This window comes from Patella vulgata, chromosome 3 (assembly GCF_932274485.2).
Source record: "Patella vulgata chromosome 3, xgPatVulg1.2, whole genome shotgun sequence".
Classification (NCBI taxonomy): Eukaryota; Metazoa; Mollusca; class Gastropoda; family Patellidae; genus Patella; species Patella vulgata.
In genome coordinates, this window is record NC_065881.2 from 11,618,107 (window position 1) to 11,678,023 (window position 59,917).

General features: G+C 37.6%; 5 protein-coding genes across 9 annotated transcripts; 4 read left to right on the plus strand and 1 right to left on the minus strand.

Annotated features, from left to right (window-relative positions):
- Positions 1-16,679: 16,679 nt before the first annotated feature.
- Positions 16,680-22,819, minus strand: LOC126816194 (zinc finger protein ZFP2). The gene is made up of 2 exons (XM_050542461.2): positions 22,750-22,819; positions 16,680-21,459 (listed from the first exon to the last, which is right to left on the minus strand). The coding sequence occupies exon 2, from the start codon at positions 20,566-20,568 to the stop codon at positions 19,420-19,422; it is 1,149 nt and encodes a 382-aa protein (XP_050398418.1). The 5' UTR covers positions 20,569-21,459; positions 22,750-22,819; the 3' UTR covers positions 16,680-19,419.
- Positions 22,820-26,917: 4,098 nt separating this feature from the next.
- LOC126816180 (zinc finger protein 501) lies at positions 26,918-32,319 on the plus strand. 2 transcript variants are annotated; one of them, XM_050542440.1, is made up of 2 exons: positions 26,918-26,939; positions 29,603-32,319. In XM_050542440.1, the coding sequence occupies exon 2, from the start codon at positions 29,615-29,617 to the stop codon at positions 31,103-31,105; it is 1,491 nt and encodes a 496-aa protein (XP_050398397.1). In that variant the 5' UTR covers positions 26,918-26,939; positions 29,603-29,614; the 3' UTR covers positions 31,106-32,319. The 2 variants fall into 2 exon arrangements, with proteins under 2 accessions (XP_050398397.1, XP_050398396.1); XM_050542439.1 differs by lacking the exon at positions 26,918-26,939 and adding an exon at positions 26,948-27,032.
- Positions 32,320-35,699: 3,380 nt separating this feature from the next.
- On the plus strand, positions 35,700-38,704 carry LOC126816171 (gastrula zinc finger protein XlCGF26.1). Its single transcript, XM_056099261.1, has one exon. It carries the CDS (start codon positions 35,768-35,770, stop codon positions 37,433-37,435), a length of 1,668 nt encoding a protein of 555 aa, XP_055955236.1. The 5' UTR covers positions 35,700-35,767; the 3' UTR covers positions 37,436-38,704.
- A 2,413-nt stretch (positions 38,705-41,117) lies between these two features.
- On the plus strand, positions 41,118-55,228 carry LOC126816164 (zinc finger protein OZF). Of its 4 annotated transcripts, none has more exons than XM_056099260.1 (5): positions 45,257-48,740; positions 50,645-50,747; positions 51,654-51,873; positions 52,407-53,737; positions 55,028-55,228. In XM_056099260.1, the coding sequence occupies exons 1-5, from the start codon at positions 48,709-48,711 to the stop codon at positions 55,193-55,195; spliced, it is 1,854 nt and encodes a 617-aa protein (XP_055955235.1). In that variant the 5' UTR covers positions 45,257-48,708; the 3' UTR covers positions 55,196-55,228. The 4 variants fall into 4 exon arrangements, with proteins under 4 accessions (XP_050398366.1, XP_050398367.1, XP_055955235.1 ...); XM_050542408.2 differs by lacking the exon at positions 45,257-48,740 and adding an exon at positions 48,781-49,268; XM_050542409.2 differs by lacking the exons at positions 50,645-50,747; positions 51,654-51,873; positions 52,407-53,737 and adding exons at positions 41,118-41,276; positions 42,267-43,449 and having other exon boundaries at positions 48,574-48,746; positions 55,028-55,165.
- LOC126815336 (zinc finger protein 501-like) lies at positions 44,028-56,017 on the plus strand (the record flags this gene model as incomplete). The annotated part of the gene is made up of 2 exons (XM_056099990.1): positions 44,028-44,624; positions 55,217-56,017. Coding segments are annotated over 2 exons (1,383 nt in total), but the record flags the coding sequence as incomplete, so codon positions are not given.
- Between the last annotated feature and the right edge of the window lie 3,900 nt (positions 56,018-59,917).

The window sequence follows — 59,917 nt, forward strand, 5'->3', positions numbered from 1 at the left end:
ATTTTACAGTGATGAACTTTTTGGAGACCTTTTGCATGCGATTTTTGATTATTTGTGTTTTTCTTTCACAGTTTTGTTTTAAAGTATAGTAATCATTTATATTTTGCCTGTTGCGTGAATAATTAGTTAGAATATCTATATTTTATATATATTCTTAAAGGGGAAAGAATTGTAGCACTATCGTCGTTGCGACATTGTTTTTAAATTTATAGACAAGGAATAGAGAAATAAGATGGGTTAAACAACATTTTTTATCTTTACAAATTATTCTCTATTGTCAGTATATTAGCTATGGTATGAGTTTATTTAAAACCCAAATTAATTGTTTATGTAATAGCGTGAGAATAACAGGAAAGAGGGTCTGAGTTCAAGGATAGATTGTGTCGAAAAACATGTGACGGAAAATTACGATTGCTTCATTTGGCTTGTTTGACCAATCTCTATACTTATTTACATGATATTTGACCAATTAGATAATTGAACGTCCAAAACCCACAGCTACAAAACTATCATACTTGTGAGAATTCGTCAGACTTCCATTAGATTCCAGAGAGGTTCCATCTGAGTTCCTAGACAGCCGCGAGGCTGGCTAGGGTGGAGAAATGGTTTTAGCTAGTATTGTAACCTGTGCTATGATTGTATACCTGTATTCGGCTATGCTATATAAAATGTAAATACGAACTATTGCATTGTTATAACTGAGAAGACAAACGTCTTAAGAACTGTAAGAAGCAAATACACAACGTGAAGCAGAAGTAAAGACAGCTAGAGAAAAATTCTAGACGATCACAAGGCTACAGAAATATGTAGTAAGAAAAGATGCATGGGTCGTACGTAGGATGCGGCGACCGGTTTGTGTGGTCCGCTCTCCACGTCAGACAGAAAGACCTATGGTGCTACAGTTTAACGTCCTGCTGTTCTGCTCCTAAACTGGGCTAATGAAGACGGGATACGCCATACAGTGTGCTAAGAGGGAAATTTTGCCCGGGCAGCGGCGCTATGGCCTACTCTTATATCGAATTCCAACTGCCAAGGGATCTTTTACGTGCACGCCAATATGTACACGGGACCTCGGTTTTTCGTCCCATCCGAACGATTAGACAGCTGTACTTGTCGGGCCCTCCGTCCTGCATCGCTGACAAGGGGAAACAACGCCGGAAAATCTGGATGAACTTTTTCGGCAAATGCAGGGATCGAACACCCGACCTCCGGGCTAGCGAGCCAGCGTCCTACCCACTTAGCCACGTGATCCCCAGGTATAGTGGAGTAGAACGAGATGAGACTACCAGGGATACCGAGGACACATCGGTATAATTATATCAAATTTAGGGCATCGTTTATTATAACCGTACTTCTTTGGATTAAAGATAAATTATGGGAGATTTTAATAGAGAGTTGGCCATTCTTGCTCTAACAGTTCAAAAATAGATGATAAAAGAAGAATATATTGACAATTTCAGTCAAATTACTTTATTCTGACCAAAGTTATCACCATTGTAATTTTTGACTAGAAATAGGAGTCAAATCCCTCTTCATCGTCTACGAGAATGCAGGCCGTTTGATTGACAGGCGTTAACTCCACCTACATAATCTCGATTACCCAGTTAACATTGATGGTTAGATTTACGTAAAGTTTACGTCATTATGGTTAGATTTTGGTTAGCGTCCAATAATGGTAAAATTCTTTGGTTAAATTTACGTTACTTTTACGTCATAATGGTTATGGTTACTTTTACGTCAGAAAATGACGTAAATGTAACGTAAACTTTATGACGGATTACTAACCAATTTTTTTCCCTTTGAATACTTCTTGATTAAATAACATTACAAGTGTGTGCACATTCTAACAATTGATATATAGTCGGAATTCAGACATAATAATTATATATGTATTATTGGTTATAATTCTAACGTTAATCTAACGTAAATTTTACAACAGGTTTCTAACCGTTAGTTTATGGTTAGTTTTCTGACGTAAATCTAACGTTAGTTTTCTGACGTAAATCTAACGTTAGTTTTCTGACGTAAATCTAACGTTAGTTTTCTGACGTAAATCTAACGTTAGTGTTAGTTTTATGTCATAATTTTAACCGTTAATTTAACGTTAGTTTTCTAACGTAAATCTAATGTTAATTTTATAACATAAATCTAACTTTAGTTTTCTAACATAAATCTAACGTTAGTTTTCTAACATAAACCTGATATTAGTTGTAAAACGTAAAACAAATGTCAGTTTAATGTCATGATACTAACAATTAAGGGCCTGACAAGACAGCTGTCTAGTCATTACAAGAGCATCGCTAACGCAGCAATATACGTCCACATTCCTGTTTTGTTTGATATGGTCCAGTTTGCATTGAGGGTCTGTGAAATAAAACTGGGTTGTAGGACTGCTATCAGTTTAACGTTTCGTTCACATTAACAGAACACAATTTTTATTTTAAAACAATCGATGTCTTTATTCTAAAAGCATGACGTTTAGAATAGGTATCCCCATTTCAAAAGGATCGGTTAAGAATTGCGGCCTGTAGGCAAAACACAAGACACACAAACATTAGGCGTGACTCTGTCCCAAGGGGTTGAGCATGCACCAAAAATAATAATAGAGGCCAGCCTTAGGATTAAGGAATAAGTGTAAAAACGTAGCCTTAGGCTATAAGGAATAAGTCTAAAAAAAATTTCAAGATGATCGATTAAGAAATGCGGTCTGCAAGTGACACACAGACATAAAAAAAGAAAATGGGCGTAGCTCTGCCCCTGGGGGTTGGGTATTCACCACAACTAATAGGGATGTTCCTTAGGATAGAAGGAATATGTATGCTAAGTTTCAAGGTGATACGATAAGAAATGCGATCTGTAGATGACAAACAAATAAATAAATATAAGGGATGGGCGTGGCTCTACCCCTGGTGGTCGGGCATGCACCAAAAACAATAGGGATCATACTTAGGGTATAAGCAATTCATATGAAAAATTTTCAAGACGATTGATTAAGAATTGTGGCCTGTAGGTGACACACAGACATAAAAAGAAAAGAAAATGGGCGTGGCTCTGCCCCTGGGGGTAAAAAAACAATAGGGGTCATCGTTAGGGTATAAGCAATTCATATGAAAAAATTTCAAGACAATTGATTAAGAATTGTGGTCTGTAGGCGACACACACACATAGAAAAAGAAAATGGGCGTGGCTTTGCCCCTGGGGGGTGGGCATGCACCCAAAACGATAGGGATGTTCCTGAGGGTACAAAGAATAAGTATGCAAAGTTTCAAGATGATACGTTAAGAAATGCGGCCTGTAGACGACAAACAAACAAATACAAAAATGGGCGTGGCTCTGCCCCGGGGAGGCGAGCATGCACTAAAAACAATAGGGATCATCCTTAGGGTATAAGGAATAAATATGTAAAGTTGATACGTTAAGAAATGCGGTCTGTAGATGACAAACAAATAAATAAATATAAGGAATGGGCGTGGCTCTGCCCCTGGGGGTCGGGCATGCACCAAAAACAATAGGGATCTTCCTTGGGGTATAAGGAATAAGTATACCAAGTTTGAAGAAAATCCAGTAAGAATTGCGCCCTGTAGGCGACACAAAGACACACGAAAAGAAAATGGGAAATGGGCGTGGCTCTGCCCCTGGGGGTTGGGCATGTACCCCAAACGATAGGGATGTTCCTTAGGGTACAAAGAATGTGTATGCAAGATTATAAGTTAAGAAATGTGGCCTGTAGACGACAAACAAACAAATACTAGAAATGGGCGTGGCTCTGCCCCTGGGGGTCGGGCATGCACCAAAAACAATAGGGATCTTCCTTGGGGTATAAGGAATAAGTATACCAAGTTTGAAGAAAATCCAGTAAGAATTGCGCCCTGTAGGCGACACAAAGACACACGAAAAGAAAATGGGCGTGGCTCTGCCCCTGGGGGTTGGGCATGCACCCCAAACGATAGGGATGTTCCTTAGGGTACAAAGAATGTGTATGCAAAGTTTCAAGATTATTAGTTAAGAAATGTGGCCTGTAGACGACAAACAAACAAATACTAGAAATGGGCGTGGCTCTGCCCCGGGGGGTCGGGCATGCACCAAAAACAATAGGGATCTTCCTTGGGGTATAAGGAATAAGTATACCAAGTTTGAAGAAAATCCATGAAGAATTGCGCCCTGTAGGCGAACCACAGACACACACACACACACACACACACACACATACATACATACACACACACACACACACACAGACAGGGGCGACGGCATAATACGTTCACATTATGAATGTGGACGTATAAAAATGGGTAAGACCCTGGCTCGCTAGCCTGGAGGTCGGGTGTTCGATCCCTGCATTGGCCGAGAAAGTTCATCCAGATTTCCGGCGTGGTTTCCCCTTGTCAGTGATGCAGGACGGAGAGTCTGACAAGGACAGCTGTCTAGTTGTTCAGATGGGATAAAAAACCGAGGTCCCGTGTACACATTGGCATGCATGTAAAAGATCCCTTGACAGTTGGAATTCGATATAAGAGTAGGCCATAGTGCCACTGTCAGGGCAAAATTTCCCTCATAACACACTGTATGGTGTATGGCCATCTTCATTAGCCCAGTTCGGAGCAGAACAGTTGGACGTTAAACCCCATTTCATTTCATTACATTTTGTATCCATTTCTAAGTGCCCAAGAATAGAGATCTAGCTCCTTTAGTAGTTGCGGTCTGTAGGTGACACACAAAGAGAAACTGAATGAATGAATGATCTACTCTCATTTCAAATTCCAAATGTCAAGGGTTCTTTTACGTGCACACCCACGTGATGGACTAGACACTGTTTTTTTGAGGTCCTCTGTCCTACACCACTACTAACAAAGGGAACTTGCTCGACCAACATGGGGATCACGTTGGCTAAGTGGGTAAAACGCTGACTCGCTAGCCTGGAGGTCGGGTGTTCGATCCCTGCATTGGCTGAGAAAGTTCATCTAGATTTTCCTGCGTGTTTTCCCCTTGTCAGTGATACAGGACGGTGGGCCTGACAAGAACAGCTGTCTAGTCAGAGATGAAAAACTGAGGTCACGTGTACACACAGGAGTGCACATGAAAGATCCCTTGGTAGTTGGAACTTGATATAAGAGTAGGCCATAGCGCCGCTGCCTGGGCAAAATTTCCTTCATAGCATACTGTATGGCGTATGCTCGTCTTCATTAGCTCAGTTTAGGAGCAGAACAGTAGGATGTTAAACCCGATTTCATTTCATTTTTCTCGACCAACACGGAAATTGAAACCCTCATTTGCTAGCCAGTGTGTTACTAATTACTAGAGAGAGAGAGAGAGAGAAATGGGGTTTAACGTCTACTCGACACAAACTAGGTCATTTCGGGACTAACATATGGTTTAATTTTTATTTACATAATTCGCTTGCGCGTAGGGGTCTTTAGCAGTGGGAGAAAACCGGAGGTTGGACAGGCGACCCTACTCCTTGTCACGTACAACCGGGGATCCGAAACCACGCCAGTCAACTCAATGACAGACTTTATGATACAGCGCCCGCACACTAACCATTCAGCCATCCAACCCCCCCGTTACTAATTACTAAGTTTGTGAAATGTAGGTTTTTCCTCATGTAGGTTTGTCCTGATGAAGACAGGTACATACCATACAATGTGCTATGAGGGAAATTTTGCCCCAGCAGCGGCACTATGGCCTACTAATATCGAATCCAACTGCCAAGGGATCTTTTCGTGCAAGACAATGTATACATGGTACCTCAGTTTTTTGTCCCATCTGAGTGACTAGACTACTGTCCTTGTTCCTGCACCTCTGACAAGGGGAAACCATGTCGGAAAATCCTGATTACCGAGCCAGCATCTTACGCACTTAGCCACCGTGGCTTTATCAAAATTAGTAATGAAGATGTGCTATGACAGAAATTTTGCCTGGACAGCAGCATTACCGCACTTACTAATGACGATGTGCTAGGAAAGACATTTTGCCTGGAGAGCAGCATTTCCGCATATAGTCATTACCAATAGTTCTAAGTGCACGCCAACCTGTAAAACCGGTCTTTACACACTTTTCCATCATTACCAATTACTAGTCTGTGGGTTCACTAGTCCGTGGGTGCACTAATCCGTGCATTCACTAGTCCACTAGTCTGACTCTATAAAATACTATAAATATGAGTATTAAAGAAACCCAGTAGATATGGTGACTGATATCACCCTTCGTAAACCGATAACCCAACTTCACGGCATTTTAACCCGAAATCACAACATTTTAACCATTATAACATATGCCCTTCTTCATTAGCCCACTTGGAACAAAATAGTAGGATTTTCAAACCCCATTTAAAATTCATTTTCATACTTTTCTGCACCAATTGGACTATTGAAGATAGTCATACGCAATACAGAGTGCTATGACGAAAATTTTCTATGGACTGTGGCAGGGCGGAGGATCTGGCAAGGGATAAGGTATAGGTGTTTGGGTCATACAAAAAATCAAGTCCTCATTGATATTGGCATGCACGTAAAAGACACTCCGACAGTTGTAATTCAATATCAGAGTAGGCCATAGTGCCGCTATCCGTGCAAAGTTTCCGTCATAGTACACTGTATATAGTGTATGCCTGTCTTCATTAGCTCACTCAGAGCAAAACAGTAGGATGTTTAATCTCATTTAATTTTATTTAATTTTCCTACTTTTCTGCACCAATGGGACTATAAAAGATAGGCTGGCAAGCGGACGACCATATATTTATCGTCTCTCGATAAAAGACCTATCTCTGAAAATTAAAATTCCCCGATTTGATTATTCTTTTAATATGACGTAATTATGTAACCTCATATAAAATATAGTAGAGCGTATACAAACAAATTATATGAATAGATTCATTATCAGAAATATTACAGGCCTTTCAAACGAACAGTCGCCATTTTTAGAGATAGATGTACAAATATATTTTTATCGTCTCGGGCAAGGTCAAGGTCACGGTTGATGATTGTGTTTAAATCGGTTTATATCATATTATTTCTATTCACATTACAATATTTTTTTATAGGTTACGGTTATTGTTGTTATTTATCTAAATTGCTTTTATTATTTATTAAATATTTTTTGTTTGTTCGTTTGACCGGAACGTACGGAATTATGGGATTTAAAATGGCGGCATAGGTTAATATTTTTCCCAAAGAAGAAATGATGCCGTGATTTAAAGTTAAATAAAGCTATTCCACACATACACACACGATTTTGGATTCAGCAAAGTAAAGTTGAAGGTAAGTGCACTTTTTATGCGAACTTCCGTTGACAGTATACCGATAGATCTAATGTTGATAAAAAAAATAATCTGGCCGTGGAAAAAGTTTGCACGCAACTTTGTATATCAGACAGTCAGTATTTGTTTTTAACACGATGCAGTTACATTGTCCGTAAACCATACTATTCATAAACAAAATCAACATTGCTTTAATTTATCGAAAGTAATACTGGTTCCAAAATTGTTTTTAAAAAATCTGGATTAAAAAATTATCAAACACATAACGAATTTATTAATGATGTAGACTGTTAAAATTCAGGCTGTGCTAATTATAATATAAGTACATGTCGTATTTTCTAAACATTTTTATGGGTGTTTCAGGTTGGGTTTTTTTGTTATTGTACTGATATTTTTGCAAATTTAATAATGCATAATGCAAGAGCTAAATCTATATATTGTACGTAGGTTAAGTAGGTATTTCTTGAGACTGTAAATGTTAAATTTTTTTATAAGACATTTTAATGTATTAACTTGCTAAGTCTATAATCAAGTCTCAATGCCATCGGGTGCTCGAGATGTTCACATATTCAAACACTGGCGGTTAATGTTAATGATTTAATTTAATTGAAAAATGGATAATCAAGACTTTAAGCTTATAAACATAGGCCTATTTAAATGATATAACATTAAATAACAAGTTTGCCCGTACATACTTGTACATAAAGGTTTCAGTCCTACTCCCCAGCTTATTTTTTCTTGTGGTGGCCAAGAAAGTTCATCAGGATTTTCTGGCATGGTTCCTCTTTTAACTGGTGCAAGACAGAGGGGCTGGTAAGGGCTAATGTACAGTTGTTCGGATAGGACAAAAAACCAAGCTCTTTTGTACACACGGCCAGTCACAATTTCCATCACAGCACACTTTCAAGCATTTGTCCAACTTCTTTAGCCCTGTTTGAGCAGCACAGTATGATGTTGAACCCCATTTCATTACAGATCCACAGTAGGTTGGCTGTCAGCCCAGTTGGAGCTGAACAGTAGGCCGTTTAACCCAATTACGTTTTTTTTGGGAGTATAAAGGTGCTTTTTATTTATTTTTTTTTTTTTACAGATCCTACATGTATATTTGAGCACCCTTGGTGGCAGTAATGACAAAGAAGTTCTAAAAAGATTTAGATGGGCTTTATAATGAAAGTTAGACAACACTACTACTTGCCAAACACTACTACTTGTCACATAATGTAATGATATAAATATATATGTATCTATGGTAGCACAAATATCATCAGAATGTAGGCCAAAGCTTTACAAGCATTGTAGGCCTAAAATACTTTCTGTCTGAACTTTTGACAGTCAATTCTTTGATGACTAGTTAGTTTAGAGCAGATATCCTGTCACAGTATTATATACTATTCAAAAAAAGTAGGGGATATTTGATTTTTAAGTGTCATTAAAGTCACCTAATGAAACTGACGAAGAAACAAATGACAAAATGAAATGAAGTTCACATTCATCGATTTATTCCAAATGATCGTTAGACTAAGTAAGGCACAGACTGACCATTATAAGGGTAAAATGATACCCGGGGTCAAACAGCAAAGTTACCACAGCATCACAACCAAGTCAGTAACGGGTAAATCCTCCTCTGTTTGCCAAACAAGCATTGATCCGACGTGGCATACTCCTAATGAGACGTCTAAGGTCATTTTGGTCCAGATTGTCCCATTCCTGTTGCAACGCAGCAGCAAGTTCTTGGACATTGGCAGGACGTTGACGTAACCTCTGTCCAAGCATGTCCCAGACATGCTCGATGGGGGAGAGGTCGGGACTCAGTGCTGGACAAGGTAATGCGGTGATGTTCTGTTGTTGGAGGTAACCTGTAACGATCCTGGCCCTGTGACATCTTGCGTTGTCATCCTGGAAGATGAAACGGCGGCCATGACGTCGTGCGAACGGCACAACATGGACTGCCAAGATGTTGTCCCGGTAGTACTGGCCTGTAACACGCCCTGCAACAACATGTAAAGCCGTTCTTCCAGCAACAGTGATGCCTCCCCACACCATAACAGAACCACCCCCAAATCGATCATGTCTGATGACGTTAACGTCTTGGAAGCGCTCGTTTCGACGACGCCACACCCTCCTACGTCTGTCCAAAAAATCAACAGTGAACCTTGACTCATCTGAAAACATCACATTGCTCCAGCGTCGATTATCCCAGTGTTGACGATCCCTACACCAACGACGTCTTGCCTGAATGTGATGATCTCTCAAACAAGGGATCACGCGAGGACGTCGGGCGCGAAGGTGACCCCTATGCAGTCGATTCCGAATCGTCTGGCCACTCACTCTCACACCAGTGTCTGTTTGAAGACGAGCGCTGATCTGATTTGCTGTGATGACACGATTTCTCAAGGCCATGGTACGGATAAATCGATCCTGGGCTTGAGTTGTCGCCCTTGGTCGACCTGAGCGTGGTCTGTCCTGTACAGATTGTGTATCACGGTATCTGGACCATAGCCTGCTTATGACAGACTGAGAAACATTCATCGTCCGCGCCACAACCGCCTGTGTTGTGCCGATCTGTAGCATGCCAAGGGCACGTAACCTTTCATTTTGGGTAAGCCGACGCATATCAAAATTTGTTTTCTGGTCACTAAAACAATTAAACTGATGTTTCCACTCTGGAATTCAATGCCACAATGACTGTAACATTCAAAGTCAGAGTCGTGCAAATCTTGGGTTGGACCCCCATGATGATCCCAAGCATCACCTGCATTCCATGCGGTAGCTATTGGTGCGTTTGGGCGTCACATCTAACTGGAAATGTTTCTTCTGTTAGGTTCTATAGTGACTTTTTTCGTAGTCATTTGCATATTTTAGTATTATGCCCCCAAAATCAAATATCCCCTACTTTTTTTGAATAGTATATAACAGCTCTTTGGCTTAAAGTCTAAACTGAGTTGTATCAGTGAGTTGAAAATCATCTGTGTTCCTGTTATTGCTCCCTGCTGCAGCCAGTAAACAATAAACTTTTGCGTTCCTTACAAATCTTCCAATTTTTATTGATAGATCAACCATAGCAAAGATCTCTATTAAGATTATATTTGTAATGTGTGTAACAAATTCTATGACATAGGTATAATATTGGTGTAGTTAAGTATATACCATATTTATGCACACATTTCAATGTTGGCATATTATTAGTCTCTATCATCTAGAAAAAAATATTCTATATTCTACAAATATTAGTGTGGTTGCGTTGTCAACATTTGAGAATAATCGGTCATAGGCTAGATTATCCGGTCTTTTACATTATCATAAACAAAGTCTAAGGGAGGTAACTAGTCCTAAAACAAGATGTTGACGCCCATGAAATTTATATAAGAATGCCATTTCCGAAAATCCATTTGATTGCATTGTCAGTTCAATATCCAACACTCTTAATTTTTTTTATTGTAAAATTTCTCTCTTCATGGGCCATATCTATGTTGTTTTTTTTATTGAATCCTAATTCGTCATCACGATTCATGTTTGTTTATAAATGCAAGTGTTATTGACAACTGTCCCAGACCCTCATTATTTATATGGCCCAACTTTTCTTCGGCGTACACCGGCACGGTATTAGACTAGGATAACAGTCCCGAAACTCATGGAGTTGAAAAACATTAGTCTTATATACCGCCTCTACTTAATTATGGTAGTAGGTTTGAAAAATGTAATATTTGGCAATTTGACTTATACTCAACATCGACTTATACCCTGTATGGTAATGTGATGATGCCCCCTCTTCCAGACAAGACATAGGCTATAACTGTTTCAAATGACAAGTGCTAAATGAAGTATTTATGTGGTCTTTGGTGAAAGAAATGAAATGAAATGAAATGGGGTTTAACGTCCTACTGTTCTGCTCCTAACCTGGGCTAATGAAGACGAGCATATGCCATACAGTGTACTATGAGGGAAATTTTGCCTGGGCAGCGGGGCTACGGCCTACTCTTATATCGAATTCCAACTGCCAAGGGATCTTTTACGTGCATGCCAATGTCTACACGGGACCTCGGTTTTTCGTCCCATAACGACTAGACAGCTGTCCGTCTGTCAGTTCCTCCGTCCTGCATCACTGACAAGGGAAACCACGCCGGAAAATCAGGATGAACTTTCTCGGCCAATACAGGGATCGAACACCTGATCTCCAGGCTAGCGAGCCAGCGTCTTACCCACTTAGCCACTTGATCCCCCCCTTTGGTGAAAGAGAGAGAGAGAAATGGGGTTTACCGTCCACTCGACACAAACTAGGTCATTTCGGGACTAACATATGGTTTAATTTTTTATTTACATAATTCGCTTGCGCGTAGGGGTCTTTAGCAGTGGGAGGAAACCGAAGGACCCGGAGAAAACCCACGAGGTTGGACAGGCGACCCTACTCCTTGCCACGTACAACCGGGGTTTCGAAACCACGCCATTCGACTCAATGACAGACTTTATGATACAGCGCGCGCACGCTAACCATTCAGCCATCAACCACCACCCCCCCTTTGTTGAAAGAAAACAGAGCTGTGGCTAGTGAAATGAAAGTTTAACGTCCTACTGTTTTGCTCTGAACTGGGCTAATGAAGATGGGCATACGCCATACAGTGTGCTATGTGGGAAATTTTGCCCAGACAGTGGCACTACGGCCTTCTCTTATATCGAATTCTAACTTCAAGGGCTCTTGTACGTGCACGCCAATGTGTACATGGGACCTCATTTTTTTGTCCCATTTTAATGAATAGACAGCTGTCTTGTCTAGCCCTCTGTCCTGCATCACTGACAAGGGAGAACCACGCCCGAAAATCTGGAGTAACTTTCTCGGCCAATGCAGGGATCGAACACCCGACCTCCAGACTAGATAGCCAGTGTCTTACCGACTTAACCAACGTGATCCCCGTTGTGGCTACAATTCCTGGATTTGAAGGTCAGGTATGATATGAAATGAATATTTTGAACCGGTTCACCAATGCAACCAATCCGTGACGGGTTAACTGATAGAGGGTTACATCCTTGATATAAATATACTTGTCGCGGGTTTTAAAAATAGAAATATATATATAAAGGTAGCTCAAAATTCATCTCTACATGTACAGAGGCCAAGGGGGGATCATGTGGCTAAGTGGGTAGGCGCTGACTCGCTAGCCTTGAGGTCGGGTGTTCGATCCCTGCATTGGCCGAGAAAGTTCATCCTGATTTTCCGGTGTGGTTTCCCATTGTCAGTGATGCAGGACGGAGGGCCTGACGAAGACAGCTGTCTAGTCGTTTGGATGGGACAAAAAAAAACAAGGTCCAGTGTACACATTGGCGTGCACATAAAAGATCCCCTGGCAGTTGGAATTCGATACAAGAGTAGGCCATAGCGCTGCTGCCCGGGCAAAATTTCCCTCATAGCACACTGTATGGCGTAACCTTTTGCGTCTCTTCAAAATATTTCAAATCTTTTGTCATGGATCAACCATTGCAAATATCCGTGTTACAATTATATTTGAAATGTGTTAAACCAATTCTGCAACACATGTAATATTGGTGTAGTATATATCTTTGTTTATACACCCACATATCAATTTTGGCCCTGTTTGTCCGTACACTGGGTGTGAAATGTGAATCATTCCGATTGTGAGAGGACAAGCATTATCAATATACAGCTTTTCAGGACTTTGCTTTCCTTGGTTAATTCTCCCTAGTCTAGTCGTTTGGATGGTATGAATGATCGAGGTCCTGTGCACACATTGGTGTGCACGTGAAAGATCCCTTGGCAGTTTGAATTCGATATAAGAGTAGGCTTTAGCGCCGCTGTCTGGATAAAATTCCATAATAGGACACTGTATAGCATATTTCCATGTCATTAGCCCTGTCGGAATAGGACATTAAACCCATTTCATTTCACTCATTCCAAAGTTAACTTCTATTCCATCAATACCTTGAGCAAATAAGATAGAGGCTATAGGTTTTGGCCCAATTTGGTCAATATCCCAGTTTTTTCTTTCTTATATGCATATCAACACTTTTATAGCGCTAATGTAGACCTTTTTCTTGAACATTTTCCCGTGTCAGTGATGCCGGACAGAGGACCTGACATGGATGGCTGACTAGTCATACGGAAGGGACAAAAAAACCAAGGTACAGTGTAAACTCAAGTGTGTGTGTGTGTGAAAGATCCCTTGGCAGTTTATATAAGAGTACGCCATAGCTCTGCACACTGTGTGGCATATGCCCGTCTTCATTTCTCAAACAGCTGTGGATAAAAACTGTTAATATTTAAATGTGTATTTTGTATTTTATAACATTATATTTTTGTCTTTTAAATAAAGTATATGTATACATACTTGTAGTATATTTTGTCATATAATTCTGCTAGATTTTTAACTTTTCTGTGCAATACATTTAGAATTCTGACTGGTTATGGGTAGATAGAGAGCAATGGGGTAAAACATCCAATAGACATAAACTGTCCTTTGGGACTAAGTGATTCAATTCAAGTTGAATAATTCATCCGCACCAGGAATCTTTAGTAGTAGGAGGACCCAGAGAAAACCCATGTTCAAGTTGGGTGTGAAAACAAACCACTTGACTCAATGACAGACCTTATGATCTAAAGCGCACACGTTGGACCACTCAACTTTTAGCCTCACCCACGGGTCAGGAAAATTTGATTATTGGTTGAATGTACTTCCCATTTACTGCCGCAAATAATGAATAATTTTGAAGGTTTTAATGCTCATCAAAATTTGACTTTAGAATTGCATCCGTAAATGATGTTAATTTATTGTTAGATTTACGGTATAATGATCGGTTAGATATCCATCATTTTGCTCATCCTTTTAACGACAATTTAACGTCAGGAAATGACGTTAATCTAGCGTAAAGTTTACGTCATTTTTACGTTATATTTACATCATTTTCTGACGTAAATCTAACGTAAAGTTTACGTCATTTTCTGACGTAAATCTAACGAAAATGACGTAAACTTTACGCAAATTTTACGTTAGATTTACGTCAGAAAATGACGTAAAGTTTACGTTAGATTTACGTCAGAAAATGACGTAAATATAACGTAAAAATGACGTAAAGTTTACGTTAGATTAACGTCATTTCCTGACGTAAAATTATTGTTAAAAAGATGAGCAAAATGATGGTAAACTGACTGACCATTTTTACGTAAATGTAACGTAAAATTAACATCATATTGTTATGTGGGTATCAAGTAACGTTTTCAATTCGTATTACATTTCTTTTTACTACAAATTAAAAATATGACTTTTATTATATAAATAAGAAGCGAAAGTTTTAAAGGAATGGACCAAATCAATGAGGCGTAATTATAGCCGACTTCTTCAATCTTGTTAGCCTGCGTGTACTCCCGAAGCAGACAAATTGAAATAGGAAACATTGATCCAGTGGGGCTGCATTGGCTGCAATTCAACCGATGTGATGTTAGCTGCGATGTTTATCAATTTCCATAATTTTTCTGTAATCGCAAGTGACAAAAGAGCGTATAATACCGACATCCAAACTCTCATTTTAACCACAAATAAACATAATATCAAGGCCGTATATATCGAACTTTCAATCAAATTGACCGACATATGCGGTTTCGCGCAATAGCGGCCTCGCTTCGTACACTCTATCATTCAGCTTCGATCTAAAATTTCCCGGAGTATGACGTCAACGTAACGGTTAATCCCAGCTTACGACGCCATTAAAAAATTTAATCAATCAATGAAATCCTGTTTAAATCCAATCGAATCCAAGCCATCCGTGGGTCTACAGAGTTGATTTTGTGTTTGTTGTGTAAATAAAGATCTAATTTATAATTTCTGTGACATCTGAAGCCTAAACAAAGACTTGCAATAATCAGATTTAGCTCTTCATTATCATTATGCGTTACACTGTATCTCTTCTGGCTGTTATTGTATGGGTGAGAATTTTTCTTCTATACAAAATATTCAGTTTTATGTGAACTCTTTTAAAAATATAATGTAATATAAAAATATTAAACATACATTATGCAAGAGCTAATCTGCCTATTGCAGGTCTTTCTTTTGGCCTGAAATGTTATCTAAATTATTAATTAGACATTAATTAACTTATCCAGACCATATTAACTCTCGATGGCATCGCCAGTCTGCAATGTTTATTGGATTAGGTTCCGATTTTCTGTTCGACTTCCATTCATAATTGAATCATGGAATGGATAATCGAGACTATGTTTTTTTATCGCACGTACTTTAGTTATGATGATCAAGGTCAGGCCGAAAATTCCATTCCTAAAATCTCGGTTCATGGTGGATCAATTGATTAATCAATCAGCGTTGACGTTTGTAGTGGTTTACACACAGTTCCACACATGGTACGCCAATAAGTCGTCGTAACAGACCGTTTCATTGGCTTATCCCTCACTTCAACAAAAATGCCGGTAACGATCAAGTAAAACGAGATTTTGAACTATAACAAACAAAACGACATAGGATCTGTGTTTTAATCAGAGAGAGAGAGAGAGAGAGAAATGGGGTTAAACGTCCACTCAACACAAACTAGGTCATTTCGGGACTAACATATGGTTTAATTTTATTTCAATAATTCGCTTGCGCGTAGGGGTCTTTAGCAGTGGGAGGAAACCGGAGGACCTGGAGAAAACCCACGAGGTTGGACAGTCGACCCCACTCCTTGTCACGTAAAACCGGGGATTCGAAACCATGCCAGTTGACTCAATGACAGGCCTTATGATACAGCGTGCACATGCTAACCATTCAGCCACCCCCCCCCCCCCCCAAACAGATTGTAATACACCATTATTTTGTTGCACATAAAAAATATAGATATATTTCTATTATAAGACTTTATCGAGAGTGCTGCCATGCCAATATAATTAACTGTTGTTGAATTCTAATACTTCAAAGACAGAAACTGTAAAGCATGTCTAATTGATACCCGGGTAACTCTTGCGGTAAAATAAACACACTCTATGAAATTACATTCCACGGACTATAAATTTTAATGAGATTTATATAGTCGCAATTCTGTCAATTTGTTTTGGAACTCTTCTGGTGAAAAATTCCTGACAAAAGCCCCCAAATCTTGCCATAGATGCCCCTCTACACGCGTCTTATTATAATCAATTGTTGTATAAATGAAATAAAATGAAATCATCCTACTGTTTTGTACTGATTGGGCTAATGAAGACGGCCAAGAGACCCCGGTTGTACGTCACAAGGAATAGGGTCGCCTGTCCAACCTCGTGGGTTTTTTCTGGGTTCTCCTCCCACTGCTAAAGACCCCTACGCGCAAGCTAATTATTGAAATAAAATTGAACCATATGTAAGTCCCGAAATGACCTAGTTTGTGTCGAGTGGACGTTAAACCTCTCTCTCTCTCTCTCTCTCTCTCTCTCTTTTAAACTATTATTGTGAGAACTATCAGCTCTTTATCTCAATCTTATATGTCATCTTCAATAGAAGAATTGGTCTTGCTTTAAAAATGAAATGAATTGAAATGGGGTTTAACGACCTATGTTCTGCTCCTACCCTGAGCTAATGAAGACGGGCATACGCCATACAGTGTGCTATGAGGGAAATTGTGCCCGGGCAGCAGCGCTAAGGCCTACTCTTATATCGAATTCCAACTGCCAAGGGATCTTTTACGTGCACGCAAATGTGTACACGGGACCTCGGTTTTTTGTACCATCTGAACGACAAGACAGCTGTCCTTGTCAGGCCCTCCATCCTGCATCACTGACAAGGGGAAACCACGCCGGAAAATCTGGATGAACTTTCTCGGCCAATACAGGGATTGAACACCCGACCTCCAGGCTAGCGAGCCAGCGTCTTACCCATTTAGCCACGTGATCCCCGATCTCGCTTTAACTACATACATCTTATCAAGGCCTTCACGTAATACCCTGCATATTTCGGCACTAATTTCGTTCAAGGTTTCCGTGGAGGTAGCTATGTTACAACCTCTGATTGGACGCTACTGTTCACATGCCTGTACATAACGTAGCTATAAGTTCGGGAATTGTAAATTAATCTAGCAACATCGAGATAATGTAAAACTTGCAGTCGTTGCCTCAGGAATATGACATAATCTAGGCCTATCATTAAGTATGGCAATTCTTAATATGTTTCTGTAAGGTGCCTTTTTGAATATAGGATTTTTCACACAATTCACATTTGAAAGGTTATGAAGGTTAATGTGACACTACAGTACACTTATCTGAGTAAATGATTTACTGCAAACATCACATTTGAAAGGCCTTTTTCCTGTATGACTTCGAACATGCCGCTTGAGTGTATTACCTCCTTTAAACGACATATCACAAACATCACATTTATAATGATCTTTTAGAGGCATTTAGTAACTGGATAGAGCAATAAACTATAACACATACTTATGTGTGTGTATGGCTTCCCTTTTGTTTGGTTTAATGGTATGTTTACCCCTATTATCAGTCCTTTATTATTCCCTTGATGTACCCTCACCTAGCCAATCACATCATGTATGGTTTCTCATTTGTCATGATTGGTTGTCCAATTAAAATTATTTACCCCTATAATCCGTCATATGTATATTGCCTTTGATCATGTTGTTTTTTAATCCTTTGATCTTGTTGTTGTCATGCATGGTTTCTGAATTGTTGTTATTGCTTGTCTATATATAATTGCTCTACACATTTGTTACTGTACTTGCTTGAAAACGTTGAGAGAATACTCTTCGAAACGTCGCCCAAATAAATCAGTAATTGTTCTTCCATAAGTATGTGTTATAGTTTATCACATTTATAAGGACTTTCTCAAGTGGCATGTCAGATTACTTTTTTCTATAAATAATTTACCACAAAAAACACATTTAAATGGCTTTTAACCTGTATGTGTCCTCATATGTACCTGAAGACTTCCCTTAAGTGTTAAGGCCGGGCCCCGAGTTCACAAAGCATTCTCAGACTTAAGTTAAGAATTTACCCAACTTTCAATCACTATTTATGAGAAATATATTTTATCCAAAAACACGAAACTTTGCACATAGTTTCTTATTGATGTATTTGATACATTAAGACAACAAAAGTTTTATAAAGAGCTATAGTTTAGTTAAAATTAGGTCAACAATTTTGAGTAAATTCTCAACTTAAGTCTGAGAATGCTTTGTGAACTTGGGGCCTGGTCACATAAAGGACATTTATAAGGTTTCCCACCAGAATGAATTCTTTTGTGGACTTTCAGTTTACTTTTTTGGATAAAGGATTTGTCACACTGATCACATTTGAATGGTTTCTGAGAGAGAGAGAGAGAGAGAGAGAAATGGGGTTTAACGTCCACTCGACACAAACTAGGTCATTTCGGGACTAACATGGTTTAATTTTATTTCAATAATTCGCTTGCGCGTAGGGGTCTTTAGCAGTGGGAGGAAACCGGAGGACCCGGAGAAAACCCACGAGGTTGGACAGGCGACCCTATTCCTTGTCACGTACAACCGGGGATTCGAAACCACGCCAGTCGACTTAATGACAGACTTTATGATACAGCGCGCGCACGCTAATCATTCAGCCATCCAACCCCCGAGGCTGACCTTAAAAATATCTTTGTTTCACCAAACCCGACCCACAATCGAGGAGAAGGGTCGGTAGGTCGGGTTTTTTCAGATTTTTTTTTTAAGAGCTAATTTGACAGCTTGATAATTTTCCGGGTGCAAACATTCGTCTTCTTTTATTGGCAAACAAATCAATGACATCAGGATTTTTCTTGATGCACGACTCGCACACAAATTGCGACAAACTCACGTTTGAAACTCCCTCCACACATTTTTAACGATCGTGCGGGTTGTGCCTTCATTTTTCTCGAAAATGGATATTGAAAATATCGTCGTCGGCAGAATCATTTCGTGGGAATGGACGTGCTTTCGTCTGCAACCATTTTGTTGAGAAGCGACACCTATGACGCTTTCGTCTTGATCAACCAGTTTCAATAATGAATCAAACCATAGCCATAGTAAAGGGAAATAACTCTCGTGATATATTTCAGGTTGACACACAAAATAAAATAAAAAGATCGCAGAAAGTCGGGGGTGGTTTTAGTTAGTCGGTCGCGTTAGGCGAAACAAAGATATTTTTAAGGTCAGCCTGAATGGTTTCTCTCCAGAGTGAATGTGCAGATGTCCCGTTAAATTAGTTTTAGTGGTGAATGATGTACTACAAACGTGACATTGGAAAGGTTTTTCCCGGTCTGAGTCCGCATGTGGCAGATCAAATAATTATTACATTTAAAAAATTTGCTACACACGTCACATATAAATGGCTTCACGATATCTCCTGCGTGAAGTTTGCCATGACATTTTAGAGAACCACGTTGAGTGAATGACTTACCACAAACATCACAATTGAAAGGATCCCCTCCTGTATGGACCCTTATGTGCACTTTCAGTTCTAACCGTACCCTAAATGATTCACCACAAACATCACATTTAAAAGGTATTTCGCCTGTATGAATTCTAATGTGTTTTTGCAACTTACAATTATGACTAAATGATTTGTCACAAGTGTCACATTTGAATGGTTTAACTCCACTATGAATTGTTCTATGTTCGTTCAGATTACCTTTTAAGGCAAATGATTTACCACAAACATCACATTTATGAGAGCTTTTTCTTGTGTGAATTTTTTTGTGGTGATTTAATGTACTTCTCTGATTGAAAGTTTTACTACAGATGGTACAAGGGTGACTACAGATATGTTTCTTTAAATCACTTGGTTTCTTAAATGATCGGTTACAGGCACTACACTGAACCATAGTAGATTTTGTAACCTGTCCATCTATATCATTCGATATATTAATTTGTTTTGTATGAGCTATATGTATATTATCAGAAGTAGTACACGTATTCAACTGTTTTTCACTATTCTGAGAGGTATTCAACTGTTTATCACCACTCTGAGATGTATTTAACTGTTTTTCACCATTCTGAGATGTATTTAACTGTTTTTCACCATTCTGAGATGTATTCAAATGTTTTTCACTATTCTGAGAAGCATTCAACTGTTTTTCACCATTCTGAGATGTATTCAACTGTTTTCCACCATTCTGAGACGTATCAAATTGTTTTTCACCATTTTGAGAGGAATATGTATTCAAATGTTTTTCACCTTTCTGAGAGGAATATGTATTCAACTGTTTTTCACTATTCTGAGACGTATTCAACTGTTTTTCACCATTTTGAGAGGAATATGTATTCAACTGTTTTTCACCATTTTGAGAGGAATATGTATTCAACTGTTTTTCACCATTCTGAGAAGAATATGTACATGTATTCATCTGTTTTTCACTATTCTGAGAGATATTAAAATGTTTTGAACCATATACATCTATATCATCATGATCAGAAGCACTAGAGTACTTGAAAATGTTTCTCTAGATCACTGTATTGTATAAAACTAATTTTACAAACTTTACATTGAGGGGACGAACTAAACTCCTCTTCTTTAACATGTATTTTACAATGTTCTTCTAAGTCTAAATGCTGTTTAAAATGCTCTTTACAAAATTTACACTGATGTGACGAACTTGGTACAGACTTTCTTCTTCAATATGTTTATCTAAAATAACTTTACAAACTTGACTATTATGTGATGTAATTGGTTCAGACTCTTCGTCTTTAATATGTATTTTACAATGCTCTTTTAAGTCTGAGTGCTGTTTAAAATGCTCTTTACAAACTTTACACTGATGTGACGAATTTTTTCGAGACTCTTCATCTTTAACATGTATTGTACAATGTTTCACTAAATCAGTGTACAATTTAAATTTTTCATCACATAATTTACATTGATGAAATGATTCAACATCACTCACTTTCTCTTGTAAATGTAATCCATCAGTTCTCCCTTCTTCAACTTTTATTTCATTGTAGCCTTCACCTTCACCAGTCCTCTCAACTGTAACATGTATTGCGTCATAGTTTTTAGTATCATTTTCTTCTTTTATATGTGTATGATGCAGGCCCATTTTATGATTGTGTTCAGTATCATTTTCTTTTTTTAAGTTTGCATGATGTAGATTCATCTTATTATGGTGTTCAATATCATTTTCTTCTTTTATATGTGTATGATGCTGACTCATCTTATTATGGTGCTCTAAGTCAATGTATTTTTGAAAAATCTCATCACATACCACACATTGGTGAAGAGTTTTAACATCCTGATTAGCCTGCAATATGAAATAATATTACATTTAAACAGCATTCATATAAAATACAAGGAGTTGTAGACATAGCTCCCTTGTGGAGGTAAAGAGGAGAGAGAAAAACAGAAATGGGGTTTAGCGTCCACTCAACATAAACTAGGTCATTTCGGGACTAACATATGGTTCTATTTTATATCAATAACTCGCTTGCGCGTAGGTGTCTTTAGCAGTGGAGAAAATCGGAGAAAACTCGCGAGGTCGGACTGGCGACCTTACTCCTTGTCACATACAACCCGGGAATCGAAATCACACCATCTGACTTAATGACAGACCTTAGGATGCAACACGTACGCAATAACCATACGGCCATCCAAGTCCCAGAGTAAAGAGGAAGCACAGTATGAAATTCATAGTGATAAATATGATGTGAAAGTCTTCCTATGATGAGCTGAACAATCCCAGCAAATTTTTAATTAAGATGAATCAAACAATCCTAACAAGTTTTAAGGCAAATGATTTCAGTATACGGTCAATAACTCTGCCAGCAAATTTTTAATTAAGATGAATCAAACAATCCAAACAAGTTTTAAGGCAAATGATTTCAGTATACGGTCAATAACTCTGCATACAGTGTCTGAAATGTCTGAAAAATAGAGGAAATTAATTTTTTTTGAGGCTGAAACATTGTCAGTCTGAAATGTCACTGGGCCGAAATGTCATGTAATCACTACCAAATAGGGTCCTGTCATAGTTTTGCCTGGGAGCAGTTCGTTTCATTACACTACCAGTTTATCTCGGGCTGTTTCATCCCAAATTTACAAGGGTTGTTTCATCCCACTTATATAGGGATAATCTAGACTTTGTTTATTATCATTACAGTGGTAAAAATGACAATCGAGTCTACAATGTGAAGTGATTTGACTGATATTTTCAGCATATTCCTGTTACATTATCTATTATTTAACAAGGGGGTGCAAATTAGGTTCGGATGAAACATCATGTTTCAAGTGTGGCCTTGTTGCTCAAACTCGAATGTTTACTTGAATGACAACATTCGTAGAATTAAGACAATTTAATTCAGGAAGGTATAATTATAATCAATAACAAATATTGCGGTATTGCGCTAGCAACTATTTCTTCCGGTTCCCGTTGGCGTTGTCCACTTCAATGATACAATGTGGACGACTTTGCTTATGGACGACTTGACTGGCACCCGTCATAGACATGAGAGGGACAGACCGAAGACAATGTTAAATGATCCCACTTTTATATCAATCATATTGTTATGAATCATCATGAATTTACATCAATTACCATTTTATATTTTGTTTAGTCTTTGATCGCTCTGGAATATTTACGCCATGTTGAATGCATTAAAACGTCGTTGGGGAGGTGGTTGTATATACTGTTGTACCAAGGATATGATTAAACCCGAGTAACTCACAATATTCATACGTTTTTATATCCATCATGTAGTATACTGTTTGTATGAATGTATCGAGTTGTCTATGTAATATGTATTATTGAATGTATATGACTATGTCTAAGTGTATATGTATGCATGCTGTCCTTCATGGACGTTTTGATGCAATAAACATCTTATCTTATCTTATCTTATTAGTAACAGTAAATTTTATTCACTGGCATACATGGCATCAGCGTCTGGTTCTCCCAAAACGACCTCTTCCCTTATGGTAAATCCGATCAGGCACACGGAAAATAAAAAAGTTCCGCCTATTAATAAACAACTTCAAATAGCCACTCGGTCACTTTCACCGGTTTTAGGAGCGAGTGCGAGACTGGTTGTTGGACAGAACGTTCGTTCGTTCCTGGAGTTTTACTTCCACTTTCACCAAGTGTGATATAGGTTTATTTAACGTCCGCTTCCACCGAGGTGATATCGCAGACACTGGACAGAACGTATCTAAAAACGCTGAGATATACTGATGAGATGTGCTTGTTTTAGTTCCAAGTGGCAAACTCAATTTCTTTATTAATGCATGTACCATCTTAAAAATAAGTTAATTTTATACTATTAGTACTTATTACACATACACAGCCCCATCTACAGAAACAACATTCATTTATCAGCAAATATTGACAATAAAGTAAATCAGGCGTTGTTTTTTTATCAAAATTGATTCGGACGTTTATAATTACGGCGTATTACTATTGCGCAACTCTGATCAGATTAGTACTTTGATTGGCTATTGCACACGAGGCATCGCCTTTATGTGTTACAGACATAAATTTAAAATGTCGCAAAAAGCAATCTACTGTCGCTTTGATTTAAAAAGAGGGGATTTGTTCCCGTTTCAGGTAGGATTATATGCTTAATTGTAGTTGGGTGTGGCAGAAATATTATAAATAACAATAATCAATCATTGTTTTGATTAAAAATATTGTCAATTTCGTTTACAATTGCCGGGTACGAATCGCTCCCGCATGTGCTACGTTGAAGTTAATAGCACCATTTCTTATCTCGAAACACGGAGGGTTGAGAGATATGGTTTGTTATCTAGACAGAATGGAATTGGAACACTTTATATCCACTTTGAAAAAGCAGCCGGATGGAACAAGTGGACCGGCGTCCAATTGCGCATCAGTTACTAATGGGTTTAAAGGGGCCATCGCAGAAATAAAATGGGGTTTAACGCCCTAATGTTCTGAACCGACTGGGCTAATGAAGGCGGGTTTTCGTTATGCAGTGTGCTGTGAGGGAAATTTGCCCGGACAGTGGTGCCACGTACGGCCAACTCCTAATTCGAATTCCAGCTGTATATGTCAATTTCACAGGAAATTGCTAATGTTCACAGGAAAAGATTATGAGTCCCTTCATACCGTTATCACCTCTACAAATCTACAGATGAGAAGATAAAAGCTCGCCAACAAAGGACATTTGGAAATCTGAAAGAAAGGAAACTGACCACTAATAACCTAAGGACGAACACACACTACAAAATAACTTCCTAGCCAAGACCGTAGTGAACCTCAGCAGCAAACAACTTAGTGATGACCAGATAAATATACTCGCCACGAATAGAAAACCTAGAAGAACCGTTGGAAACCAATTTGTCAACGGAGAATATAGTTAGTCTAGTCAGTATGTACATTAACTCCACCTACTTCAACTGGGGAGACAAAACTTATGAACAGATCCAATGGCCTATCAATGGGAAGTCCCTTATCACCACTCATCTCAGTAATCTATTTAACACGATTTGAAGAACGTGCCCTGCAATCATCTCCTATAACCCAAGTAGGTGGGTGATAATTTCGTCATCCTGGAGGAAGAAGATGACCCAGCAGCTTTCAACAACCAGCACACGAGGTTTAAATTCAGTATGGAGACAGAAGTTGACCAATCACACCCCATCAAAACCAGCGTGCACTGCAAACCTATCCACACGGATCAATATATTAACTTCAACTCTATACATCCAACCAATGTAAAGGCATCTTTACAATATATGTGATCCAGATTACCTCAACACAGAATTTGGCGACCTTCGGCACGCCTTCTTCACCGCCAACAGCTACCCTATTAAATTTGTCAACCATGTTATCAAATCCACCCTGAACCCTACCCACCAAAAAGAGGAACCCAAACCCGAAAAGCCAGACATGCGAGTAGTATTGTATCTTATCAAGTAAGCAGAATCCTGAAGACAGTGAATATTGCAACAACATTTATCACCTCCACAACCTAAAAACAGATCCTTAGAGCAAATGGGGGAAACTGCCACCGACCAACCCTAGTCAACCAAAAGGAGTGGTTTACAAAGTCAATTGTTCCTGCTACAAATCTTACATAGTCTAGAACCAAAACCAATGTATCCACAATAGCCGAACACATCAGCAAGAACCAGGACTACAAACCAGACCAGAACAATGTCCAAACCCTATCTGTTCATAAACACCAGAAGAAAGATAAGAAAATCATAGAAGCAATCATAATGAAACGTCACAGTCTAGAACTAAAGAGAGACACAAGTTTATACATTCCAAAGGCCTTGATCTGGTCTGGTCAAGATGGGGAAATGATAATAATAATCAATTGTTAATTCACAATATAGTTAAAGTTACAATTTAATATTTTTTAAGAAAGTCAAAACATAATTATTTCTATGTCTTTTGCTCAATGATTGTCAACTCACTATTATACGATCATAGGTTATCTTTCTTACACTTAAAAATCTTCACACCGGAAATAATAACACAATTACCTCCCAATTACCTCCCTTGTTTTCCTATTCCTCACCATGGAATAGCTATAGGATTAATAGGATTATTCTTTAACAAGGTAGGGCTGTTTATAGATACCATATGTTTTAGGGCTTTGTTTTAATACATTTTAAAAAAATATGAAATTGTAACTTTAAGGACATAACTAGTTATTATGATAACTTAATTGTAATTACATTTCTTTCATTTCTACCGGGGGTGGATGGCTGAATGGCTGAATGGTTAGCGTGCGCGCGCTGTATCATAAAGCCTGTCATTGAGTTAACTGGTGTGGTTTCGAATCCCCGGTTGTACGTGGCAAGGAGTAGGGTCGCCTGTCCACCCTCGTGGGTTTTCTCCGGGTCCTCCGGTTTCCTCCCACTGCTAAAGACCCCTACGCGCAAGCGAATTATTGAAATAAAATTAAACCATATGTTAGTCCCGAAATGACCTAGTTTGTGTCGAGTGGACGTTAAACCCTATTTCTCTCTCTCTCTCTCTTTCATTTCTACCGTCTCCCTATCAGTTCACATATGTACTTTCAATTATTATATGTATATATATATATCTTGCACTGGTAAGCTGATACCGTTTACTAATGAAGCTAGGCCTTTTAGTAATGACAAATATTTGTCATTAAATCATATAATTAAACATACATTATGCAAGAGCTAAATCTGCCTATTGCAGATCTTTCTTTAGGCCTGAAATGTTATCTAAATTATTAATTAAACATTAATTAACTGATCCAGGCCATAATCAAGTCTCGATGGCATCGGATTTCTTCTATATTAAATAGATTAGAACGGTTCAGCCATATTTTGATTTAATCTAAATGGAGGGGCGAGACTTAGCTTCTAACAACCAGTACGGTGGTTGCAATTATTGCACACGTCTTGTCACTCCTTCAAAGGCTAATATTTTCGCTCGCAATAGAGTAATTTGAATGAAATTTTCAAATCTTTCAATTACATTATCTATTTTCGAACTATTATAGCACGAATGGCTAGCTCTTTATCTAAATCTTGCATTATGTGTCTTAAAAACGATAAGAGAATATTTGTCGAAACGTCATGATATATGTATATAAACCAATGATTGTTTTCCATACAAACTGTGTTATCAAACGCTAAATGTCACTCAAGGATTATAAATATTAAAAACCTTGCATGTTCAACATTTATTGTGAGTTACTCGTGCTGACCTGATCCTCAGCCAAATAAATGTTGCACATTGGCTTGCAATGTAAGATGGCGGTGAACGGAAAATATCTCCAAACAGTGGGTGCTATTGACACGGTTTATTTGAAAATATTTGACATTATTGTAAAAAAACGAAGAGGGTTTATAGACCATCGTTAGCTGACGAGAATGGTAGATAAACGATGGGGATACAGTAATCCTTGCTTGGCCGTCATTCTCATATGTAACAGACATTGCCTGAGTCAGCGAAGTTGATTTGATTGATTGTTGTAAAACCTTCATAATCATAATTAAGTTTCTATTTTTTTTTTTTTTCAAAATTAATTTTAATTTAGATCTAAATTGTATGATTAAATTTAAAAAATAAAAAAAAATAAAAAAAGTGTGAGTGTGAGAATTATTTTCAGTGACGTCAAAATTATATTTTGTGACATCATTTATTAGATGTGTCATACAAATAGTTCTACTTGACGCGTAATCTCACATTGACATGTTCATTACCAGTTTCGCCCAGAACTCCACTGGCTACCGATTAAGACCAGAATCGATTTTAAAATTCTCATGCTGACTTTCTGTGCTTTGTCATGTGATGACTCTCCTGTATATATTAAAGAATTAATTCAACCCTACCACCCTACCAGAAATCTTCGTTCCGAAACTAAATACCTTATTAAATCAGTAACTGCAAACTCTTCTTTCGGTAGATGCCCCTTTGCTTTTGCGACAGCAGAACTGTGGAATTCTAATGATTTTCCTATAGAACTAAAGTACTGTGCATCAATTGACCATTTTAAAAAGAATCTTAAAACCCATCTTTTTAGAAACGTTTTCTTTTAACTGTTGATTTTTTAACTAGTGTTTTTGTTTTAATTGACCATAATGTTACCAAAGAGCAGCTTCGGTTGGATTTTAGGACATTATTATTATATTATATTATTATTGTATCCCGTTCTGATCTGAATTTTTTTTAGGACAGCAATCTGTGAGTGACAGTTTCAGTTACGCTCACTGTGTTACTGGAAAAGAGCTTCGCTCTTTATTAGTTAGATAACAAACCTTAATCTCTCAACCCTCCGTGTTTCGAGATAAGAGATGACCATTTTAAAAAGAATCTTAAAACCCATCTTTTTAGAAACGTTTTCTTTTAACTGTTGATTTTTTAACTAGTGTTTTTGTTTTAATTGACCATAATGTTACCAAAGAGCAGCTTCGGTTGGATTTTAGGACATTATTATTATATTATATTATTATTGTATCCCGTTCTGATCTGAATTTTTTTTAGGACAGCAATCTGTGAGTGGCAGTTTCAGTTATGCTCACTGTGTTACCGGAAAAGAGCTTCGCTCTTTATTAGTTAGATAACAAACCTTAATCTCTCAACCCTCCGTGTTTCGAGATAAGAGATGATGCCATTGCCTTCAATGTAGCACATACTGGAGCGTTTCGCACCCAGCATTTGAAAACAAAATTGACAATATTTTTAATCAAAACGATTGGTTATTGTTATTTATAATATTTCTGCCACACCCAACTACAATTAAGCATATAATCCTACCTGAAACGGGTACAAATCCCCTCTTTTTAAATCAAAGCGACAGTAGATTGCCTTTTCCGACATTTTAAATTTACGTCTGTAACACATAAAGGCGGGGCCTCGTGTGCAATAGCCAATCAAAGTAGCCATCTGATCAGAGTTGCACAGGAGTAATACGGCGTAATTATGAACATCCGAATCAATTTTGATAAAAACAACGCTTGATTTACTTTATTGTCAATATTTGCTGATAAATGAATGTTGTTTCAGTAGATTGGACTGCGTATGTGTAATAAGTACTAATAGTATAAAATTAACTTATTTTTAAGATGGTACATACATTAATAAAGAAATTGAGTTTGCCACTTGGAACTTAAGGCAACCAATCGTAGCTAAAAACAAGCACATAAGTATATCTCAGGGTTTTTAGTTACGTTCTCGTAGCTATATATTAGTAAGTGCAGGAGGACCGCACTAAACGAAGAACAAAACCAACAAGACAAATCTGTTGACATGTCAAACTACATAGACATTATATACAGGTCACAATTCTATGGAAAACAATTACTGCTTATTACTAGACCTGCATCGTATAGTAATTAGAAGGGTATCTCTGCTTGGTCAGCATAATATATCTTATCTCGTTATATTTTATATTTTATCATTACTTGATAATGACTAGAGAAGCCCAGTCGAAACGTAGCTCAGTAATAAGCAGTAATTGTATTCCATAGAATTGTCACCTATATATTCCAGTTCAATTAATAAATGCCAGGGAAATAATTTACATAAACGTTGCAAGAAAAAAAACCCCAACAAATATCAAATCAAGTGAATAGATCCTGGGATCAGCTGTAAGCGTCCACTGTGCTGTAACAGTAGATGTTATATCAGTTGCTACAAAGGAGGATGTTTGTCCCCACAGTCGGTTTCTGTCTAACCATTAATATTCATATCCTGATGGCCAATGATAAGCTCCGCCCCTTTTTCATATAATGATGAGAGCTGCCAATATAATCACACAATATGCCAAGAGAAAAGTGGATACTTGCAGATTGGTGTCGAATTGGTTATAAAGACAATTTTATACAAAAAAATTTAGAAAGCTGTGGGAAAAATCTTAATCTCATAAATGTGAAAAATATTAAACCCCTTTCCATTTTGTTCTGGTTTTTGAAATAAACTATTTATTTTTATTTTTTTACAGAAAGCTATAACCATGCATCAGTGTGTTGTCTGTGATGAGATTTTTCCACAATACTGTGACCTAGAAAACCATAATAAAATACATGTTAAAGAAGAAAAAAATGAAAAACGTCTTGAGTGTAAGGTCTGTGATATCAGTGATTTATCGGTCGACAAGTCAACACAAACAAACGAATGTGATATATGTTTACAAGTTTACAGTTCTCCGACCGAACTTCTCTTTCATATGAAAGTTCATACCGCCGAAAAACCGTACAAATGTGAGATTTGTAATGAATGTTTCAGAATGAGAATCAGTCTGGACTTTCACGTCAAGAAACATATCGACTTGAAAACTATTAAAAGAGATGTTTTTATTCAATCATCTAATACTGATTCTTGTCCGTCAAAAGATACACAGTGTTCATTAGCCCAGTCGATGCAGAAAAGTAGGACGTTAAACCCCATTTCGTTTCATTTGTCAAAAGATAGCACAGTTCAGACTGGAGAAGCACCGACTAAAGGTGATGTTTGTGGTAAATCATTTAACAATTTGTGTGGGTTAAATAGCATGACAGATAAGCCTGGAGGAAAGTTGATCAATTTTAAATCTGTTGGTAAAGGTAAGCATTGTAGGACTAAAGCTAGACAGAAACCATTTAAATGTTTTACTTGTGGGGCGTCGTTCAACAAAAGTGATAAACTGGAGATTCACATGAAAAGTCATGTCGATGTCGATGAAAAACCACATGTGTGTCATATTTGCTGTAAATTTTTCAGTAATGATTCTTTTCTTCAAAAACACAAAAAAATACATACTGAAGATGACCAGTATATGGAAGACAGACGATACCAATGTGATGTTTGTGGTAAATCATATAGTGGAAGCAGTGCATTAAGAATTCATGCACGAAATCATACTGGTGAAAAACCTTTTAAGTGTAATGAATGTAGTAAAACTTTCAAATCGAAAGATCTTTTGCAACGGCATGTGAGAATTCATACTGGCGAGAGACCCTATAAATGTGATGTATGTGATAAATCATTTAGTCAACCTAGTACATTGACCATTCATACACGAAATCATACCGGCGAGAAACCCTTTCATTGCAATGAATGTAGTAAAACTTTCAAATCAAAGGATACTTTGCAACGGCATATGAGAATTCATACTGGTGAGAAGCCATTTAAATGTGATGTTTGTAATAGATCATTCAGTCAGCCTCATAGTCTTCAGATTCATCGAAGAACTCATACAGGAGTCAGACCCTATGTTTGTGATGTTTGTAGTAAATCATTTACTTCTCTTAGTCAGCTTCAAAATCATTTAAGAATACATACTGGTGAAAAGCCTTTCCAATGTCCAGTGTGCCGGAGAGATTTCAGTCGACAAGATAAAATGAAAATACATTTTAGAAGCCACACCGGTGAAAAACCATATAAATGTACTGTATGTAATAAGTCGTTTGCTAGAAGCGATCATCGAGAGAATCACATGAAGACTCATCCCAGTCAGGACGTCTAGAAAAACAGTTAGGGGCTAGAGAGAGAGAGAGACAGAGAAATGGGGTTTAATGTGCAATCGACACAAACTAGGTCATTTTGGGACTAACATATGGTTCGATTTTATTTCAATAATTTGCTTGTGGGTAGGGGTCTTTAGCAGTGGGAGGAAACCAAAGGACCCAGAGAAAACCCACAAGGTTGGACAGGCAACTCTGAAAAATGTTACTGACAATCATGAATGACACTAGATAATCATACATTTCTGTAAACAACATGATGAGATAAATGATACTGGATAATCATACATTCCTATAAACAACATGAGATAAATGATACTGGATAATCATACATTCCTATAAACCACATGTTGAGATAAATGATACTGGATAACCATTCATTCTATAAACAACATGAGATAAATGGTACTGGATAATCATACATTGCTATAAACAACATGATGAGATAAATGATACTGATTAATCATAAATTCCTATAAACAACATGATGAGATAAATATAGAGTCTTGAAATTTGATTTGAGAATTCATATAGCATAGAAGTGACTTGATCCTTTGACAGAATTAAAACGCAAAAATAAAACAGAATATTATTTTTGAATAACCTTATCTAAATATGGGCTCCTGTTATGTGATAATTGCATAAACTGCTCCATAATGTTGTGGGGTGGTTGAGTGGCCGAATGGTTTAATGCTAGCATGTTAGATCATCAGGTCTGTCATTTGGTCAAGTAGCATAGTTTCAATTCCCTGCTTGTAGTTGTATGTGACAGGGAGTAGGGTCGTCTGTCCAAATTCATGGGTTTTCTCAAGGTCTTCCAGTTTCCTCCCACTGCAAAAGACCCCTACAGTGGGCCTACACGCAAGCAAATCATTGAAATAAAATAGAACCGTATTGTTAGTCCCAAAATGACCTAGTTAGTGTCGGATGAATGTTATACCTCATTTCTCTCTCTCTCTCTTTGATGCTTGTTCAGAAGCCAATGTAAATAAAAAGTATAAATCTTAATTTGTATTTTTATTGTGGAAATGTATAAAATGTGGATATTAAAAAGCCGACAGTACCTTGGAAGGTGCAACCAAATGCCAAGATTGATATCTGGACACAGAAAACATACCATTGCATAAATTAAAATAAAATGGGGTTGGGTGGCCGAATGGTTAACGTGTGCGCTTTTGATCATAAGGTCTGTCATTGAGTCAAATGGCATAGTTTCAAATCCCTGCTTGTACATGAAAAAGAGTAGGGTCACCTGTCCAATCTTGAGGGTATTCTCCGGGTGACCAGTTTTCTCCCACTGCTAAGCATCCCTTTTTGATAGCCAACTATTGAAGTAAAATTGAGCCATATATGTTAGTCTTGAGTGGACATTAAACCCCATTTCTCTCTCACTTTGAGCAGTTCAATGTGCTATGGACACTTAAGAAGAACATCTAGTAAAACAACTACAACTTTTTGTGTCTAAATTTTTGATACACATCAAAGATCCCTTTGGATGGAATAAAACAGAGTTAATGTTTCATTTTAGATGTTACTTAAAGGACAATATTGGTGCCAGTCATTATCGCATATGTGAAACACGTTCCAAATATTATTTTATCACAGATCATTGCTACTATAGATGAATAATCAATGTTTCAACAATAGGAAGTGACGAACGCAAAAGGAAAACACGAGTTATCCCTCTATATAACTGGCGGAAGTGACGGGTGATAACAGATACATGGGCGAATTTCTGCTCACTAAAAATTTCTTCCAAGACCAAAAGATGTTAGTGAGACTGTAAGAATATATCTGACAATTCAAAAAAGTAATTGCATGTCATTAGATAAGAAATCACAAGAAAAATAGAAACAGTCTGTACATTTACGGGTGTTTATTCATTCTATACTTATAAAAACATGGTAATGCACAGACTTTTTCTATTTTACTTTCATGTTCTCTTATCTAGTGAGAGTCAATTTTGTTTATGAATTGTCAGATATCCTTTCAGTCCCATACAACAACTTTTGGTCTTCGAAGGAATTATTAGTGAGCAGAAATTCGCCCATGTATCTGTTATCACCCGTCACTTCATTCAGTTATATAAAGGGATAACTCGTGTTTTCCTTTTGCGTTCATCACTTCCTATTGTTGAAACATTGATTACTCATCTATCGTAGCAATGATCTCTGTGATAAAATAATATTTGGAACGTGTTTAACCAGTTCTATCACATATGTAATAATGACTGACGCCAATATTGTCCTTTGATTCATGAGACTAACATACATGAAATGAAAATATTTCCTGGGCAACAGTGTTTCTAACTTCCAGACTCACACCAACCCCAGGCAAGTGAACACAGGAATTCAAACAGTTGTTTGGAAACAATGGTGTCAAAACAAAAGTCTCTGCCTCAATTTTTATGTCACCTTCATTAAAATAAAATAGGAGACATGGTGGCTAAGTGGGTAAGATGCTGGCTCGCTAGCTAGGAGGTCGCGTGTTCGATCCATGCATTGACCGAGAAAGTTCATCTGGATTTTCTGACGTGTTTTCCCCTTGTCAGTGGTGCAGGACGGAGGGCCTGACAAGGACAGCTGTCTAGTCATTCGGATGAAACGAAGAACCGAGATCTTGTGTATACATTGGCGTGCACGTAAAAGATACCTTGGCAGTCAGAATTCGATATAAGAGTAGGCCATAGTGCTGCTGCCTGGGCAAAATTTCTCTCATAGCCTAGTCAGAGCAGAACAGTAGGACTTTAAACCCGATTTCATGTCACTTCATTTAAAATAAAATAAAAAATCACTGCAAAACACCTCACCTACATGTACAAGGCTACAAGCCATTATGAAAACAGATTGGCTTTTGTGCAGAAACTGTGTTGTAGATTATCTCATTTAAATTATCGACAAAATTACATGAGTTAGTCCTCAAACATCTCGAGCGTGTTGAATTGACGATTAACCCGTCCCCACATTAGTCCAGAGACTAAAAGTCATGTATGAATTACTCGGGTTGGGAAGATCCATGTCTATAGTATATATACATCCAAATTCTGAATAAATGTAAAATGGCCGGTACATTATTTCTGTAACTTGGGACATGTAGTATTTATTTGTTTTTATTAATAGGGGTGTGATTGCAATCAGAAGAATGCCGTACTGTATTGTACCAGGTTGTAGCCATTACGAATTAGCACAAAGAATTGGGATACCTTTCCATACTTTCCCTAAAAATAAAAAACAACGTCAACAGTGGCTTTTGAAAATAAACAAACAAAATTACCCGATTGATACACCGCTGGACAAATTAAAGAACCATCGTGTTTGTGGTAAACACTTTGTACCCTCAGATTATGAGAGAGACTTCCGTAGCGAATTGATCGGTGGAAAACCCCAGCATGCATTAAAAAAGGATGCTGTTCCAAGTGTGTTTTTCAAATCTGATCCCGAACAAGAATCTGAAAACACTAAACGCTTAAAACGGAGTTCAAGTTCAAAAGTACCACCCAGCAAAAGTAAAGATCGTCAACGGAAGTTACCTTCCACTAGTTTTAGTTCTGGGTCTTTACTTCGGCAACAGCTGTCTACAATTAGCCAACCTGTTCAGCTACAGCAGTCCGCATATTGCATACCTGCACCTGTTGAAGTACAAGTAAGTTCGGTAATAACTAAGTTAAGCTTACAGTATGTTCTGTTATTGTGCGCTATTTCGTGACAAGTAATCAGTATATATGTTAATTCATTGGGGTTGCATGATTTACCCAAATCTGCCCGAATCCACCATTATTTTAACTCAAGTCATCTCGCATTTTGAGGGTCATTTTGACACAAAAAAGATTCAATTAAATTAGAAATGACAATTTGGCATAAAAAAATCGATATAAATTTTCATGATGAGTTCAAAATATGGTGGATTTGGTTAGATTTGGACTACAAATGTGCACATTGGTAAGGATGTAAAAGAAGCCTTGATCATGATGGCAGATTTGACAATAGAAAAAAACAGTATGTCAATATGGAAATGACAACCCCTTTCTGTTATTTTAAAGAGAGAAATGGGGTTTAACATGCACTCGACACAAACTAGGTAATTTCAGGATTAACATATGGTTCAATTTTATTTGAATAATTCACCAAGGCTTAGGGGTCTTGCAGCAGTGGATGGAACCCAGAGAAACCCCACAAGATCGGACAGGCAACCCTACTCCTTGTCACGTACAAGCGGGAAATCAATACCATGCCACTTGACTCAATGACAGACCTTATGATCAAATGCGCATGTGTTAACCATTCGGCCACCCAACCCCATCCGTTATTTAAAGATGGTGTCAGTATTAAATGTGATGAAAGAATATTATTTTATATTTGTAGGTTACAAATGATGTTCATGAATGTCTCATATGTGATGAAATATTTCTACAATATACAGACTTGGAAAACCATAACAAAATCCATGTTAAAGAAGAGAACTATGAAGATATTAAAACATTTCATCAATGTGTAGTTTGTGATGAAATTTTCCAACAACCCCATGAGTTAACAATCCATAATAAAATTCATGTGAAAGAAGAAAAAACTGATGAGGACTTAGCTATGAAATGTCAAGAGGCGGTTATTGGCGTAGAAAGTAATAATGAAGTACGTGTTGAATATGTTACAACTGATGAGGTTACCATGGATGGGTTTGAAATACCGGTGGATGGATTAAAACACAGTCAAATACATGTTAAAGATATGAAAACTGATGATGATAGCATGGACGAGTTCGAAGACCTGGTAGATGGATTTAAGCTCAGTAATAATTTACATGTTAAAAAAGAGGCATCCATAGCAAGTGCATCACACCTGTGCACAGCTGGTAAAATTAGTTTTATGCAATACAGTGTCCTGGAGCAACATGTTAAAGAAGAGGAGTGTGTAGCAAGTAATTCACACCAGTGTACTGTTTGTAAAATTAGTTTTATGCGATACAGTGACCTGGATCAACATACATGTAGTAGCAGTGATTCAATGGATGGGGTAAAGTGTGTAACAAGTGTTGTGTATCTTGATGAGGCAGGATTAGAGTTAAAAACCGAAAAACCTAAAAGTGAAAGTAGCAATCAACAAAGACAAAATAAAACTACTTGCAATGCTGAAGAAATGCCATTCCAATGCAATATTTGTCAAAAATTATTTCAATTTGAATCTCATTTACACAGACACACGAAAATTCATACCGTAGAAATGCCTTTCCAATGCAACATTTGCCAAAAATTATTTCAGCTTGAATCTCATTTACAGGAACACATAAAAAGCCATGCAGAAGAAAAACTTTTTGAATGTGATGTTTGTAATAATGCATTTAGTCAGAATGAGAACCTACAGCGACATCTTAAAACTCACATCGGCGAGAAACCGTGTAAGTGTGAAATTTGTTCCGAATCATTTAGTTGTTTAGAACAGCTACAAAACCATTTCAAGATACACTCTAAAGATAAGCCTTATAAATGTGATGTTTGTGATCAATCATTCGCTGGACATTTTGCTCTAGAAAAACACATGAAAACGCACATTGTGGACAAACCCTGTCAGTGTGGGGTGTGTGGGAAGTCATTTGATGATAAACCCAAGTTACTGACACACATGAGAATTCACACAGGTGAAAAGCCCTTTATATGTGATGTCTGTGGTAAAACATTTAGACAACTCGGCCATCTTAATAGTCACGGAAGAACTCACGCAAGCGTGAAATCACTGGACTGCGAATTTTGCGGAGAATCTTTCAGGCTGAATAACCATCTTCGAGCGCACATTAAAACTTATCATACGGGAGAGAAAACATTTCCGTGTGAATACTGCGATAAGTCGTTTAATCGTAAAGGTCATCTAGACGAGCACACTCGCGTCCATACAGGTGAAAAACCCTTCCAGTGTGGGGTTTGTGGGAAGGCTTTTAGTAATAAGAGTCATTTACACGGACATATGAGGACACATACCGGCGAGCGACCCTATCAATGCACAATCTGCAGCAAATATTTCAGAGAGACGTGCAGTCTACAGAGACACATCAAGACCCACAACAAGAAAACGCCTTATAAATGCGGGGAATGCAACAGGTCGTTTACTTTTAAAACTGATTTGCAAGTCCACATACGAACACACACGGGGGAGGCCATCTTTGATTGTGATGTTTGTGGTAAATCATTTACTTTGAAAAGTTTTTTATTAAAGCATGTGAGGATTCATATGAAGCAAACCTTTAAATGTGATGTATGTGGTATATTTTTCAGTACGGAAGATTTACTGAAAAAGCACAGTGAAACCCATAATAAAGTGACTGACAAACAGGTTGTGAAGTAAGCATAGATTCCACGGACCATTGGGAGGTTGGGTGGTCAAATGGTTGACATGTTTGCATTGCATCATAAAGATCTGTCATTTAGTCAAACACAGTGAAACCCATAATAAAGTGACTGACAAACAGGTTGTGAAATAAGGATCGATTCCACGGACAATTGGGAGGTTGGGTGGCCAAATGGTTAACATGTTTGCATTGCATCATAAAGATCTGTCATTTAGTAAAACACAGTGAAACCCATAATAAAGTGACTGACAAACAGGTTGTGAAATAAGGATCGATTCCACGGACGATTGGGAGGTTGGGTGGCCAAATGGTTAACATGTGCACATTGCATCATAAAGATCTGTCATTTAGTCAAGTGGTGTGGTTTTGATTCTCTGCTTGTTGTATGTGACAAGGAGACAAGGAGTAGGGCTGCCTCTCTGACCTTGTGGGTTTTCTCTGGTTTCCTCACTCTGCTAAAGACCCACCCCTATTCGCTAGCAAATTTTTGGTATAAATTTGAATCATATGTTAGTCCCAAAATGACCTAGTTTGTGTTGAGTGGACATTAAACCCTATTTCTCTCTCTCCACCAACTATTATTGGAATGAATCAAAGCCAACTAACTGTAAGATATATAAAACTTTTGCCTTACCTTCACAGTGTTAATGTTTATATCACCATTAAAGTCAATGTCGTCACAGTAACAGGTCAGTAACCAGTCTGGTGTAAACATCTCATCAACATTGTTATGGTTCTGTGTATGTTTGGGAACTGGCATGCCAACATGTACTTACAGACAATTCTTATACCAGTTTGGCTTATGTTCATTTTGTGCTATGAGTGAACAATTTGATTAAAATACAGACTTATATTTCATTTTGTTTTTTTATACTTTCGATGGCCTCTACTACATGTACGTAAAGGTCTGACCGGTTGTAGTGGAATGTCGCGTCAGAGATCATACGAGCGGCTTCTGACTGACCCTATGTCGTCAGATTAACCAATAAGCGTTGATGTTTCTAGTGGGTTACCCAGAGTTCCGTGCACCACACACCAAAAAATTGCTGTAACATCATCCAGAACGCGGGTTATATACAACTTTTCCAGATCCTAGTGTAGTAAAGACAAATAAAACGAAATTTTGAACTATCAAAAACATAACGAAATAGGATCTGTGTTTTGATCAGATTAATGAGTGAAGTACTGGTAGTCTTTTGGGCGTATTTCACTGTTTTTGTTGTGTTTTGGCTAAATATTTTACCACTGTTACTGTTTCATGATTATAAAGGGATTTTTTAAAAAAATTCTTGTTGTTATTTTTTTGGGATGGCTGTGTATTTCAACGCTTGTGATTTTTTAAAAATATGTAGTTATCAATAATCTCACTTTTATTGGTCTGTTGACCTATAACTTGCTCCAAGCACTTATTAATGGCTTCAGGGCCAGCCTTACAAGCTACAGGTCCAACTATCGCTTGTGTCAGATGACGTCACATATTTTGACACAATGCCTGATACTGATGAGGCTCACTAGCCTGGAGGTCGCATGTTCAATCCCTGCATTGGCCGAGAAAGTTCATCTAGATTTTTCGATGTGGTTTCCCCTTGTCAGTGGTGCAGGACAGAGGGCTTGACAAGGACAGTTGTCTAGTCGTTCGGATGGTACAGAAAACAGAGGTCCTGTGTACACATTGGCATGCACATTAAAGATCCCTTGGCAGTTGGAATTCGATAATAAGAGTAGAGCATAGTGCCGCTGCCCTAGCAAAATTTCCCTCACAGCACACTGTATGGCGTATGCCCGTCTTCATGCCCAGTCAGGAGCAGAACAGTACGATGTTAAACCCCATTTCACTTCATTTCATTTCTGATACTGATGGCCTTCATAAGTCGGACCAACAAACACACATGCAGTTATAATTTAATTCGAACCTCTTTGAATAATAAACATGTTTACCAAAGTTTTCAAGTATTTTTTTTTTTACGGAAAATGTTTTGTCTGCTATTCAAATATCCAGCAGAATATTCAGTGGTATACATGTAGCTAATTAAAACAATGGCTGTAAAACAACATTAAAGAAACTAAACAGGGTAAGGGCTTAAATTGAACACTTTCAAATTTCAAAAGACATCAAAACTAGTTCTCGAAATTATACTTTGAATACATGTACATGTAGGGCCAGTATAAATCCCACAATTCTGAATATTGAACTGAACGAATCTATATAGTCAAATTTTATACCGGTATGTTTGGCTGGTAATGTGTCTAGGCATTTATTTTAAGAGGAATTTCCTTATTCCAGGGGCAGAGCCTGCAACCAGTGGTGGCGCCAGCCGTCGGTGGTTGGAAGGGCAAAGTCCAAGGTTAAGGGGGCAAAGGCACGAATTTCAACTAGGGGTGGGGGGGGGCTCCCCCAGAAAATTTTGAAAAACAGGTTGCCGGAAATGCAGCCTGGCAGTATTTCAGGCACTGATCGTTGAGTTAAAGTGTCAAACGAACGGACTTGCGAACTTCGACAAAGCCCACTCACGAGCGTCAAAGTAGGGAGTCCTTACAGAGGGTATGGGGGACCTCCCCCAGAAAATATGAGCGCCAAAGTAGCGAGTCCTTGTGTGGGGTATTAGGGACTTCCCCAAGAACATTTTGAAAAATTGACTGTCGGAAATGCTCTACAACATGCAAATCTACGACTGAGTGGGGATGTGGGATTTATTCACCATAGAAGGCATTGATTACCAAAACGTACCACAAATATTTTTTTTTATTTTCTAAAATTATTGGAGGGAGGGAGGAGGGCAAACAGAGAGCAGACCAGATTTATGGGGGGGGGGGGGAAAATGCTCCCTCTTGGCGGCGCTACAGGCTGCAACGAAATAAGCTTGCATCGGGGCCCCAGGGTGAAAATGTCACCGGAGATCTTGCATCAACAGTGGAAAGGGGTTATACATGTATTCTGTTCATTGTTCGTCACACAATTTGTATGTCAGTATTGTAAACAAATAAAATGACATACCTTATATAAAATATTTAGAACTAATTTGGGGCCCTTGGCTGCAGCCCTGTTACACACCCCTGTCACACACCCCTCACCCACACCTTGGCAGAGCGCAGGTATGGAAAGTGTTTTATACATGCCTACCATTGCATTATTATTTATATCATGAAAGGGGCTTTTCATCCATCCGAACCACTAGGTGTTGTTTCTTGCAAGGACCTCAGCTTTTCTCTCTATCCGAATGACTAGACACTCTTTCTTGTCAGGTCCTGGTTCTTAGAGCTGACCAATTACGGGGTCGAACTAGTGTCTTATTAGCTCACTGGTTCTGACAAAATGAAAAATGTAGTGGTCAAGGACGGAATGAAATATATAAAATAAATATAACCCACATTTCAGATCCCAACAATAAATCAGTGTCTGAAATATCATTAGGAATTAGCATGATGTAGTAGTCTTCGATCCTTTCAATGCATGCTGAAGTGAATCACTTTAGCTAATGCCAGGTTCAAATGTAGGGGGAAAATAATATCATTTGTTCACCCTCATCTAGTCTGGCTGCAATATTATAAGAACATTTTGATTTGAATTTCAAGCTTGGTTTGTCCGGTTATGAGTCGGGTTCTAGTAATTGTGAATTATTCGGGTTGTATTATACAGCTCCTATTCCAAATTGAGGATACAACCGAGTGATATGTAAACAAAGATGGCGTCGATGAAAAAAAAGTAAATAAAGAAAAAATAATAATCCCAACCGTAAATAATTAAAACAAAGGGTTTAGTAGTAAAATTTGGGCGACAGGGTGGTTAACAAGTCATGCGGGGATCGCGCAAATCAGACTGATGTGAAATGAGAAATGGTAAGTGAAATTTATATGTTGAGACAACTCATGACCGACCAGATTTGGAGAGGAGCCACTTCAATTTTTTTCACAAGAAATAAATTTAGTAGTTTTAGAATATATTATTTTTTTTTGTTTGGTTTTTGTTTTTTTGTCGCTAACTAACTTGTCACTCGTAATTGAATACCCTTGGTCCTTATTATTTTGATCCATATGAATATCGTGATATGAATCAATATTATAAAACAGTTTTATTTCTTTGACTTCAGAAGGACTAAAAATTCTCCCCATAAAAATATCAATTATTCATTTATCCTGTTGTTTTCTTAGTAAATATTGACCTGGTTATGAATCGCGACACGAATCGTAACCTAGTACCTATCATATCGTGACTGCAGTCACAATATATGCAATATATAGCCTACCCAGCACTACTATCAAGCCAAGCCAATAAATACAGCACAGTAAGCTACATGTACAATGTAGGCCTACAATCAATATACATGTACATTTCTGTAGGCCTACATGTACTAACAGATACATGTAAAAATGAAATGAGGTTTAGTGTTCTGACTGGGCTAATGAAGACGGGCATACGTCATACAGTGTGCTTTGAGGGAAATTTTGTGCTACAGCCTACTCTTATATCAAATTCCAACTACCGCAAGGATTCTTTTACTTGCATGCTAATTTGTACATGGGAGCTTAATTTTTTTTCCCGTTCTGCACCACTGACAAATGGAAAATTTTGATGAACTTTCTCGGCCAATAACCCACGACCTTCGGGCTAGCGAGCCAGCATCTTACTCACTTATCCACCATGGCTCCCACATATATGTAAGATAGGAAAGCATGTTGCGTCACCTTCCTGTGCATGCTCATGTTGAAACAGCAAACCAAAGAGTATGCCTACTTTTCATTTTAAAACTTTAAGATTTACAAATATATTTGATGTGTTCATGTATACTTTAATAATTTTTTTTATTATATTATTTGTGTTTATTACAGGAAATTAATGATAAGAGTGATGTTCAAAATCAGATCTTTCATGAATACAGCAAGCATGAAATCCACAATCAGATACATATAAAACAAGAACATACTCACAATGTTAAATACAAGAACAAAATACGTGTTAAAGAGGAGAAAACTGATGATGATACTTTAGAGGAAAACTGTCAACTTCGATTTGAGGAGGTGGAAAAAATGTTTAATGAGTGTAATTTGTGTCATGGAAGGTTCAAATCTTACACCGAGTTAGAAGAACATTGGCAATTTCATATGAACGAATGGGAATCTACCGGTACATCTGAGGATGATCACAATCAGTTTACACTTGTTGGTAACAACACAATCCCTTCTGATGAAAAATTAAGGGTAGATATTCAGTCTAAATCAGAAAGGGCTCCAGAAAGGGCCCCAGAAAGGGCTCCAGCAAAGGAGAAACCCTTTATATGTGCTGTTTGTAGGAAAACATTTGGTAATAAAGGACATCTACATGAACATATTCGAAAAAGACCTTACGAATGTGATGTTTGTGAGAAGACATTTATGAGAAATAATAATTTGATACGTCATCTCAAATCTCATCCAGAACGAAAACTTTTCGAATGTGAATATTGTGGAAAACTCTTCAGCACTGATGATCATTTAAAATACCACATACACGTTCACACAAACGAGAAAATATTTCATTGTGAAACTTACAAGAAGTCGTTCTGTTACAAATGTAACTTAAAACGGCACAAAACAACCCATTCGGAAGACGGAGCGCTTTATAAATGTGATATTTGTGCTAAATGTTTTCTAGTGGGTTGTGATTTAAGGAGACATGTTCGAAAACACGCAGGTGAAAAATGTGACATTAGTCAGAACAGTAATCCCCAAAGACATATAAACAGCCATACCGATGAAAAGACATTTCTGTGCGACTTTTGTAATACATCCTTCAAGGAAGATAACAAACTGCAATGTCACATGAGAAGACACAGTGTTGAAAAACTGTATAAATGTAGGGTCTGTAATAAACTGATGCAGAGTAAAAGTCATTTCCATGATCACATGAGAAGTCATACATTGTACCAGCGATAAACCATTCCATTGTGATATTTGTAATATTTCTTTTGCTTGGTTCAGAAGTTTCAAGAAACACTGCAAAGCAAAACATGAAGGTCCCAGATTGCAAAATGGAGTAAGTACAATACATAAATATATGTTAAAGTTAAATTATAAGTAAATTTATTATCCACATTGATTTAAAGTTAAATTGAAAGTACATATATTTCTACAAGATTAAACTATCGACTTTGATTATTGTAGCTACATGTACATTGTTATTAATTTATAACAACAAACCACGAAAAATCAAGGACCTGTGTATACATATTGGCATGCACATAAAAGATCCCTTGGCAGTTGGAGTTTGATATAAGAGTAGGCCATAGTGCTGCTGCCCGGGCATAATTTCCCTCATAGCACACTGTATGGCATATGCCTGTCTTCATTGGCATGCAGGTAAAAGAGGAGGCCATAGTGCCGCTGCCTGGGCAAAATTTCCCTCATATCACACTGTATGGCATATGCTCGTCTTCATCAGCCCAGTCGGAGCAGAACAGTAGGATGTTAAACCCCATTTCATTTCATTTTCAATCCAAAAGATAGACCTGCAATAGACAGATTTAGCTTTTACATAATGTATCTTTAATTAATGCAACAGTTTAGGTAAAATACATGTAATGATATTATAACTTTTATATTTTTTACGAAACTAATGACCTTAAAACTTTCCATCAATGTGATGTATGCAATGAGGTTTTTCAACAAAACAGTGATTTTGAAAAACACAACAAAATACACATCAAAGAAGAAAAGTCTGATGATACAGAAAACCACAGTAAAATAGATTTTAAAGAAAACACTGATGATGAAGATAATCAAATTTTTTATGAAAAGAAAACATCTGGTGAAGTTAAAACTTACCAATGTAGATGTAATTTGTGCCATGAAAGGTTTAGATCTTGCACTGAGTTAGAAGAACATTGGAAAGTCCATGCCAAGGATTGGGAATCTGCTGGTACGTCAAGTGATGATCCTGAACAGGTTACGTCTGATAGAGTTGATTTAAACGACGCAATTCCTTCTGGTCCGCGTGGACACCAATCAAGTGTAGATATTCAAGCTAAATCCAAAAGGGCTCCAGAAAGAGCCCAGAAAGGGCTCCAGAGAAGGAGAAACCCTTTATATGTGGAGTTTGTGGGAAATGTTTTGGGGGTAAAGGTCATCTACACGAACACATTCGAATACATACAGGTGAAAAACCCTTTAAATGTAATGTTTGTAATAAATCATTTAGTCGACACAATAAATTAATTAGTCATATAAAATCACATCCCAAAGGTAAACTGTATAAATGTGATGTTTGTAATAAATCATTTAGTCCACACAATAAATTAATTAGTCATATAAAATCACATCCCAAAGGTAAACTGTATAAATGTGATGTTTGTAATAAATCATTTAGTCCACACAATAAATTAATTAGTCATATAAAATCACATCCCAAAGGTAAACTGTATAAATGTGATGTTTGTAATAAATCATTTAGTCGACACAATAAGTTAATTAGTCATATAAAATCACATCCCAAAGGTAAACTGTATAAATGTGATGTTTGTAATAAATCATTTAGTCGACACAATAAATTAATTAGTCATATAAAATCACATCCCAACAGTAAACTGTACGAATGTGATGTTTGTAATAAATCATTTAGTCGACACAATAAATTAATTAGTCATATAAAATCACATCCCAACGGTAAACTGTACGAATGTGATGTTTGTAATAAATCATTTAGTCGACACAATAAATTAATTAGTCATATAAAATCACATCCCAACGGTAAACTGTATAAATGTGATGTTTGTAATAAATCATTTAGTCGACACAATAAATTAATTAGTCATATAAAATCACATGCCAAAGGTAAACTGTATAAATGTGATGTTTGTAATAAATCATTTAGTTGACACAATAAATTAATTAGTCATATAAAATCACATCCCAAAGGTAAACTGTACGAATGTGATGTTTGTAATAAATCATTTAGTCGACACACTAAATTAATTAGTCATATAAAATCAGATCCCAACGGTAAACTGTACGAATGTGATGTTTGTAGTAAATTGTTCAGCTCTGGGCCCTGTTTCACGAAATTTTAACTAAAGATAAAATCCAAATTTTAGTAGATACTTCAATTTTGATTGGCTAAGCACTAAAATCAATCTAATATTATCCAATCAAATTACTAAAATTTGGATTTTATCTTAGTTAAAATTTCGTGAAACAGGCCCCTGATGCCGATTTACAGTATCATGTTCGTGTTCATACGGGTGAGAAAGTTTTCCACTGTGAAATTTGCAGCAAATCTTTCCTTTACAATAGTCAGCTGTATAGACACACGATACAGATTCATAAAACCACCCCAGATGAAGGACGACCGTATAAATGTGATATTTGCGGGAAATCGTTCATCGCTATTTGCGATCTTACGAGACACGCCAGAAGACATACCGGAGAAAAAACCTTTCAGATGTGACATTTGTAACCTGTCGTTTGGTTGGTCGAGTGGTTTAAATAAACATTGCAAGGTCAAACACCAGGGGAGGAATCCTGCGATTTTAAAACGTTAATAAAATACCTTCTCAGTTACATGTATCATGGGACACCATGAATAAAAGTAGGACTTAAAAATTTTAATATCCCAAATCCATTGAGACAAGTTATACGTATATTTCAATATGAGAAGAGAGAGAGAGAGAAATGGGGTTTAGCGTCCACTCGACACAAACTAGGTCATTTCGGGACTAACATATGGTTAAATTTTATTTCAATATTTCGCTTGCGCGTAGGGGTCTTTAGCAGGGGGAGGAAACCGGAGGACCCGGAGAAAACCCACATGGTTGGACAGGCGACCCTACTCCTTGTCACATACAACCGGGGATTCGAAACCACGCCAGTCGACTCAATGACAGACTTTATGATACAGCGCGTGCACGCTAACCATTCAGCCATCCAACCCCCCTCAATATGAGAAGAGGGGCAGCAACACTCCCTTGACAAGGTGACTAAAGCTGGACAGTCTGATACATCTGCTTGGGTACTGGATCAGGAAAATGATACTGGTGGGGCAAAAGAGTAAATAAAATAAATTCAAGAATCCTCAATCAACAGCAGAACAACAGACTTGGTAGCAGTGACGATTTATTAATTGATAACGTTTCAGGTTGTGATGATTTGAAAAAAGGTATCAAAACCTGAAACATATCATTTAATAAATCTTCACTGTTGAGCGGGATTCTTTAATTCAAGTTATATATTACAACACAACGCAAATTGCATCTTTTATTGTATGGAGCATATCTATTGGGTTGGGTGATTTAATGGTTTAACATGTGTACGTGAAATCACACGGTCTGTCATTGAATCAAGTGGTGGGATTTCGATTGCCAGCTTTTTATGTGACAAGAAATAGGTTGCCTGTCCAAACTTGTGGGTTTTCTCTGGGTCCTCTGGATTCCTCCCACTGCTAAAGACCCCTATGCCTATATGTTGGTCCTTGAAATGACCTACTGTTATTTTGTGTTGAGTGGACGTTACCTCTCTCTCTCTCTCTTTTCATAATAAGTTTCCTCCCATTGAACCATATGTTGGGCTTAACATGACCTAGTTTGTGTTGAGTGAATGTTAAACCCCATTTCTCTCTCTCTTAAAATCAAGCAATGAAATATACCTGTAGCTCAATAAACCCAAAAAACTTAATATGAAACACAATTACTATTTTGATTGAATTGTTGAAAGAACCCTCAAGAAAATATCGCTTTAATTGAAATAGTAATTTTGTGTTCCATATTATGTTTATTACAGGTATGTGTGTCAATTGCTAAATGCTGATCAAAGAAGATACCTGTAGCCTCTTTAGTTTGTCTTAAAATTTCAAATCAAATTACTGATTCATTCGAATATGTTTTCTAGATTTGCATCACAGCGTAACTTATTAATCCGGTATTCTAGATTCATAGAATTGGCTTAGGTGTGCCAAAGGTTTAAAGGCTTTGATGTTGAAACCACTCGTTGACGAAAAAAGTTCATCAGAATTTTCCGGCGTGGTTCCTGCTTGTCAGTGGTACGGGACTGAGGGTCTAGTCATTCGGATGGAACGGAAAACTGTGCATGGTAAAGATATAAGAGTAGGATGTAGTGCAAAATTTTCCTCATAGCACATGGCATGGCGTATGCCTGTGCTCATTAGCCTTTAGGACTTTAAACCCCATTCTATTGACCTAATCTGTAAAATACTGTGGACATAATTTATAAATAACCTTTATAGTTAGGATTAAATCCTGCTGGCTTGACAGTCATGAAATAGAATGCCAACAGTGTCTAGTTGTTCCAATGGTTACAAGAAACTGAGGTGCTGTGCATGCAAAAGTTGGAATTTGAAATAAGAGTAGGCAAAATTTGCCTCCTTGTCCCTTGCGCACTGTATGGTGTATGTCAGATTGTTGCACAAAAGTTGACATTAAACCCTATATCATTTCATTTTAAATTGGTTTTAAAATTATTTGCAAATAAAACTTTTAAAAAATATCGTTTTTACTGTTCATCAGAGGTAAACTAATGATTTAATTTTTCCAAAATGTCTGGTTCCAATTTTAGTTGGATCCACGTGGGTCAGTGGGTGAAGTGCTAACTTGCGAACCTGGTGGTCCTGGGTCCAATCCTGGTGTTGGTCAAGAAATTTCCTGAGGATTTTCTGGCGTGGTTTCCCCATGTCAACGGTGCCAGACGGAGGGCAAGTAACAACTCTATCATTCAGATGAAATGAAAAACTGAGGTCCTTTATCCATGTTGCCGTGACAGTTGAAATTCCAGATAAGAGAATACCATAGCCACTCTCCTGTTTTGTTTTCTTTTCATTTTCAATATTTGGGTAAAACTACTGTAAAAAAAATGACCGGTTTGTGGATGGGTTCTATTTTTTAGTCTTTCTGTTTTGATCTGCTTTGTTGTTTTTTTTAAATTGATTGAATTGTTGTGAGTAGTCATATTATGCCATTGTCATACATATCCCAAGAGAACAGATACCAATTAAATCTCGAAATTGAAATTATTACCCGGGTAAATTGAGAACAGGTTTATATATTTAAATTATGAATCACTCGGGTTTGGGCGGATCCAAGCGAAAATCGCATATACAACAAAGTATGATTAAATTAAAGATGGCGTCCATTTATTATATAATGGATCTTTATAGGTTGGACAGATGTGTGCTTCAGATGGGATATTAACTCAATATAAGCCATTTATTTGACCCCCTTGATGGAATGGTCAAGAGAAATAGAGGTAAACTACCCGTCGCAATAAACTACTGTACTTTCAGAAACAACAAATGAAAGAAACCAAAGAACTGAAGCGGGAATGGTAAGGGTAAGGATCTAACAATTATATAACATTTACTTTAATTCATGCATGCGTAACCATAGAAAAGAAAATTAGGGTATGGTGGTTTCAAAATTTCGTTTAAGCCATTTCAGAGCGGAAGCACGGTTTACCTTAATCCACCATTATTTCAACTCTATAATATTAGGAAGTGGATATTTAACCGTATACGGCAAAGTATCTACTTCCGCTATTTTACCGTACATCGTTTCTGATTGGCTAATTTGTATGATGATGTCATACCTTATTCAAAATGGAGGAAAGTTATGTTCTGAAAATAGGAGATAAATTTGATTCGTTTAAAGCCGTTGAAAATGCCATTTCAAAGTTTGAGTCATTACAAAAAGTATCTTACTGGAGGCGTGATTCACGAACAATAAAATGTATGTTAAAACGTGGTTATAAGTGTGTAGAAAATGAAGATTTGAGGTACTATGACGTCACGTATAGTTGTGTTAAAGGTGGACGTGCATACAATTCAAAGTCATCCGGAGTTCGACCTAATCAGAGGCAAGTTTTTTTACAATTTTTTTATACGCCCACATTTAAATGTGGTCGTATATTGTCATCGCCCCCGTCCGACCGTCAGTCCTCTAGAAGCTAAAGTTAATATCTGATTGACGACGAAGAAGCCTATTGATTTTCAGCGATTTCCGATTATTACTGCCAGAGTTATGGCCCTTGATCACTTCAAAAAATCTTGTGGATGCTCTAGAGGTCAAAGTTAATATCCGATTGACTTTAAATTAATACACAGTGTTTAAGGTCATGCGACAATTTTTAGCAATTTCCGATAATTACTGCCAGAGTTATGGCCCTTGATCCCTTTGAAAAATCTTGTGGACGCTCTACAGGCCAAAGTTAATATCCGATTGGCTTTAAATTCATACACAGTGTTTAAGGTCATGAGACGAAGAAGCCTATTGATTTTTACTGCCAGAGTTATGGCCCTTGATCACTTTGAAAAATCTTGTGGACGCTATAGAGGCCAAAGTTAATATCCGATTGACTTTAAATTTATACACAGTGTTAAAGGTCATGAGACGAAGAATCCTATTGATTTTCAGCGATTTCCGATAATTACTGCCAGAGTTATGGCCCTTAATCACTTTGAAAAATCTTCTGGACACTCTAGAGGTCAAAGTTAATATCCGATTGACTTTAAATTTATACACAGTGTTTACGGTCATGAGACGAAGAAGCCTTTTGATTTTCAGCGATTTGCGATAATTACTGCCAGAGTTATGGCCCTTGATCACTTTGAAAAATCTTGTGGACGCTCTAGAGGCCAAAGTTAATATCCAATTGACTTTAAATTTATAATCAGATTTTAGTGTATTATAAATGTTTCATTACCGAAAATTAAAAATATGCGACAACTCTTGTTGACTGCCAGGACGATTTAGCTGCTGTGGGCGTATGTTTCATTGCCTGGCAACCTATCTTTGAAATATTTATAATTTTGTAGGGAAGCCTTTTGTAACTACTAGACAACGGTTATTATTCAAGGTGATCTGGTAAAACTCGCGAATTTTTTCTCTTCCAATTCAATTCAATTTATTTACATGGATTCATCATTATCAAGAAGGTTGTCAATGGATACAACGATTATGGCACCGAAGATCGACTTTGCAGGCAACATCTAACATATTTAGACCTAGGCCTATACCTGGTGATAATTTGAAGGCAAAATCAGGCCCATCTACAACAATTTTTTTTTTCAATCATGCTATTAACTAAGAGGAAACATTTGGAAAGTGGCCATTTGATTCATGATGGTACTGTAGACATGCTTTTGGTTCCGATTCTAATTTTCGGCCCTTACCTAGTTCTTATTTCAGTAATTCTAATTTTTTTTTTAATTGTGGTTTATATTGACATTGTAGGACATTCAGAGATGGCTGTAACTCACTTATTAAATTCAAGTTGGTTGCTGACAAATTAGTTGTACATCAGTTAGATACTTGCCATAATCATCCAGTTAATGAGGTAAGCTCTCGATTCTTTACCAGTGACCTAGTAGCTCATAAGTAGTCCAGCTCTGAACGTAGGTCTCATTACACTCGCCTCTACGTCCAGGGAACGTGTTATTGAAGCCTTGGCGAAAAAGTTTGGCTTCCCAGTCAATTTTACTGGGCAACTTTTTACTGCGAAACGGTCGCGTGTCAGTCCCCGTGAACGCCTGAACAATATAAATGAAAATCTTAGTGAGAAAATAAGACATTGCTAACCTCGCTAGAGTCAGTATGAGCGACACAACACACTGTTAAAAAATATGTCTCCGTCTTCTAACCGACTTGGCGGACATCATTGAAAGGGTAACGCACAAATTTAAGAACTTGGCCATATAAGATGAAACAAAATTTAAGAAAGCCTGGGAGAAAAAAAATGAAATCTTTGAAAAGTTGAGAATCTTCAGTGATTTATTGCTTTGCCTAGCTAAATTACAATAATTTACAATCAAATTCTTTCAAAAATCCCAATTTTTTCGCACCAGGCTTACCTAAATTTTGTTTCATCTTATATGGCCGAGTTCTTAAATTTGTGCATTACCCTTTCAATGATGTCCGCCAAGTCGGTTAGAAGACGGAGACATATTTTTTAACAGCGTGTTGTGTCGCTCATACTGACTCTAGCGAGGTAAGCAAGGTCTTATTTTCTCACTAAGATTTCCATTTATACTGTTCAGGCGTTCACAGGGACTGACACGCGACCGTTTCGCAGTAAAAAGTTGCCCAGTAAAATTGACTGGGAAGCCAAACTTTTTGCCAAGGCTTCAATAACACGTTCCCTGGACGTAGAGGCGAGTGTAATGAGACCTACGTTCAGAACTGGACTAGCTCATAAGCTGCTGTTTTTTGGCATAAAAAAGTTTTTGCTTAAATCATTTTTCAGGATTGGTTCCAGCATTTACCGAAGAGGCGTAAATTTTCTGGTGAAGAAATGACAGAAATCTCAAACGTCCTACAAGTGCAGCCGAATAAAAAGATCCTTCAAGACCATATACGGAAAACAACTAGAATATGTACTACATTACGTGATTTAAGCAATCTAACTGCAAAGCTGGATCCAAAATACAGTGATCTTTCTGACTTACTTAGTAATTTAGAAAGCAGTAAGTTATTAGCAAAGTTTTTGAATGCTTTTCTTGCATCACTCAGTATCAACAGTGGCGGATGTGCCCGTTCCATTACCTTGAAAACAGCCAATTCAGGCCTGATTTTCAAATTCTAGCCTGATTTTCGTGAAAATACCTTCCAGAATAACTGATTATCGAGTCTCGTGTTCTAATGATTCAAGCATGGTTAAATGGACAATAAACCCCCTCTAAATATGTCACAGGAACGTGTTTATCGATATTGTAGCTCAAATATTTAGGAAACATTTTTACACCCATTTTAAAAAGCCGTTATTTGCCCACGTGCTTGCGTTCATTTTTCAAAGTATTTTCAATAGATTTACACTGTCCTTGTTTTCCTGCAAATTTAAAATGCTTGAGTCGCGAGTTGCTGGTAAATGAATAATGAAAGAAAATGTTATTCGGATATCGACAAAATTATCCTTGTGAACCCACCCTTTTCAAAATCCTGGATCCACCCATGATCACTTATGATGTATTACATTTGAATTATTATATTATTATTTCAGATAAAACTCTTGAAGTCTTGGCTGATGAAGACGGTACCCTGCGTGCGATATACTACCAAGATGAAGTTATGAAGAAAAAATATGATTTATTTCCAGAATTGATTATTGCAGATGCTACTTATAAACTCAATGACATGCGTATGCCGGTTTTTTTACAAATGGTAGTTGATGGTAATGGTGAAAGTGAGATCGTTTCCGTTTTTGTGTTAGTAACTGAAGATGGCGATACTATGAACTACCTGCTAGACTTGTTTAAAGGAAATAATCCGGCATGGGAGCGGACTCAGACAATCTTAACAGATAACGATTTTACGGAACGCGGCATCTATTCTGAAAAGTTCCCAGCAGCCAAATTACAGCTCTGCTTGTTTCATGTCTTACGCTCCATGAAACGTGAAATAAATTGCGAAAAGATGGGTATACGTGTTGAAGAAAAAAACTTATGTATAGAATTGATTCAAAAACTGGCATATTCGACTAATGAAGAAGAATACGAAATCAATAGGCAGGCCATTGTACAAACCAACATTCAACCAGTTATTGACTACATAAATAATTCGTGGCATGATATACGTGACCAATGGGTCATTGGTCTGAAGAATTCGTGCCATTACAGCAATAACACGTCAAACAGGGTTGAGAGCATCAACCAAAAGATTAAACAGGTCATCACAAAGTTCAGTAACCTCAAAAAGTTCTTTGATGACTTAGAACTGGTCATCAGGTGCTTAAGACAAGAAAGAGACAGTCGGATTACAAATGTAATAATGAAACGAAACTCGTCACATTATCCAAGAGATGACCCCAAGTCTAGATTTGCGGCCTTATTAACGCCTTATGCTTATCAAGTCGTACGTAAGCAAATGGAATTAGCTGATAAATTAAAGGTGTCTGGAACAGATGATAATACAGTATCAATGAAGACCACGGCCGGTATGGCAAATGTCACGTCAACTTCATGTACCTGTCAGTTCACTTCCATTAACCAGTTACCGTGCAGACACATATTTGCCTTTCGCAAGATGAAAAAAATGTATTTGTTTTTTGAAACTGGGATATCTCGCCGCTGGACACTTGAATTTTACGTGAATATGACAATGTCCACTCCGTCTGCTAGATCAGGAAACACCACTAACAATAATGTAACTCTAATGAACGGCCCAGTTGTGTTATCACAGACCCAGAAGTATCGAGTTGCTTTTCGAGAAGCTCAAAAGCTCGCAACATTGGCAAGTGAAGGATCAACACAAAAATATAAACAAAGATTGAATGTTCTACAAAAGTTGGTACAGCTTTGGAAAGAGGATAAAGAAGCTATGGTTTATGATATGGTAGTAAAATCACTATTACTCACAGTATGGCCATAATAGCTAATATTGTCACACATGTACATGTATTCTGAATTATAAACTATAATTTAAATACCTTTTGACATTTCACAGAATGGCGACCCACATGAGAGGGATACTGGTACACAATCAGCACCAGACAAGATTCTCAGTCCCAGCTATATTCTGTAATGCTTAAACCAATGCTTAAGTCGGAATTCTCATAAGTCGGCTAAAATTCAAAGGTCCCATGTTATCCGACTTATGCATACACTACTATACTTGATTTGGAAGTCCCTGGTAATGCCACATTTGTATTCTAATTTCTAATATTTTTATGATTTCAAAGAATTCCCGATGCAGTTTGATTGTTATATTAAAGGACTTTCAGAATCATAAACGCATATTAATTTGAAATACATGTAATTCTAAGAACAAGTAAATTTGAGAATATTTGCTATATATATATATATCTGAGCAATTTGCCAATTATCGATCGATGGTTTAAATTCAAAAGACATTGATTACAACTTTAAAAAATTTGGGGGGCTGTAGACCCCCTGGACTGACGACCTTGATTTGTATAGGCCCTATAAGACGGACTTGATGTTCTCATTCTTATCTTCCGAGTCGTGCATGGGACTTTATTTTTCACTCAGAGGATTTCAATACATGCATTTCATTCGATCGATTCAATTATTTTTGATTTTTCTAATCCATCAAAATGGGAAATTAAATTAAAATAATTACAATAGTGTGTTCTTAATTTATTTTCAAATTTTGGGATTAATACTGATTTTTGAGATTACTGATCTCAAAATACATAGGCTAAAGAAAAAATTATTATATTAATGTTAATAACGAAACTGCAACAAACATTTAAAAATATTTGCAAATTGTGGGATTTGAACCGATAAAATACCTTTCTAAAATATTTATAAAAATTTGGGATTCGAACCGATACGGTTAATGTGATCAGAACCTATACAGTAAAATAACATCTAAGATAGTCGTATACGGTTAATTCATCCAGGAACTGACACTTGATGATGTCACTATATTCCAACCAATCAGAAACGATGTACGGTAAAATAGCGGAAGTAGATACTTTGCCGTATACGGTTAAATATCCACTCCGTTAAACTAATAGTGGATTTGGGTAAATCGTGCTACCCTTCCAGAGCTAAAAAATACTTAAGATTCTAATGTGTTTTTATTGATATTAATAAAACATGTCCGACACCAAGCTTAAGTCCAAAATAACAAATAATCTTTAAACTTTATATATTGCAGGAAACTAATGATATGAAACCTGTACATCAGTGTGTTGTATGTCACAAGACCTTTCTTGATTACAGTCAACTTGAAACTCACAACCAGATCCATGTCAAAGATGAGAAAATCGATGATGACTTGGATGACGTTGACCGATATTGTGATGTACATTTCGCTGACTATTAGGAATTGCATCGGTGTAAATGATGTGGGGAAAAATTTGAAAACATGATCAAATTCCAAAAACACTGTCAAAAACATTTTAAAGAACAATCTGAAGCAGGTTCTTCACATCAATGTACTGTATGTAACTCGAGATTCGCGGTATACAAGGATTTTCAGGTACATATTTGTGGTACAAGAACATCCAAGAGAAAACGCCCTGCTACATGTGGACTTTGCAGTAAAACATTTGAAGCTAAAAATCATTTAATGTCACATATGAGAACGCATACGGCAGAGAAACCGTTTAAATGCAGTTCTTGTGGCAAGTGTTTTAGTCAGACCCCTAATTTATTACGCCACCTGAAGATTCACACAGGTGAAAAACCCTATAAATGTGATGTTTGTAGTAAATCATTCGCTGATCATAGTAATCTACAGAAACACGCGATCACTCATACCACAGACAGACCTTTCAAATGTGAAGTCTGCGATAAAACATTCAATCGACTCGACGTTCTACGGCAACACGCCAGAATACACACAAAGAAAAAACCCTTTAAATGTGATGTTTGTGGGGAATCGTTTCGATACAAGTCCAATCTGCAAGTCCACAATAGAATTCACACAGGAGAAGATATTTTTGTCTGTGGTGTTTGTGATAAGCCGTTCGGTTCTAGTGGAGATCTTCAGAAACATATTATAACTCATACTGTCCGAGGAAAACCATTTACCTGTGAGGCTTGTGACAAATCGTTTATGTCTGTAAATAGTCTCCAAAAACACAACCGAATTCGTCATAATAGGATAACACTTAGTTGTAAAATATAAATTTGATTGAGGAAATTTCCAGTTGTATCGTTCCGTTCTACTACATTAACCTCTGGGTTCATCTACAAGGAAGGGGGGGGGGGATCTCGTGGGTCTTGACGCTGGCTTGCTAGCCTGGAGGTCGGGTGTTTGATCCCTGCATTGGCCGAGAAAGATCATCCAGATTTCCCGATGTGGTTCCCACTTGTCAGTGATGCAGGACGGAGGGCCTGACAATGACAGCTGTCTAGTCGTTCAGATGAGACGAAAAACCGAGGTCCCGTGTACACATTGGCCCTCCATCCTGCACCACTGACAAAGGGAAACCATGTCGGAAAATCCAGATGAACTTTCTCGGCTAATGGAGGTAAGCCAGTGTCTTACCCACTTTGCCACTGTGGCTCCCATTATGGATAACAATCATTAGCAACTTTAATAGCGCAACATTTCGGCGTATTCTCATTTCGTTATCAAGCAAAAGGTAAATGATGATACAAAATGCTTGGAGTAAAGATTTATGTGGAAAAAATAAAAAAGAAAGCTTACATTATACGGGGCTGGCTTGGCCTAATGGTTTAGAGTGTCGCACTTCGAGCTCTAGCTGATTGGTCACCTCTGTCTTACCCACTTTGGCACTGTGGCTCCCATTATGGATAACAATCATTAGAAACTTTAATAGCGTAACATTTCGGCGTATTCTCATTTCGTTATCAAGGTTTCGATCTCTGGTGTGAGCTGATGTGGCTTGGAGAAAGGAACGTCTTCTCAACCTTGTGAGTTTACTTCTGGTAGTCCTGTTTCCTGCCACAAGAAAGACCCTTGTATTTGCACTAAGATTAAGATAATAAAAAGATCACAACTTGTCTGCAATATCCTCCTCGGTGGAAGCGGATGTTAAACACTAATAGAAGAAAAAGGAGATGAATAAGTTATTACTTACACATAAATGTATACACTCCAGCTTATTAATCCTGTTATCATCCATAGGCTACAGCCTCCCCCCCTCTCTCTCTCTCTCTCTCTAGGAACATGATAGGCAATAGGATCTATGTACTACCTGAATGTTCAGTATTATAACCAGTATTTTGTTGACATTCACTGTGGGGTGGGGTGGGGTTATGGATTGCGTACTTAATTTTGAACCCGCACCTCTATTCCCAGCTTCTAGATCTGCTGTCGCTGTATTTTTCGGGGAAACATGATATAGCCCCTCTCCCCCACGAAAGAAACATTGGCCAGTACACCTATCATTGTTGGGTGAGGTGGCCAACTTTAAATTATAAGGTCTGTTATTCAGTCATGTGGTGTGATTATGATATCTGGAGTGTTCGTAACAAGGCGTAAAGAGAACCATACAGTAATTAGTGTAGGTGAAATATTGAAATAAAGCGGCATCATATGTTAGTCCCAAAATAATCTAGTTTCTGTTTACTGGAAGTTAATCTCTTTTTCCCTGCATCTCCTTGGTGGGCATCCTTATTAACATACTATTATGCTACTGGTAATTAACCACTCAACACCGTGGCCTATGTTTTTTGGTGGTGGTGGTGGGGTGGGGTGGGTGGCAGGGCTTGCGTGGCAAATGGTTTTGGTTAATGTGTACGCGTTGCATCATAAGGTCTGTCATTGAGTGAAGTGGCATGGTTTTGATTCCAAGCTTGTACGGGACAAGGACTAAGATCGCCTGTCCTCTGATGATTCTAAAATAATATTCTATTATGTTGTTCGATAACTTTGGTGGTGTGATTCCGTTGTCAAGCGATGCTTGGAGTGGAGTTATTTCCCTTGGCTCTTGTTGATTTGGGGTCATAATAGTGTCAAATCTGAGGCACAGGGCCGTAACTAGTTTAGAGCAACGAGGGGGAGGGTGGGGGGAAGTGTTCTCAGGGTTACTGTAAAATTGACGGACAGTGTATATCTATGGTCAACAATTTTTTCACATATATCGTAGTCATTATGGCCATCGCCCTAATTCACGTCTGCCTCCATTGTGACATGCCCTCGTTCTGTCTTGAGCTCACCAACTCCTCTGATTTATATCATATACCCAAGCCAATTTATATTTAATTCATTTGGGATCACGGTGGGTAAGACGATGGCACGCTAGCCTGGAGGTCGGGTGTTCGATCCCTGCATTGACCGAGAAAGTTCATCCAGACTTTCCGGCGTGGTTCCCCCTTGTCAGTGATGTAGGGCGGAGGGCCTGACAAGGACAGCTGTCTAGTCGTCCGGATGGGACGAAAAACCCAGTGATTACGTTTCTAGTGTAAGGAAAGATTTGTAATATAAGAATCTTCAATGAAAAAATGGAATTAAACAGTTAGAAGGTTTAATGGATCCATGTGATTTAAAGCGTCGACACATGGATCCAAAATTTTCACAGTCTACAACAGAATACAATACAGAACAGCTGTATTCATCCGCAAAAAAAAATAGTACCTAAAATTCATGTACATTATATAGGTTTAAACGTCAAATGAGGTCAAATGAATAGAGACGTCTTTAATATATACTAAATATTCGTATCATCCCAAATCGACAATAAAACAGTGAGAAAAAGGAAAATCTAAGTAATGGCAATCTAATTAACATAAAATTTACGACATAATGGATTCTTCAATGTTTTGATGGTCATCATGAAGAAAATAGGCCTACATCTGTTCTCAGGAATCCGATAAGATTTTCAAAAAAAAGATCAGTAGAATTATAGATTGTTATTCCACAAAGTCGAAAGGTATGTTAGATTTTTCATTCAGTCAAGTTAGAGCGAGTTTATTGCCGTACTTTGAGCTCCAAACCCGATAGAAATAAAGGCGGAAGTGGCCATAATAGTTTTAGAGATCACTACGTGATGGCGCTCCTGCGTCGCGACAAACGGGGCCGATTTGTCAAGGTCGACTGTTCACAATGGCGTACACGTAAAAGATCCCTTGACAGCTGGAATTCGATATAAGAGTAGGGCGTAGTGCCGCTGTCCCTCATAGCACAACTGTATGGCGTATGCCCGTCTTCATTAGCCCAGTTCGGAGCAAAGCAGTAGGGCGTTAAACCCCATTTCATTTCATTCCACGGACACTGAACTTAACAACAATAATCGTTTGGGCCGGAATACCGACGTGAACTTAAAACACTCAGGAATTGTTTAAGCCCAGTTATCTCCTGTATCTTGTAGGGTTGCCAAAGACGGTGTTGCTTAGTGGTTTGGTTGGGATAGATAATTCCAACCTTGTCCACATTATCCTCCCTACCATATTAAATCGGGACATAAACAGCGCAATTTATGGGAAAGACAGTCGGGTGTCTCCCAAGTGGTCCAGGCTAAATCTGTTAGACATATGGTATCTTGCTGTTGGCTGTTTTAATGTTGTCTGTTTTACTCTAAGCTCGTAACTTATGTGAAATATTGTCTCATTTCGCACATTTCAAAAACAACCATAAGATGCACAAGAATCACCACAAAATCTTCTACACCGTATACAAATTTGGCACCACATAGTCCAGACTAGTATTAGTTGTATTTCAAGAGTTTGAGGGGCCGGGGCGATTTGGGCTGGTGTCATCGATTATTTCCTTACCGTGCAGGTCCATAAAGGCAAGTAGCTAGCTAGAATCGTGGGATTACAACTTCTTTCTATTTTTTCACTTTCTTGCATCAAAACAAACCACAAATGTTTCTATTATTAAATTTATATACAAGAATTATATATATTTACAAACATAGATTATGCATATTGTGTAACCATTACATGGTAGATGATACTATAATATGAATTATATACAAGAATAATATATATTATGTATATAGTGTAATCATTACAAGGTAAATGATACTATAATATGAAGTATATACAAGAATAATAATTATAGATTATGTATATAGTGTAACCATCAGGGCCGGGGTAATGGCAATGGAATGTAATCATTACATTTTTGTAA

Excerpts from the sequence above, each read along its gene's own strand:
- LOC126816194 (XM_050542461.2), bottom strand. The coding sequence starts at position 20,568 with ATGAATACATGTACATATTCTTCTCAGAATGGTGAAAAACAGTTGAAT.
- LOC126816171 (XM_056099261.1), top strand. The coding sequence starts at position 35,768 with ATGGATGGGTTTGAAATACCGGTGGATGGATTAAAACACAGTCAAATA.
- LOC126816164 (XM_050542408.2), top strand. The coding sequence starts at position 49,012 with ATGGAGGAAAGTTATGTTCTGAAAATAGGAGATAAATTTGATTCGTTT. Across the intron at positions 51,874-52,406 it reads ACTTAGTAATTTAGAAAGCA|ATAAAACTCTTGAAGTCTTG; the intron begins GTAAGTTATTAG and ends TTATTATTTCAG. Across the intron at positions 53,738-55,027 it reads AAGCTATGGTTTATGATATG|GAAACTAATGATATGAAACC; the intron begins GTAGTAAAATCA and ends TATATATTGCAG.